The 60292-nt window shown below is 43.9% G+C and overlaps 2 protein-coding genes and 1 long non-coding RNA gene across 7 annotated transcripts in view; 2 read left to right on the top strand and 1 right to left on the bottom strand.

The window, feature by feature from the left end:
- Positions 1–1691: 1691 nt before the first annotated feature.
- On the bottom strand, positions 1692–22965 carry LOC121586947 (synaptonemal complex protein 1-like). 4 transcript variants are annotated; one of them, XM_041904027.1, is made up of 36 exons: positions 22926–22965; positions 22520–22645; positions 22023–22165; positions 21847–21931; positions 21585–21631; positions 13164–13328; positions 12974–13041; positions 12812–12885; positions 12641–12699; positions 12432–12498; positions 12234–12307; positions 11971–12079; positions 8992–9086; positions 8610–8794; positions 8456–8523; positions 8239–8300; positions 8003–8119; positions 7779–7883; positions 7553–7656; positions 7336–7453; positions 7152–7222; positions 6967–7048; positions 6339–6401; positions 6197–6259; positions 6035–6097; positions 5830–5946; positions 4030–4140; positions 3820–3912; positions 3637–3711; positions 3461–3547; positions 3186–3365; positions 2986–3060; positions 2777–2845; positions 2524–2631; positions 2216–2305; positions 1692–2013 (listed from the first exon to the last, which is right to left on the bottom strand). In XM_041904027.1, the coding sequence occupies exons 3-36, from the start codon at positions 22155–22157 to the stop codon at positions 1873–1875; spliced, it is 3225 nt and encodes a 1074-aa protein (XP_041759961.1). In that variant the 5' UTR covers positions 22158–22165; positions 22520–22645; positions 22926–22965; the 3' UTR covers positions 1692–1872. The 4 variants fall into 4 exon arrangements, with proteins under 4 accessions (XP_041759961.1, XP_041759964.1, XP_041759962.1 ...); XM_041904030.2 differs by lacking the exon at positions 22926–22965 and having other exon boundaries at positions 21585–21628; positions 22520–22739; XM_041904028.2 differs by lacking the exon at positions 22926–22965 and having other exon boundaries at positions 22023–22158; positions 22520–22739.
- A 276-nt stretch (positions 22966–23241) lies between these two features.
- Positions 23242–24880, top strand: LOC123484765. Its single transcript, XR_006658686.1, has 3 exons — positions 23242–23333; positions 23542–23599; positions 24836–24880. It is a non-coding gene; the product is annotated as an uncharacterized LOC123484765 (long non-coding RNA).
- An 18050-nt stretch (positions 24881–42930) lies between these two features.
- Positions 42931–60292, top strand: part of LOC121585851 (cyclic AMP-responsive element-binding protein 5) — a 79395-nt gene continuing 62033 nt past the window's right edge. Inside the window, exons 1-5 of one of the 2 annotated variants that reach the window (XM_045215475.1) lie at positions 42931–42987; positions 43620–43726; positions 49927–50004; positions 50804–50897; positions 54593–54714. In XM_045215475.1, coding sequence (XP_045071410.1) covers positions 43658–43726; positions 49927–50004; positions 50804–50897; positions 54593–54714 — 363 coding nt within the window. In that variant the 5' untranslated portion in view covers positions 42931–42987; positions 43620–43657. The remainder of the gene's footprint in view (positions 42988–43619; positions 43727–49926; positions 50005–50803; positions 50898–54592; positions 54715–60292) is intronic. The other variant, XM_045215476.1, reaches the window with a different exon arrangement.

The raw sequence follows: 60292 nt of genomic DNA, 5'->3' as shown, positions 1-60292 counted from the left end.
TAACTCACTTTTATTATCAACGTCAAGAATATAATTTACGTATCTGTGTTGCGTTGCAATATTGTGAATTGTAGGTCAGAACAGTAGGCAACACATTTAAAAAACACCATACCTATGTTTGATTTATGTGATACGATAGTAGGAAAACTAGTTTTGGTCAGTGTTTTCACTAGGACCCTAATTAGGGAGGGTCACATTAAAAGGTATAAAACAGGGATGTATTAGTCGGATCCCTTTTCCGTTGCAAAAGGGAGAATATGACAATCTGAGTAAATACAAATAAATGACTATGACAAATTGAAGCATCATTTTATTTGGTAGTAATATAAATAGTAATAAATAACAATTCATCACACAATGTTGCCAAACATCTCATTACAAAATAATGGGCATTAATATGGAGTTGTTCCCCCCCTTTGCTGCTATACCAGCCTCCACTCTTCTGGGAAGTCTTTCCACTAGATGTTGGAACATTGCTGCAGGGACTTGCATCCATTCAGCCACAAGAGCATTAGTGAGGTCGGACACTGATGTTGGGCAATTAGGCCTGGCTCGCAGTCGGCGTTCCAATTCATCCCAAAGGTGTTCGATGGGGTTAAGATTTCCCTTCACTGGAACTAACGGCCCTAGCCCAAACCATGAAAAACAGCCCCAGACCATTATTCCTCCTCCACCAAACTTTACAGTTGGCACTATGCATTGGGGCAGGTAGCGTTCTCCTGGAATCCGCCAAACCCAGATTTGTCTGTCGGACTGCCAGATGGTGAAGCGCGATTCATCACTCCAGAGAACACGTTTCCACTGCTCCAGAGTCCAATGGCGGCAAGCTTTACACCACTCCAGCCGACACTTGGCATTGCGCATGGATCTTAGGCTTGTGTGCGGCTGCTCAGCCATGGAAACATTTAAATTTTTAAAATTTTAGTCATTTAGCAGACGCTCTTATCCAGAGCGACTTACAGTTAGTGCATACATTTTCCATACTGGCCCCACGTGGGAATCGAACCCACAACCCTGGCGTTGCAAGCGCCATGCTCTACCAACTGAGCTACAGGAAACCCATTCCATGAAGCTCCCGATGAACAGTTATTGTGCTGACGTTGCTTCCAGAGGCAGTTTGGAACTCGGTAGTGAGTGTTGCAACCGAGGACAGACGATTTTTACGTGCTACGCGCTTCAGCACTCGGCAGTCCCGTTCTGTGAACTTGTGTGGCCTACCACTTCACAATAACAGCACTTACAGCAGCTCTAGCAGGGCAGAAATTTGACGAACTGACTTGTTGGAAAGGTGGCATTCTATTACGGTGCCCCGTTGAAAGTCACTGAGCTCTTCAGTACGGGCCATTCTACTGCCAATGTTTGTCTATGGAGATTGCATGGCGGTGTGCTCGATTTTATACACCTGTCAGCAACGGGTGTGGCTGAAATAACCGAATCCACTCATTTTGAAGGGGTGTCCACATTATTTTGTATATAAGCTTTTGTATATATAGTGTATAGGTTCATAAAAACCACACAAACAAAAACAATGTTACGAACAAATACATTCAATTTCATGAAAACATGAACTTATTCATGTTGAATGGACTCAAAAGTGGCAAGTTTGGTCAAAACAACAAGCATTTGACATATTTTCCCATGAATAATATGAGTAAAGTTGCTAAACAGTAAAAACAAAACAAGATAACATACTTGGTTCATTTGAAATTTGTTTGACTTGCATTTGAAATCAACAGCTTTCCCAGCATCAGACAACTATAGACATGAATGAACTTGAGTGCAGTGGTGTAATGAAAAGAGCATAGACCGTTTTCTGTGTTTTTTTCCCAGACACAGAAAACGGTCTATCTTGAAAAGCACAGCATTTGCTTCTTATGCAAATATCTTTTCAACTGATTTTTTCTTCTTCTTTTCAGCACCAGTGACAGATGTCCAACCAGCATCCCGCATCCTTTTCATTGCAGAGAGCTTTAAAGCACTCCCAGGTGATTTCTGAATGGCAGGGCTCTGGATCTGAAACATTACAGACTAATACTGACCTGGACATCACAGCATTAACTACTTTTACAAGTTACAGACTATATTTTAGAAGTTGCAGAGTATAGACTATACCATAAAATGCAATATGGTATTCCACAACTTATTTCATAATGCAGAGGGAGTACTGCCAAGTAAGTCAAGTATTTGGTGTTAATGTAAGGCTGGCTCATTCTACCTTCCTGAATATATCCACTTTTTGATGCTGTGCTGCTGGGACACTTGGCTGCAGGCTGCTCTCGAATGGATCAGTTGCAACTGCAATGCTCTGCCATTATAAGAACCAGAAAGACCCAAGTTAGAAGATGTGATATGTAAAGCAAAAATGATTTCCACAATTAAATGTGCATGTACATTCCATCCAGCATGCATATAAAGTTATGAGTTTAACTTATTTGTGGTCATTGGGAGTTTTAAGCCAATCCAATGTTTTAAGCAAATCTAAGTTAAAGCAGTGTGTTCATTAGATCTTGAAGCATTATTTACCAATAAATCATTATGTTCAGAGCTGTCAGACTTGGGGTCAAGCTCCAGGGTGCTCTTCCCCCAGGGCACAGACTTCCCAGTGGACGGAGGAGTTCTGATTCTGTAAGACTGTGGAGAAAATCACTCAATCACTCACAGAGAAATAGGATGGAGAGAATCCTCTGGGGGAATGGTTCACATATCATGGGTCAACAAATGAAAATACAGTTAATGAATACTACACATAAAGAAATCTAGCAACATATTCCAATACCTTAATCCGTGGTGTTGCGCCAACTATATTGGTGGAGCTCCAAGATGGAGTTCTGAGAGCTTCGGTTTCCTTTGACACATCAAACATACGACATCAGTTAATCTAATAAATTCTACAGTGATCATACAACATACAGGTCATTTATTATTGAATAGCCTAGCTTATGCATTATGAATACAACACACAAAATAATCAACCAATTCCAATACCTTCATTCGTGGTGTTGCTGCAACTCTAGTCATGGAGCTCCAAGATGGAGTTTTTGGGGCTTCGTTTTCCATTTCCTTTGACATGTCAAAAATATCAGTTCATCTAATACAGTGATCATGCACATGGATGTAGTGGAGAAACCTTTCAGAAAACGTTTGACCTGAACACAATCATTTTTAAGAAGTTCATGATCACTTACATTAATGTTTGGAGTTAAAGCAACTTTTTTGTCTGAGCTTTGGGATGGGGTTACAGAGGCTTTCTGAGTTTTTGGCTTTCTCTGACTGTCCTTTGCCAAACGGAACACAGGCATCTTGGCGGAGGAGGATACTTTGGGGGTTTCAGAACACCTCACTTCTTTGGACTTTGGCTCAGGCAGCTAATTTGTAAATATAACAAATTAAAAACAATTTTGTCAGACACTTTTAAACAACACAAACTGTTGTTGTAATGCTCTGAAATCTGAATATATACCTGTTTATCCTGTGTCTCCAGTTGCCTGCTCTTTTTCTGAGATGTCATCTCTTTTTTCAGGTCTGTAATCTCTTGTAGTAAGCTTTCCTACAACCCAACATGACATCATGACTGAGTAAATAGACAACATTTGTCACTTGACACAGCTTTGTCAGCATGGGACATGACACACTTACCCTCTCATTCATTTCTTTCATTAGTTGTTCCTTCAAACGGTCATTCTCAATGTTCTGCTGTGACAGCTCCAATTCCTGAGGAAAAATCAGAAAAATATCCAAGAAGCAGAGCTATGACACTCTACTGAAATACTCCCAGTTAATCCAATCTCATGTGTATTTCTCTACTATAATGTATCATACCAGTGATGTTCTATTAGCAGTAGCCTCCATGTCTTTCCTCTTCTTCTCATCAAGCTCTGCATCTTTCTCCTCAACCATTTTGTCATACTGGTTCTGATACCAACAGAGAATTAAATGTTAACAAACACACATGGAGAACATTTTATACAACATGCAAGATGGCAGCGGTGTTGGTGTAATCTGTGGATATTGACCAAAAGATAACTTTACCTTATGCTTTTCCATCAAGGCAACCATGTCTGCTATCTTGTTCTGACATTTGATTTCAACATCTTCCTTACTCTTGACTGCATCTGTAGCTGTAAGCTGTAGCTTTTGCACCTGCAGGGATCAAGATGTGCAGTAAGTACAGTGGGGAAAAAAAGTATTTAGTCAGCCACCAATTGTGCAAGTTCTCCCACTTAAAAAGATGAGAGAGGCCTGTCATTTTCGTCATAGGTACACGTCAACTATGACAGACAAAATGAGGAAAAAAAATCCAGAAAATCACATTGTAGGATTTTTTATGAATTTATTAGCAAATTATGGTGGAAAATAAGTATTTGGTCAATAACAAAAGTTTCTCAATACTTTGTTATATACCCTTTGTTGGCAATGACACAGGTCAAACGTTTTCTGTAAGTCTTCACAAGGTTTTCACACACTGTTGCTGGTATTTTGGCCCATTCCTCCATGCAGATCTCCTCTAGAGCAGTGATGTTTTGGGGCTGTCGCTGGGCAACACGGACTTTCAACTCCCCTCCAAAGATTTTCTGTGGGGTTGAGATCTGGAGACTGGCTAGGCCACTCCAGGACCTTGAAATGCTTCTTACGAAGCCACTCCTTCGTTGCCCGGGCGGTGTGTTTGGGATCATTGTCATGCTGAAAGACCCAGCCACGTTTCATCTTCAATGCCCTTGCTGATGGAATGAGGTTTTCACTCAAATTCTCACGATACATGGCCCCATTCATTCTTTCCTTTACACGGATCAGTCGTCCTGGTCCCTTTGCAGAAAAACAGCCCCAAAGCATGATGTTTCCACCCCCATGCTTCACAGTAGGTATGGTGTTCTTTGGATGCAACTCAGCATTCTTTGTCCTCCAAACACGACGAGTTGAGTTTTTACCAAAAAAGTTCTATTTTGGTTTCATCTGACTATATGACATTCTCCCAATCCTCTTCTGGATCATCCAAATGCACTCTAGCAAACTTCAGACGGGCCTGGACATGTACTGGCTTAAGCAGGGGGACACGTCTCGCACTGCAGGATTTGAGTCCCTGGCGGCGTAGTGTGTTACTGATGGTAGGCTTTGTTACTTTGGTCCCAGCTCTCTGCAGGTCATTCACTAGGTCCCCCCGTGTGGTTCTGGGATTTTTGCTCACCGTTCTTGTGATCATTTTGACCCCCACGGGGTGAGATCTTGCGTGGAGCCCCAGATCGAGGGAAATTATCAGTGGTCTTGTATGTCTTCCATTTCCTAATAATTGCTCCCACAGTTGATTTCTTCAAACCAAGCTGCTTACCTATTGCAGATTCAGACTTCCCAGCCTGGTGCAGGTCTACAATTTTGTTTCTGGTGTCCTTTGACAGCTCTTTGGTCTTGGCCATAGTGGAGTTTGGAGTGTGACTGTTTAAGGTTGTGGACAGGTGTCTTTTATACTGATAACAAGTTCAAACAGGTGCCATTAATACAGGTAACGAGTGGAGGACAGAGGAGCCTCTTAAAGAAGAGGTTACAGGTCTGTGAGAGCCAGAAATCTTGCTTGTTTGTAGGTGACCAAATACTTATTTTCCACCATAATTTGCAAATAAATTCATTAAAAATCCTACAATGTGATTTTCTGGATTTTTTTTCCTCAATTTGTCTGTCATAGTTGACGTGTACCTATGGTGAAAATTACAGGCCTCTCTCATCTTTTTAAGTGGGAGAACTTGCACAATTGGTGGCTGACTAAATACTTTTTTCCCCCACTGTATATTGCCACATCTACCAGAATGTACCTTACAGAATGTAACTTCCAACAAGCACCTTTTTCTGAAGCTCTGCCTCAGATGTTGATTTGGTTCCAAGGTCATCAAGCAATATTTTACATTCCTCTTCATTTGATCGTTGAACATTTTCTGACTCCTCTTTCAATTTGTTTATCTGTAATGGATGACAAACCAAGTTGCATCACAACTGCATTACAATGTTGCACTTGTCTTGTAAGTGATCATTTAAAGCCACACGGTACCTCATTTTCAAGTTCACTGGATTTTGCTGTCTCAATTGCAATTTGTTTCTTCAACGTTTTGTTCTGAGAACAAACAAGTAAATGAAAAACAGGTTATAGAAAGCTGAGTGTTTTATATTACTGTATAATTAATTTGTCCAAAGACAATTTGTCAATACAAACCTCTTTTTGGTATTCGTCCTGGACTTTAGTTTTACTCTCTAATTTTATCTTCAGGTTGGACAGCTATAGAGAAAAAGCAAAGTGTTTGATAAGATAATGAAAGACAAAATAATCCAGGTGTAGACATGACTTTGATAATGACCTTTGACTCCACTGCTTTCATTTGTTTCTCTTTCTTTGAGAGCTCAGCCTGCAGATCTCCACACTATAGAAATAAAGTCAAACAGAAAATAGATTTACTATCACTCATTTGTGTGAATATAGAATAAAACTGACGTGCATTTACATTTGGACATTTATAGTACATGGCCATATTATTTTTTTGAAAAACAGTGTTAAACAGACATCATGTTGAAAGTTCCAATACAGACGTTTTTATTTCAATATCAAATCATTTCTGGGTAACAATTAAGTACCTTACTGTGACTGTTTTCAAATAAAATTGTAAAAAATAAACAAAAATAGCTTCTTAGCAAAGAGCAATTTCTCAAGCAAGAATTTTGCTAGGACTGTCTGGGAGTTGTCTGAGTGGGGAGGGGGAAACTGAAAACTAGCTGTTATTGGCAGAGGTTTGGAACTCTCTTTCTAATTGGTCTATTAACTAATTTACCACATGGTGATGACACCAGGCAGGCCAAAACTCCATTCCACCAAAACAGGCAAACATTTCAGGCGGTCTTTTCAAACTGCTCTTACACTAAAAGAGAATTATCATAATTTTCACAATTTCACAGTATTATTCCAACCTCATAGACAGTTGATTTGCTTACACTTTCTTCAAGTTTATTCTGCAGATTCTCAGTGTCTTGGCCTTGCTCTTCAACTTTGGCATTTAAGGATTTCAATTCCTCTCTACAGGAAAGAAAAGGTGAATGATTTGGAAAAAAAAGAATGTTGCTGCATTGTATAATTACTATAATTACTAAAGATTTATAAACAATTAACTCTAACTGACCGTAATTGTTGGTTTTCTTCTTGGAGTCTTTCAATTTCCTTCTTCCTCTTCATCTCTTTTGCCTCACTCTCCTGAATGAGAAAAATATTCCCATTACAACACAATACCATGAATTATCAACAAACTGCTAAATTATTCTGTATTATACTATACAGACAGCAACACATGTTCAATTCATACAGACCTTAAGTTGTGCTATCAGAATGGTTGCCTCTGAAGATTCATTCTGAATCTTCTCCAGAATAGTATTTTTCTCAAGTTGCAGCTGATTGAAACTTGCTGATAGCTCCTCATACTTCACCCTGGGGAAGAATTCACATTCAGCATTATTTAAAGAGACATGGAGGAAAAATATCCCTCAGGTTATTGAATAATTGATATTTGAACATCAAAGGACTCACTCATGCTGTAAAATGTCTGTCTTTAGATTCTCTTTCTCCTTGATGGATTTTTCATCCCTTCTCATTGCAGCAGATAACTGGCCCTCAATCTCTTTTATTTTCCTCTGTGGGATACAACATATGAAAAATCTATTTCCTGGACTCATGCAGGTGTCAAACAAAAAATGTAAACACAAATATGCATTGCCAATATTGTGCAAGGAAAATACAATTAATAGAATCAAACCTCAGTCATATTGGATTTTTCTTTCAAGTCGTTTTGCATCGTTTCAGCCTTTTCAAGAGCCCTTTCCAGTAAAAATTTTTCAACAGACATGGTTTCCACTTTATTCTAGAAGGGTACAACATATTCCAATATTAAAAGATAATAAGACTTATGCAAACAATATCCTTCTGAATAAGTAGCGCTACAAATGTATCTACACAACAATCATCTGAACATCATCTCACCTTGACTTGGTGAATTTCAGCATGTTTCCCCTCAAGCTCTGTGGTGAGTTCTGATGTTCTGGTCTCCACAATTTTAATTGTTTCCTCTAGTGACTGTATGGATTTAGTTTTGAAATCCTAAAGGCAAGAGTTAAATAATTGATCTTTCATTAACCTCACTACATGGACTAGGCATGACATTTATGAGGGAAGTGCCAATTTTAGTTCACAAAACATAGGGGACATATAATCTTTACCAATTCATTTTCAAGGATTTGTAGCTGACTGTCTTTGTTTTCTTTCTGTTCTTTGATCTCTCCTAGAAAACAAAACATATATTTAATCTCTGGTTGCATACAAGCTAAAAACAAATGTCAATGTTTGGAAAATAAAGCAATTATAACACGAGAGGGTGTGTGATACACCTTTTTTAGCACGGTGGTAGGTACGAGGCGAAGCCGAACAATACTTCACCTAATTCAATGTTTTTCCAGTCAAGTTCCTCTGTGACTGCAGTAAGCTTCAGTTCAAGTTCTTTTGCCCTGGGAAACAAGTTAACATTCAAAGTAATATAAGAATCTTGATTACCATTCTGACTATTTGGGTTCACCAAACATGAATTTCCCACCTCTGTATCTCAACTGTTAATGATGTCTGAAATTCCTGGGCTGTGGCCTGAATCTCTACAAGCTTGTCTGCTTGTTGATCTTTTATTTTGTTGAGCTCTTCCAAGCTTGAGTCTTTCTTGGCAATGACCTTTGCATTCTCCTCTTTGTTGCGCTCTAATGCTGTCGCAATAGCTTTTCTATTTCCCTAAAGAGATTCAAAGTAACAATGCATGTTTTCCATTGTCTCATTATGTACTGTCCACAGCTGCATAAAGATAAATAACACTTTAGAATGTAAAATGACAAACATATGCCCCCTTGGAATATGCATGATGAATTGCATAACTTGTGTTTTAAATATTATTTTAATCTGCATATTGGAGTACAAGACAACATACTAACCTCACATTTTTCATTGAGTTGTTCTGCACTTTGCAGACTTTCTAACAGGGATTCTTGTTCTTGTTTGCAACATTGTAGGGCTTCCTGATGTTGCTCTGTCATGATATTATACAGGAGTAAAGCAGTTAGGATGCAGCTACCATGCTTTAAGTTTCACTTCCAGTAAAATGCATGAAATGGAGGTAAAGTTTCACCAAGACCTATTCGGACGGAATTAGTTTTACTGGGGGTAATGTAATTATGTGCACGAGAACAAAACAGCACATCTGTAATTTTTGCTCAGTTGTGCACCGGGACCTCCCACTCCTCTTCAATTCTGGTCAGAGCCAGTTTGCGCTGTTCTGTGAAGGGAGTAGTATACAGCGTTGTAGATCTTCAGTTTCTTGGCAATTTCTCACATGGAATAGCCTTCATTTCTCAGAACAAGAATAGACTGATGAGTTTCAGAAGAAAGTTATTTGTTTCTGGCCATTTTGAGCCTGTAATCGAACCCACAATTGCTGATGCTCCAGATACTCAACTAGTCTCAAGAAGGCCAAAAGGGTTTTCTAATGATCAATTAGCCTTTTAAAATGATAAACTTGGATTAGCAAACACAACGTGCCATTGGAACACAGGACTGATGGTTCCTGATAATGGGCCTCTGTACGCCTATGTAGATATTCCATTAAAAATCAGCCGTTTCCAGCTACAATAGCCATTTACAACATTAAGAATGTCTACACTGTATTTCTGATCAATTTGATGTTATTTTAATGGACAAAAAAATTGCTTTTCTTTCGAAAACAAGGACATTTCTAAGTGACCCCAAACTTTTGAACGGTAGTGTATGTGGACACCTGCTCGTCAAACATCTCATTCCAAAATCATGGGCATTAATATGGAGTTGGTCCCCCCTTTGCTGCTATAAAAGCCTCCACTCTTCTGGGAAGGCTTTTCACAAGTTGTTGGAACATTGCTGCGGGAACTTGCTTCCATTTAGCTACAAGAGTATTAGTGAGGTCGGGCACTGATGTTGCACGAATCTGCCTGGCACGCAGTCAGCGTTCCAATTCATCCCAAAGGTGTTCGATGGGGTTGAGGTCAGGGCTCTGTGCAGGCCAGTCAAGTTCTTCCACACCGATCTCGATAAACCATTTCTGTATGGACCTCGCTTTGTGCACAGGTTTTCCCTTCACTGGAATTAAGGGGCCTAGCCCGAACCATGAAAAACAGCCCCAGACTATTATTCCTCCACCAAACTTTACAGTTGGCACTATGCATTGGGGCAGGTAGCGTTCTCCTGGCATCCGCCAAACCTAGATTTATCCGTCGGACTACCAGATGCAGATGGTGAAGCGTGATTCATCACTCCAGAGAACACGTTTCCACTGCTCCAGAGTCCAATGGAGGCGAGCTTTACACCATGCTGATGCTTGGCATTGCGCATGGTGATCTTAGGCTTTTGTGCGGCTGCTCGGCCATGGAAACCCATTTCATGATGCTCCCGACGAACAGTTATTGTGCTGAAGTTGCTTCCAGAGGCAGTTTAGAACTCAGTAGTGAGTATTGCAACCGAGGACAGGCGATTTTTACACGCTACGCGCTTCAGCACTCGGCGGTCCGGTTCTGTGAGCTTGTGTGGCCTACCACTTCGCGGCTGAGCCGTTGTTGCTCCTAGACGTTTCCACTTCACAATAACAGCACTTACAGTTGCCCGGGGCAGCTCTAGCAGGGCAGAAATTTGACAAACTGACTTGTTGGAAAGGTAGCATCCTATGACAGTGCCACGTTGAAAGTCACTGAGCTCTTCAGTAAGGCCATTCTACTGCCAATGTTTGTCTATGGAGATTGCATGGCTGTGTGCTCTATTGTATACACCTGTCAGCAACAGGTGTGGCTGAAATAGCCGAATGCACTAATTTGAAGGGGTGGGCACATACTTTTGTATATATAGTGTATATTTCATTTGACTGGCCTGCCTTTATCAACTTTCATACTGAATACTTTTCTTTATATGTTTTGTGCCAGTGAATTGAAGTTGAACATCGCCAAATGTGTCAGCTTAATTAGGCCTAAATGCGCAATTATAAAGTATTGCGGTTATAGGCTTATTTAAAGGGGCAATCTGCTGTTGCTACATCCATTTTGGGATTTGTGAATTATTGATATGTACTTATTGATTCTTGAAGAATATAACTTATAAATGCCTCTAGAGCTTAGTTCAGTTGTCGTACCCCATCAGAACCTAAAATGTAAGCTTGTTTTACTCCAATGTTTGTAAACAATGTAAATGTAAACAAACACTTTATAGCCTAAAACTATAATTTTGATATCATGGATGCCCAGACTTTGCATCCATAGCTATGTCTATGAATTTGAGAGTGGTTACATTTCTTCAGCCCCATCCCTCAGCTTTTTACCAAAACAGAGGCGGGAGTCGGCATTGTTATTGTTTCAACTGCTGATTGCCGCTTTAATGAAACCCTGGCTGTTGATGTAGTAGGCTGTAGATTAATAGATCACAAAGCATCCCAATCCACTGAGCTCAACGTTTTTGGAAATGGCAAGTTCACTTTCTCATCCATAAATGTATCTCAAGTGCAAATAGGCCTACTGTTCAGCAGCTCATATCAGCAGGATTGGGGGCATTTTTATTCGGAGGGACTTCTACCGTGGATCGCTAAAATAATGATTTTGATCACACTTCCTCAATTTAAATATTATGGGGACACCTATAAATTTGGCAGCCAAGCACGAGTTATCAGTGTAGCCTACTGTCTAGACATGACGTTGAAATATCTTCACACCTAGAATAAAAACCTCCAGGCTTCCGTCATAATGGTCAATTGAATGAAGGAAAAAATATGAATTATGGGAGGCAGTTTGGAAAAACATCCTGTGCAAATCGTCCTATGGAATAACTCACATGCTGGGGAAATAATTACATAACCAACGTCACTAGTAATACTAGTCTCGTCCAAATAGTGACCATCTTACTTGCTGCCTGTTGTAACCGTTTGCAACTCTCTTGGGTTTCATGGAGGTTGAGCAGGATTGCCTGAAGTTCTTTTTCTTTGTCCTTCATTTTCATCTGAAGTATCACAACCTGTAAGAGATACTTTCAGTTTGCATAGTCTACATACACAATGTCAAATACTGTTCATATTGTTTGTGACAACAAGGTTTACAAAAATGTGTGTTTTGGGAACCACTCAGAGAGAGGGTGTCCATTACTCATGTTGAGTCAGTTATAGACCAACCTCTTCTTCTTTCATGCTGAATTCTTTCTCAAATGTCTCCTTTAGAATGGCACATTCTTGCAAATCCTCTTTGACTGTCAAATGTTCACATCATTAGAGTTATTGTTCTCTTTTTATATACTGTGTAAGTGCCTAGTGTTATGTTCACAACAACACAATACAAATGCATTGATGATGATATATTTCAAGTATACATACCTTTCAGCATTTCATGGCGGTCAGTTTCTGCTTGAATACGTAGGCTCTCAAAGGCAGCACTCATCCTCTATAACAATTAATTAAATACACTTTTTTTTTTATTGTTCTTCACTAGCATCATGTAACTGACGCCATACATGCTTTATTAATGAAGATAACAAATACATTATATCATTTTAATCAAAAGAACAGGAAATTATCATATTCACCTGAATACTTTCACTGTTGTCCATGAACAAGTGATGGGTTTCCTCTCTTTCAGATTCAACTAAGAGAACATAGGTTGGTTTGAGGACAACGTAGACTACGAAATGTCATCATTTTGCATTCAGGCAACTAGCATGTACATTTAGGCTGAGTAGACGGCATGTTTTACTCACATAGATGGATTTTCTCCGCTGATCTTTCAAACGTATCCTTCAGTATATTACATAGGTTCCGTGTTGCATTGTTTCTGTTGAAGAAATAAACATTACAGATAAAAGCAGAATGATGATGATACAATCTATAGTGACAGTATCATGTTATAATCAAATACATACTTGTTCTGCAGATCATCATTCTCACTGATCTGATCTTCTAGTTTTATGCTGAGGCTTTCATTTCCGAACTGAACATAAAGGAAAGGAAACATAGGATAACAATAATAATAATATTTTTTTTAAAGGACTATAGCATTTTTACTCTGTCATTTCAATATAGGCCTATACCTGTACATTTACTGGTACAAACCTGCAATTCTTGAATGGCTTTGCGTTGGGTTTCAATTGTTATTTTGTTTTCCTGCAGCTTCCTGTCTTTTTGCACAGCCTCTGAGTCCACTTTGACTTTCCAATATTTTACTTTCTGAACTTCTTCAAAAAGTTTTGAATACAGCTGACTGGGTTTGAAATTGGTCTAGGAAGATTTAGAAAACACATATCAGAACTTTACAGCATAATCTATGCATAATCACATCAGCGGAGGCTGGTGGGAGGAGCTATAGGAGGACAGGCTCATTGTAATGGCTGGAATGGAATCAATGGAACGGAGTCAAACGTGGTTTCCATATGTTTGATACTTTTCCATTCCAGTCTTTACAATGAGCCCGTCCTCCTATAGCTCTTCCCAGCAGTCTCCTCTGAATCACATAGCCTATTATTTAAAACTAATGCTCCTGAGAAGTTAGATAAATTGAGATAAAGGCTAATTTGCTCACATAAGACTAATCTCGGTTAATCTTGCGTAATGTCAAGAGTTGCTGTAGGTAGGTGTGGTGTGGAATCAGGCGCAGGACGCAGAAGTAAAGTCCAACAAAATACTTTAGTAGATCACACAAAAATAATCCAAAACCAGCCCGGAGGCGAGAAAAGCGCGCACAGGCGTACACAAACGGGCGCACTAAACAAGTGCGTAATCTTCTCCTAAAATACAAACAAGGAGGTAAGCTACAAAATAGCGCACCAAAATACAGGTAGCGCAGCAACACGACAAGGAACAATTACACACAACACCTAACTAACAACAAGGAACTAAATAGGGTGCTTAATGAGACATAACACAAAACAGGTGTGACAAACAGACAAAACCAATCAAACAAGAAACATAGAACGGTGGCAGCTAGTACTCCGGAGACGACGACCGCCGAAACCTGCCCGAACAAGGAGGAGGGGCCGCCTCGGCCGAAACCGTGACAGTACCCCCCCCTTGACGCGCGGCTCCAGCCGTGCGCCGCCCCCGGCCTCGGGGACGACCAGGAGGACGCGGAGCAGGGCGCGTAGGATGACCACGATGGAATTCGGTCAGCAGGGACGGATCCAGAATGTCCCTCCTCGGCACCCAGCACCGCTCCGCCGGACCGTACCCCTCCCACTCCACGAGATATTGGAGACCCCCCATCCGGCGTCTCGAATCAGGGATGGTCCGAACAGTGTACGCCGGAGCCCCCTCGATGTCCAAAGGGGGCGGAGGAGTCTCCTCAATCTCAAAGTCCTGGAGTGGACCAGCTACCACCGGCCTGAGGAGAAACACATGGAACGAGGGGTTAATATATATTCTTGTAATCAATGGGCAGTTGTAACCTGTAACACACCTCGTTCAATCTCCTCAGGACTTTAAAAGGCCCCACAAACCGCCGACCCAGCTTCCGGCAGGGCAGGCGGCGGGGCAGGTTTCTGGTTGAGAGCCAGACTCGATCTCCAGGTGCGTACACTGGCCCCTCACTGCGGTGTAGGTCGGCACTCGTCTTCTGTCGACGGATGGCTCGCTGCAGATGGACGTGTGCAGCGTTCCACGTCTCCTCCGAGCGCCGCACCCACTCATCCACAGCAGGGGCCTCGATCTGGCTCTCATGCCAAGGTGCCAGAACCGGCTGGTACCCTAACACACACTGGAAAGGGGTTAGTCTAGTGGAGGAGTGGCGGAGAGAGTTCTGTGCCATCTCGGCCCAGGGCACATATCTCGCCCACTCCTCCGGCCGGCCCTGACAATATGACCTCAGAAACCTACCCACATCCTGGTTGACTCGTTCGACCTGCCCATTACTCTCCGGGTGGTAACCCGAGGTAAGGCTCACCGAGACCCCCAACCGTTCCATAAAGGCTCTCCAGACTCTGGAGGTAAACTGGGGGCCTCGATCGGACACTATATCCTCGGGTACCCCGTAATGCCGGAAGACGTGAGTAAATAGAGCCTCAGCGGTCTGTAGGGCAGTAGGAAGACCCGGCATGGGAAGGAGACGACAGGCCTTCGAGAACCGATCCACAACGACCAGGATGGTGGTATTCCCTTGTGAGGAGGGAAGGTCGGTAACAAAATCCACCGAGAGGTGAGACCAGGGTCGTTGTGGAACGGGCAGGGGTTGTAATTTACCCCTGGGCAAGTGTCTGGGCGCCTTACACTGGGCACACACTGAGCAGGAGGAGACATAAACCCTCACATCCCTGGCTAACGTTGGCCACCAGTACTTCGTACTAAGGCAGTGCACTGTCCGGCCAATACCTGGATGTCCAGAGGAGGGTGACGTGTGAGCCCAATAAATCAGCCGATCCCGGACCTCGAGCGGGACGTACGTCCGACCCACTGGACACTGTGGAGGGCTAGGGTCGGTGCGTAATGCCCGCTCGATCTCCGCATCGACCTCCCACACCACCGGTGCCACCAGACAAGACTCCGGTAGTATGGGAATGGGCTCCACGCACCTCTCCTCCGTGTCATACCGCCGGGACAGGGCATCTGCCTTCCCGTTCTGGGACCCAGGGATGTAAGTGATCTTGAACACAAACCGGGCGAGAAACATAGTCCATCGAGCCTGGCGAGGATTCAGTCTCCTAGCTGCCCGAATGTATTCCAGGTTACGGTGGTCGGTCAGAATGAGGAAAGGGTGTTGAGCCCCCTCAAGCCAATGCCTCCACACCTTTAGGGCCTGTACTACGGCTAACAGCTCCCTGTCCCCTACGTCATAATTCCGTTCCGCCGGACTGAGCTTCTTAGAATAAAAAGCACAGGGGCGGAGCTTAGGTGGTGTGCCGGACCGTTGTGAAAGAACTGCCCCGATACCGGCCTCAGATGCGTCCACCTCTACTTGGAAGGGTAAAGCGGGATCCGGGTGCGCCAGCACTGGAGCCGAGGTAAACAGGTCCTTCAGTCTCCCAAAGGCCCTGTCCGCCTCAGCCGACCACTGCAAGCGCACCGGACCCCCTTCAGGAGAGACGTTATGGGAGCTGCCACCTGTCCAAAACCCCCGGATAAACCTCCGGTAGTAATTCGCAAAACCCAAGAACCGCTACACCTCTTTAACCGTAGTTGGGGTTTGCCAATTACGCACGGCAGACACTCGGTCCACCTCCATTCTCACCCCTGACGCAGACAACTGGTAACCCAAGAAGGAGACTGACTCCTGAAAGAACAGACATTTCTCGGCTTTGACATACAGGTCATGCTCCAACAGTCTCCTCAATACCCTGCGCACCAGGGCTACATGCTCGGCCCGAGTAGAACTGTACACAAGAATATCATCTATGTACACCACTACTCCCTGCGCCTGCATGTCCCGGAAAATCTCATCTACAAACGATTGGAAGACTGATGGAGCATTCATTAACCCATATGGCATGACGAGATACTCGTAATGGCCGGAGGTAGTACTAAATGCTGTCTTCCACTCATCGCCCTCCCTAATGCGCACCAAGTTATATGCGCTACTGAGGTCCAATTTTGTGAAGAACCGTGCCCCGTGTAATGACTCCGTCATGGTCGCAATCAGCGGGAGTGGATAACTATATTTCACAGTCACCTGATTGAGACCGCGGTAATCAATACACGGACGCAAACCTCCATCCTTTTTCTTCACAAAAAGAAGCTCGAGGACGCGGGAGAAGTGGAGGGCCGTATGTATCCCTGTCTCAGAGACTCGGCAATGTAAGTCTCCATTGCCCTTTTTCTCCTGTGACAAAGGATACACATGGCTCCGCGGGAGCGCAGCTCCTGTCTGGAGGTCTATCGCACAATCCCCCTGTCTATGAGGCGGCAACCGTGCCGCTCTGGTCTTACTAAACACGAGTGCCAAATCCTCATACTCAGGCGGAATGTGCAGTGCTGGCATCTGGTTCGGGCTCTCCACCGAGGTCGCCCCTACGGAAACACCCAGACATAGCCCCTCACACTGAGCAGACCACCCTTTAAGAGCCTTCTCTCGCCACGAAATCGTAGGATCATGGGTAATCAACCAGGGAAGCCCCAGTACCACCGGATACGCAGGAGAGTCGATCAGATAGAGTTGAATCGTCTCCTCATGACCCCCCTGCGTCATCATCCTAAGTGGCGCCGTGACCTCCCTAATCAACCCAGATCCTAACGGACGACTATCTAAGGCATGTACAGGGAAGGGCTTATCGACTGGAAGGAGGGGAATCCCTAACTCAACACAGAATTTACGATCTACAAAATTCCCAGCTGCGCCTGAATCGACTAGCGCCTTATGCTGGGAACGAGGTGCAACCTGTGGGAAACAAACAGGTAATGTAATGTGTACGACAGAAAGCTCTGGGTAAGTAGGGCGCCTACTCACCTGGGAGGACTCCCCAATGTGTGACCTGCCATCTCCCTCACCAGGAGACCCTCCCCAGCACCTAGCCGCGGTGTGCCCTCCGCGGCCACAGTTGGTGCAGGAGACTGCTCCCTCGGGCTCCTACCTCTCCTCCCTCTAGCGCCAGCACCTCCAAGCTCCATCGGGCTCGGCTCGGAGGCGCTGGAGGGTGGAATGGGAGGCCCCCACCTGGGACGTCCGCGGGTCGCGAGCAGGGTGTCCAGCCGAATGGCCATGTCCACCAACTGGTCAAATGTTAGTGTAGTATCCCTGCACGCTAACTCTCTGCGGACGTCCTCCCGAAGGCTACATCTAAAGTGGTCTATGAGGGCCCTCTCATTCCACCCTGCATCTGCCGCTAGAGTCCGGAACTCCAGCGCAAACTCTTGAGCGCTCCTCATCCCCTGTCGGAGGTAGAATAGACGCTCCCCCGCCGCCTTCCCTTCTGGTGGATGGTCGAAGACAGCACGGAAGCGGCGGGAGAACTCCGCATAGGTGACTGTGGCGGCGTCTATTCCCCTCCATTCGGCGTTGGCCCACTCCAACGCCTTGCCGGTGAGACAGGAGATGAGGGCGGAAACGCTCTCGTATCCCGAGGGCGCCGGGTGTATAGTGGCAAGGTAGCGCTCCACTTGTAATAGGAACCCCTGACACCCGGCAGCGGTGCCGTCGTACGCCCTCGGGAGCGAGAGCCGAATCCCACTGGGTTCCGGTAGTTGGACGGGCGGGCTGTCCGATGGTGATGGTGCGATAGGTGGGGGTGTGGGGGTGTGGGTACCCCGCTGGTCTCCCATCGATGGAGGGTGTTCATGACGCGGTCCAAGGCGTGCCCGATTTGGTTGATTCGATCCTCTTGACCACGAAGACGCTCCTCCATGCCATCGGTGGGTGCTCCTGCTGATTCCATATGTGGTGTGTAATTCTGTCAAGAGTTGCTGTAGGTAGGTGTGGTGTGGAATCAGGCGCAGGACGCAGAAGTAAAGTCCAACAAAATACTTTAGTAGATCACACAAAAATAATCCAAAACCAGCCCGGAGGCGAGAAAAGCGCGCACAGGCGTACACAAACGGGCGCACTAAACAAGTGCGTAATCTTCTCCTAAAATACAAACAAGGAGGTAAGCTACAAAATAGCGCACCAAAATACAGGTAGCGCAGCAACACGACAAGGAACAATTACACACAACACCTAACTAACAACAAGGAACTAAATAGGGTGCTTAATGAGACATAACACAAAACAGGTGTGACAAACAGACAAAACCAATCAAACAAGAAACATAGAACGGTGGCAGCTAGTACTCCGGAGACGACGACCGCCGAAACCTGCCCGAACAAGGAGGAGGGGCCGCCTCGGCCGAAACCGTGACACGTAATTGGTCAGATGCTCGATTAAGTTCTGGGTCCATACATGTTAAGAGAAGAGATAGAATGAGGAGCTCCACCCTCTCTTTGCAAGTTACGGGTAAGTCTATGGGCCAAATGTCCCCTCCCCTTCCGAAATTCGACACACCATACCAAATCTAGATTTTTTCCAAATAACCGGTGAGGTAAAACCCAAGGACCGGAACTAATGCTGCTCGCTATCTCCCGTATCCCGTTGTATCATGACAGACCTACGGTACCATTTATGTTTACGTAGTCTGTCCACCAGAGACTAACACTCAACTAATATTGGCTTGCTGGTGAGTTGTAGAATGTGTTATCTATCTAGGCCAGTGGTTTTCAAACTTTTTCAGCAGGGACCCCATTTCTTTAGCCAGAATTTCTGGTGACCCCACCCCTCCCCAAATCTGATGACACAACCTTAAAATCAGTCCATTTCTTTCTTATCAATGTATCTTTCCCAAAAACTTTTGTATATTGTCCCATACAATAATCTGTCCTCTTAATTTTTTGTTCCACCCAAAAGTATTATTATTATCAAAAAAGTGCATTCGGAAAGTATTCAGACCCCTTGGCTTTTTCGAACTTTTGTTGAGTTACAGCCTTATTCTAAAATGGATTAAATTATTTTTTCCCCCTCATCAATCTACACACAATAACCCATAATGACAAAGCAAAAATAGGTTGTTAGAAATTTTTGCAAATGTATTCAAAATAAAAAACTGAAACATTAAATTTACATAAGTATTTAGAACCTTTACTTTGTTGAAGTACCTTTGGCAGCAATTTCAGCCTTGAGTCTTCTTGGGTATGACGCTACAAGCTTGGCACACCTGTATTTGGGGAGTTTCTCCCATTCTCTCTGCAGAGTCTCTCAAGCTCTGTCAGGTTGGATGGGGAGTGTCGCTGCACAGCTATTTTCAGGTCTCTCCAGAGAAGTTTGAACGGGTTCAAGTCCGGGCTCTGGCTGGGCCACTCAAGGACATTCAGAGACTTGTCCCTAAGCCACTCCTGCATTGTCTTGGCTGTGTGTTTAGGGTCGTTGTCCTGTTGAAAGGTGAACCTTCGCCCCAGGTTGTCATCAAGGATCTCTCTGTACATTGCTCCTTTCATCTTACCCTCGATCCTGACTAGTCTCCCACTACCTGCCTCTGAAAAACATCCCCACAGCATGATGCTGCCACCACCATGCTTCACCGTAGGGATGGTGCCAGGTTTCGTGACGCTTGGCATTCAGGCCAAACAGTTAATCTTGGTTCTCATGGTCTGAGAGTCCTTTAAGTGCCTTTTGGCAAACTCAATGCGGGCTGTCATGTGCCTTTTACTGAGGAGTGGCTTCCGTCTGGCCACTCTACTATAAATGACTGATTGGTGGAGTGCTGCAGAGATGGTTGTCCTTCTGGAAGGTTCTCCTATCTCCACAGAGGAACTCTGGAGCTCTGTCAAGGTGACCAAAGGGTTCTTGGTCACCTCCCTGACCAAGGCCCTTCTCCCCCGATTGCTCAGTTTGGCCAGGCGGCCAGCTCTAGGAAGAGTCTTGGTGGTTCCAAACTTCTTTCATTTAAAAATGATGGAGGCCACTGTGTTCTTGGTGACCTTCAATGCAGCAGACATGTTTTGGTACTCTTCCCCAGATCTGTGCTTCAACACAATCCTGTCTCAGAGCTCTACGGACAATTCCTTCAACCTCATGGCTTGGTTTTTTCTCTGACATGCACTGTCAACTGTGGTACCTTATATAGACAGGTGTGTGCCTTTCCAAATCATGTCCAATCAATTGAATTTACCACAGGTGGAGTCCAATCAAGTTGTAGAAACATCGCAAGGATGATCAATGGAAACAGGATGCACCTGAGCTCAATTTCGAGTCTCATAGCAAAGGGTCTGAATACTTATGTAAATAAGGTATTTCCGTTTTTTATTCTTAATACATTTACAAAAAAATCTAAAAACCTGTTTTCGCTTTGTCATTATGGGGTATTGTGTGTAGATTGATGACGGAAACAATTAATTGAATCAATTTTAGAATAAGGCTGGAACGTAACAAAATGTGGATAAAGGGAAGGGGTCTGAATACTTTCCGAATGCACTTTATATTGTGGCGTGCTAAAGTTGACGTGACCATTGCGGTTTTTCAGAAGCAAATGTTTAGAACATGCCAAGTGGTTTTCTAAAGACCCATTGGAAAGCACACCCCACTTTTGATTGCTACTCATTGGTGTAATATAAACAGGTGAACATATAGGACAAGAATGTTCCATACGTACAAAAAGCTTATTTCTCTCAAATGATGTGCACAAATTTGTTTACGTCCCTGTTAGTGAGCATTTCTCATTTGCCAAGGTAATCCATCCACCTGACAGGTGTGGCATATCAAGGAGATGATTAAACAGCATGACCATTAAACAGGTGCACCTTGTGCTGGGGGCAATAAAGTGCCACTTTAAAATGTGCAGTTTTGTCACACAACACAATGCCACAGATGTCTCAAGATTTGAGGGAGCGTGCAATTGGCATGCTGACTGCAGGAATGTCCACCAGAGCTGTTGTCAGAGAATTGAATGTTAGGCAAAGCAAACATCCCCCTCTGCTCTCTATAGCAGGTTTATTCCCCCACATCCCACCCCACGTCCCACCAGCTCCAAGACACATCACATACTATTATGTTTTAATCTGTGTTCACACCAAACTAAGTTTACTTACGTCTTCATTTTCCATTGGTGGAACAACTTTCATCTTGAATACATCTTCTGAGGGGAGAGAAAATATATGAGGAAATAATTAAACCTCGAGATACATGTGCAAGATGCAGGTTTAGCTGATCGCTATTTCCTTGACTAAAAAGCACCTTCAATGGAGTATCTGGGTCTGACAACCAGGCCAAAATATTTTTTTTAGTGTGAGCTTTCTGAAATTAAAGTTCCATATTAATTTTAAAAGTATAATGCATATGATAATAAAATACCTGATCTGGTGGATTTTGTTTGGACAACCGTATTCATAGAGGGAAAAGGCTTGTTTGACTCTTTGTCCAAACATTTATTATAACCCTAAGACATGAAGTAGCACATCAATGTAAGGTCATTCATATTGACAATATACCAAAATTTTTATTTCAAACAAAACATATAGCTGAGATACCTGCTGCAAAGTTTGCATGAAACATCCCCTATCCTCGACTATTTCCTGTGGTTTGACGGTAGAAACCTGTCCTGGGAGTGGGTTGACTCTAGGAGGCACCAACAGCTTGAAGTTGAATCCTCTCTCTCTCTCCATCCTGAAAACTAAATGGTAACGTTAATGTTAGCTAGTTAGCTAGCTAATTGACAACAACACCCTATTGACAGTTGGTAAACTAGCAAGCAAGGGCCTTTGGTAATTATTTTCTTCAGAAAACGTTAGTGAGAAAACTGAAATGTTGGTACAACAGCAAACAGCTAGCTAATTTTAGCTAGCTACTGTAGCTAATGTCAGCTAGGCTGGCTGACATTAGCTAACTAGCTACTAGAAAAATAAATGTTGCGGTCAGAGACTGGCAACATTTACAGGAAAACGCAATATTTTGCAATAACATATTTAACTAATTAATATCTAGCTAATTGTGAATTATTTGCTAACGTTAGCTAGTAGCACTGTACCTGGAGGTGAAGAAGACAGCCAACGGTTTTTGAGTTCAAATTCAACGGCTGAGCTCAACTGCAGGCACGGGCAGATCTTTTTTTAAATGAGCGCGTGGAAGGCGATGATTTCTTCACTTTCCAAACCTAAACCACAGACGACTTCTACACTTTATTCGATCATAAACGACATTTTAAAATATCTAAAATATCGATATTTGTGTGTGCGTGTGCGCAGAGGTGGGTAGTAACGAGTTACATTTACTCCGTTACATTTACTTGAGTATGTTTTTGAAAAAATTATACTTCTAGGAGTAGTTTTAAATCACTATACTTTTTACTTTTACTTGAGTAGATTTGTGAAGAAGAAACTGTACTCTTACTCCGCTACATTAGGCTACAATGAGGTCGTTACTTTTCTTTTTACCTCTTTGGTATTCTACGCGTCATTGTCTTTATCCCCCCCGCATATGCCTTATTTTAATGTTTTATTTTGACAGAGAGAGAGAGACTTCCGCTAAGGCTCTACCACGTGACTGTGTTTCACCAATCAAACGTAGTTGTGCAGTCTCGTCACTTTACCATACTCAATCTCAGTGGCGGGACGGGTTGGCTTTACAGTCATAGCAACACAAAAATGTCAGAATTAGCCGTCGGCAATGCAGACACAGACGAGGAGGAACACCCGCACCCCTGGCCTCATATTGAAAGCATGTTTACCTTAGTAAAAGTGCGAAAGAACAGCTACATTATGCGGTGTCTTCTGTGTCTACCAAAACAAACGGACATTTCAGCATTCAAGAACTCAACATCTAACTTGAGGAAACATGTAGCGGTAAGTTTCCTAAATTCGTTTTTTTTTTGCTGTGGATAGGCGAATGTTTGTCTTTTAGGTTACATATGTTTTAAACATTTTCATATATATATATATATATATATATATATATATATATATATATATATATCCACATTTGATGTGATAATAAGTCTCTTTTAATGTCTTGATCTCCCTGTAGCCTCACAGATTTTTTTTCTGTCCACAGAGGATTCACCCCAACAAACTGGCAAAGTACACAGACTTACTAGAGAACCACAGAAAGCGTAAGTCCTCCTCTTCCAGTGATACTCTTGTGAAAAAGGCAAAAATCACAGCCTTTGCTGCCCCAGGGCGGGTAACACAAGCAACGCTTGACAAGCTGATGCTAAATTTTGTATGTGAGGCCAACCAACCATTTTCTGTGGTTGAGACGCCATGCTTCAATACTTTGATAGAAACCTTGCAACCTCATACAGTAATGACAAGGAAAACGTTATGCACAAGAATACAAGAAGCTGCAAAACACAAGAAGAGCATAATCATCAAAAAGCTGAGTGCTGTGAACTATGTTGCTAACGTAGCTACTTAGGTGTCACCTGTCACTGGATAGACAACACCTCACTGGAGAGGCACTCCACATTGGCTTGTAGACCTGTCAAAGGCTCGCACACGTTTGATGTCCTTGCTGCTGCATTAGAGGAAATACATTCTGAGTACCACATCAGGGAAAAAGTGACCAGGACGACAACAGACAGTGGCTCAAACTTCCTTTCGATCATATGGTGAGGAGAAAGAGGAGGAAGCCATCAATGTACAAGAGGAGAGTGACTCCACCCTTGATGATGCAACAGAAGATCAGAGTGAGTCAGAGGTGGAGTATCAAGATGTCTGCAATTCTGGATGACAACACAGGCCTTGAGTACCAACTTCCAAGGCACCAAAAGTGTGCATGCCATCTCCTCAATCTTATATCCACAGTTGATGCCACTGCTGCAGGAGGAGCTGCAAACGAAACCTACAAGAGGCTGTCTCGGTCTGCTTTTGCAAAATGTCATGCTCTTTGGAATAAAACCAGCAGGTCAACCATGGCTCATGAAACAGTGGAACGTGAATGCAAGCTGCAGTTTCTCCGACCCAATCAGACATGCTGGAGCTCCCTGTTCCTCGCTGTAGAAAGGATTGTGCGCATTCACCGAGAGCAAGGAGAACAAGCAATTCGCAATGTCTGCACAGCATTAAAGATAAAGATGTAAGTTGACAAAATGTATATTTTGTTTTTAAAGAATAATAAAAGTAAATAAGCCTTGCTGATTAATGGGTGAATCCACTTGTCTCAAGTAACTAAGTTTTCTTTGCATGGTGGTGTGACAATTGTGGATGACTTGAATTAAATATATATATATATATATATATATATATATATATATATTTTTTTTTGTATTTAACATGTACAATGCATAATAAAGACACTGTACCAGAAATAGCTATAAGTAATTGTTTTATCGTTACATCTTTTATAGGTTCAATCCAGCTGAAAATGGGTTTTTGGTCGAGTATGCTGCTGTGATGAAGCCTGTTGCCATGGCCCTTAATATCCTCCAAGGGGAATCATCTGTGCATATGGGCCTCCTGCTGCCAACACTTTACCAGTTGCGGGACAAGCTGAAGAAGTTGGAGTCAACTTGCAAAATGTGTACACCTCTTGTTCACGCCCTGCAGCAAGGGATCCAGAAACGTTTTGGAGACGTCATGAAAGAGCCTGAGCTGATTGCAGCAGCAATACTCCTACCAAGATTCAGAACATCCTGGACCACAGAGGAGAACATCTTAAATGCTGGTAAATATACTTGTTTATCAATTCAAATGTGAACCAGTAGACATTGACCTATATAACTCTGTATAATGTTACTGTCATTTAGGATTATAGTGTGTCAGTGACAAACCACAGGGTGGCAATATAGTTAGTGTGACTTTTTTTTTGCTGACTTTTCTTGTTAGATATTGGAACTGGAAGTAAACATAATGCCCGATCTACAACTACATCACTCTCCTCTAATGCCTTTTAGAGAACATGCATTCAGCTTAATTTGTGTTCTGGGATACTAGGCCTGCAATATTGTTTTATTTGGCCATCTATCATGGACTGGTGCTTTTTCAGTTGATGTGTACTGCTGCTCTTTTCCTCTGCTCAGTGAGATGTGCAGTGTGGCCTAATCACAGATCAGAGTATTCATTTCTAGGCACACAGAAAAAGGGCTGTTGCTTGCCATGCAATACAAAGGTACTGAGTAGGCCTAATCAACACCTATTGATTATTTTACGTTGACCGCTTCCTTCTGGTGTGCAGTTTTCTGTTCAGCATGCCTGGTATGAAATGTTTGTGTGTTTCCTTCTGTTGTTCTGTCACTGTGGAGACACACACACAGTTTATGAGAGTTTATGGGCTGCCTCGTTCTAGTTCTGCCTGGTAAAAAAAAGTATAAAGGTTTGGAAATTTGTGTTACTTGTGCTTATTTATTTTTTATTTTTTATTATTAAATTTTTTAATACTTGAATTTACCTGAATTATTTTAATTTAAGCTATTTTGTAATTCATTAAAGATGATTATTTTGTATTTTTGTCTGTCTGATTGTTGTCTTGTGTTAAAAAATAAATCAGACGTTACTCAACAGTTACTCAGTACTTGAGTAGTTTTTTCACCAAGTACTTTTTTACTCTTACTCAAGTAATTATTTGGATGACTACTTTTTACTTTTACTTGAGTCATATTATTCTGAAGTAACAGTACTTTTACTTGAGTACAATTTTTGGCTACTCTACCCACCTCTGCGTGTGCGGAATGTAGCTATCAAACGGATACATTTGAAGAAATAGAAAGTTACATTATACCAGTAATTTATATGTATTTTATGGAAACATTGTAGACAGTTATTTTATACTTTGTCCACAGTAAATAACTACAGACCTGATCCAAAATAAATGACAGCATGTTCATTTGTTTTGTTTGTTTGTCATTGCATTTTATTCCTCTTGAATATACAAAACATTAAGAACACCTGCTCTTTCCATGACAGACTGACCAGGTGAATCCAGGTGAAAACTATGATCCCATATTGATGTTATTTGTTAAATCCACTTCAATCAGTGTAGATGAAGGGGAGGAGACAGGTTAAAGAAGGAGTTGTATGCCTTGAGACAATTCAGAGGGTGAATGGGCAAGACAAAAAAAATGTAAGTGCCTTTGAACGGGGTATGGTAGTAGGTGTCAGGCGCACCCGTTTGTGTCAAGAACTGTAACGCTGCTGGGTTTTTCACGCTCAACGGTTTACTGTGTGTATCAAGAATGGTCCACCACCCAAAGGACTTCCAGCCAATTTGACACAACTGTTTCAAGCATTGGAGTCAACATGGGCCAGCATCCCTGTGGAACGCTTTCGACACCTTGACAAGTCTATGCCCCGACGAATTAAGGCTGTTCTGAGGGCAAAATGATTAAGAAGGTGTTCCAAATGTTTGGTATACTTAGTGTATGTCTTAAATTCCATCATAATATCTCTCCTTGCTATATGAACACAATATCCCATATCTGTTTAGTTTTTTTGTGTAAAGACCACATTATTGTCATCATCAAATGTATGAAACACATTATTAAAAGTTTCTTTATGTGCTTATTTGCTGACGTCAAAGTGCCTCCCGCCAAGTCCCTTGAGCATATGAAAATGATGATGACGACCAAAGATTGTCTGTTCCATAGAATTTGGAATTAGAACAATTTAATAGGATCACTACGTAAAACTGCCCCTTAGACAAATGTGTAGTGGCTGTGTGTGATCGTTGCTATGCTGTGTCTGGTTGAGAGTACCAATGCTGTTTTGGTATCTATTTGCTTTGATTATCAGTGTTTGTTTATTGAAACAAAAATACTATTTATTGCGTAGAAAGTTATGCCACTGCAGTAATGTGTTTTTGTTTGCAGTTTGTGTTTGGAGAAATGTTGATGGGGGTCCAAGCAGTATTGAACCTGTCCTCTACTGAGGTTAGTCTTTTAGTTATGTATTCATATTTATAAAATATTCACTGTTTATGTTTACATGTAGTGGCTAACTTTCTCTTTCTTTCATGCTATAGTTTAGTTTTTCACTGTGTGGACACGTGTGTGTGTATATCTGTGTGCGTGTGTGTTTGACAGACAGACATCTAAGAGAGATGTTGAAATGCACCAATTTGTAAGTCGCTCTGGATAAGAGCGTCTGCTAAATGACTTAAATGTTAAATGTAAATGTAGATGAAAATATGTTTCACTTCTTTCTTGTACAGTTCTTGGTACTGACCACAGGGTGGGAGTGTGTGACAGAAAACTGAAAAAATAAATAATTATACATTGGGCCCCTACCTACAGAAAGCTTCCTACAGGACTGACTAAATACAAGCAGGATTATTATGAAATGGGCATCCTCTACATAAGGCGTGATCAGCATTTATTGTTTTCATATTTATTGTTTTCAGAAATGAAAGACATTGCTGTCAACAAACAAAGTCATACAGACACAGTGCAGAAGGTTGACCATGAGTGCACACAGCAATCCACAGGGAAAAAGTGACATCTGTAGTCTACCTCATATTGCAGGTCTGAGGCCCTGTCACAACTGATTAACTCTCTCTCACTTCAGTTCAAACATGAAAAATAAACCAACCATGTTGTACCTTCCCCTCCTCCACTCTTCCACCCAGAACCGGACGTAGAAGGCAGGGAAGGACTGTGGTCTGTCATGGAACACCAAAAAGGCAGGAGATTGGCAACAGTAGCGCTCTCTCATGGAAGCCTTATGTTCCACATAGGAAAGAAGAGGGTTAATTAAGTAAGTAAAACTCTTCCATCCATTCCTACCAAAGCTACAGTAACTCTCATTCTCTCCTTACTTTTCCTTTCACGTTCTTTGGCACATGGCTCAGCCCTGGTTGTGTGCCCGGTGGTGGTGTAATGGACTGGGTCCTCCTCACCGGCCCAGTTCAGGCAGCATCAGAACTGGCAGCATCATGCTTGCTACTGGTAAACCTGTTTTTTCCAGGGCTGCGTCCCAAATGACACCCTATTCCCTATGTGGGGCTCTGGTCAAAAGTAGTGCACTATATAGGGAATAGGGTGTAATTTGGGACACAACCCAGGGCTGCTGGGCTGATTAGTGTGGGATCTTTACAGTGAAAGCGTCATGGCATAATGACATCACAGTCATCTCCCTGTACTGTTTGAGAGAGAGAGAGAGTCATTTCATGAAATGCTGCCACTGCTGCCTCTTCAGTCTCCACGGCTATTTGTCCATGGTCGTTCTTGATGAGTAAAGCTGCTACTAATCAGACATCATTCACTACTGTGCAATTCATTACAGCTCATAAAAGCGGATGAGGTCATAGCTGTTATGTGTGATTTTCTGCATCAGAGATTTAGTGAAGACGATGAACCTCTGTGGCAAACCAACCCACACACTAGTTCTATACTATGTGGTATTGAGGGGAAGACAAACTACTGTAAGTATTTGATTGGGAATTATAACTTCCACAGATATCCTTATGGATATACTTCCACAGATATCCATATCCTTATGGATTTATCTACTGAATCCCACTACCACTACCACGGTTCTGGTACATAACTGCTCTATGACCGTTGAAATCATGTTCATTTTATTTTCTATTTTATCTTTATTTATTCAGGAAGTCCCATTGAGGTGAGAAGACTTATTTTACAAGGCTGGCCTGGCCTGTTCATGCAAAGCCATATATCTTGGCTAGACAGAGAAGCTTCTGATCCCAAAGAAAATGTCACAAAGCCCCCAAAATAAGCACTAGGAGGAGAGTATCAGACCCACAGATTTAGCAGAGCAGAAGACCTCCTGGGAACCCAGTATTTGTTTAAATTCCAAATCCACACCTTGTGTTTATTTATCAAGTGTAATCTGGCATAGTTATCAGTGCTGGAAGGGCAGCTTAGAGTTTACACACCAAGTTCAAATATTGCATTTTCAACGCAGCGAGGAATTGCAATATGTCCTCACATGAAATTGGATCTCTTGAAAGAGCAAGCGAAAACAAACCATCGGATACTTGCTAATGACATCATTATGTGCATACCTGGATATCATTACTCTATACATTAAGGTACTACGGTTCTGTACAAGGCTCAACTTTTCACCAACAAACAAAACATTGCTGTTATATCCTAAATCTTCAATGTATTCCTAATACTGCATATAATAAACATGACATTCTCATATCATAACCTTCTATTGTCTGGACATAAAAACTCATGAGTTGCCTCCCTTTGTACCTTTGCAGCGCACCAAGACATTAGTCAACATCAATGTAGCTACAGATGATACATTAAAAAGAAGACAAAGGCCTATGTATTACAGTAACAGGTAAATGTCTGGCTCTGCCTTAGGTACGCATTGTCTCCGTCCCAAATGGCCCCCTCTCCCTATGTAGTGTACTACATTTGACCTGGGCACTGGTCAAAAGTAGTGCACTTTAAAGGGAATAGGGTGCCATTGGGACATAACCATTGCCATATTGAGGGACTGTACAGAGGAAAGGCTATGTACGTTACAGTATTACATAAAGCCTAACGCCTCAACGTTTCCAGCCCTGCAGGCACAAACCAGCCATCATTTCCCAAGGTATGGAAAGAGGAAAGAGGTAAACACCCTGACACTGTAACATTCCATCAACAAGATCAAACAGAGAAGCCATCCACAGCCCTGCCCAGGTATTAAACAGTACAGTACACCACTGTCTTCATAGGGGCGTGCTTTAAGAAACCTTTCCAATGTGATCCCATTCAAAAAGCACTGTGGAAAGCAAAGCACACATTCAGGAGGAGGAGGAGGTAGGCTAAAACGACGTCCCGTACAATATTGATCAAATCTCCTTTAGTGGAGGTCAACGACCCCTCACTGTATGCCTCTTTTACCGTTAATAGTCCCATTCTCCAGGGATATGATGTTTGGATTGTTCTGGAAATATATAGGCAATAAAGGACAAAAGGGTGTCATAAACGTTGATTAAAGCTCTTCTTAAAAGAGCCAGGCGGGAGAGGCTCCTGAGTTATGGAGGCGTTTCAGTCGGCGTTATTGTTTCTGTGACAGAGACCTCTTAGTGCTGCTGCCTGCGCCGTCCTGGACGACACGGTGCAGCGGTAAACATCTCTCTCTCTTTGAGGAGAGGAGACAGTCATTAATCCCCAGGCTGGGACCAAGGAGAGGAGGAGAGGGGAAGACGAGAGGAGAGGGAGAGTAGGGCTACACGCTGGTGCCTGGATGGTCTCGGTCTCAGTCAGACATCACAGCAACCCAGCCCAGCCTCCCAGCCCCCCAGCCCAGCCTCCCAGCTCCCCAGCCCCCCAGCCCAGCCTCCTAGCCCCCCAGCCCCCCAGCCCAGCCTCCCAGCCCCCCAGCCTCCCAGCCCAGCCTCCTAGCCCCCCAGCCCCCAGCCTCCCAGCCCCCCAGCCCAGCCTCCCAGCCCCCCAGCCCAGCCTCCCAGCCCCCCAGCCTCCCAGCCCCCCAGCCTCCCAGCTCCCCAGCCTCCCAGCCTTCCAGCCCCCCAGTCCCCCAGCCCAGCCTCCCAACCCCCCAGCCCAGCCCCCCAGCCAAGCCTACAAGCCGCCACCAGCAGGTCACACTCAGCTCCAATCTGCATGATTTTTCAGCACCCAGATGTCTGGGGCTTTTTTATTGTACATTTTAACCGAGGCTTCAATTTCAATGATCCTGGTGGTGGTGGTAGTGGTGGTGACATTGTTTACATGGCCTTTCTATTAAATTACATTATAGTGATAATACCTCTTGATACACTGTCCATATTAGAGAGTCTATTTTTAAAGACAATGTCATCCAGCATGTCATCACATTTCATGTCTCTTTAGGCCTGTGTCACATTTATAAAGAAAAATGCTAAGTGGAATTCAGAGGATGAAGTGATGATATGTAGGATAGCTGCAAACAGTTGCATGAATAAGACTCAAGATCATTAAGTGATTTACCTATCCTCCTGGCTCCTGCATTAACAGATTAAATAAATAATGGCAGAGTAGAGGAAACATAATATTGCTCTGTCTGGAAACATGAGCGTATCTTAGAGAGTGACAGAATTAGGGGGCAGTGAGGGAGAAGGGATGATCATTGTACAAGTGACAGGCAACTCAATTGTCCATATCATCACTAAGCATCTCTCTTGTGTGTCATCCATTTAATGTGCGCATAAACCACCCCCCTGACATAAACATGGAGAAGTGCCATAGATAGAAAGGGTATGTACGAGTTCTACAGACAGATGGTTGTTTAGTTTGATGGTAGAACCAGGATGATGTTCTACAGACAGATGGTTGTTTAGTTTGATGGTAGAACCAGGATGATGTTCTACAGACAGATGGTTGTTTAGTTTGATGGTAGAACCAGGGTGATGTTCTACAGACAGATGGTTGTTTAGTTTGATGGTAGAACCAGGATGATGTTCTACAGACAGATGGTTGTTTAGTTTGATGGTAGAACCAGGATGATGTTCTACAGAGAGATGGTTGTTTAGTTTGATGGTAGAACCAGGATGATGTTCTACAGACAGTTGGTTGTTTAGTTTGATGGTAGAACCAGGATGATGTTCTACAGACAGATGGTTGTTAAGTTTGATGGTAGAACCAGGATGATGTTCTACAGACAGATGGTTGTTTAGTTTGATGGTAGAACCAGGATGATGTTCTACAGACAGTTGGTTGTTTAGTTTGATGGTAGAACCAGGATGATGTTCTACAGACAGATGGTTGTTTAGTTTGATGGTAGAACCAGGATGATGTTCTACAGACAGATGGTTGTTTAGTTTGATGGTAGAACCAGGATGATGTTCTACAGACAGATGGTTGTTTAGTTTGATGGTAGAACCAGGATGATGTTCTACAGACAGAAGGCTGTTTAGTTTGATGGTAGAACCAGGATGATGTTCTGTCTGTCCTTAATTTCCCCTGCATCACATTACCTCTAGCCTACCTAGCATAATGCCAGGACAAATATCTTACTTGTTCTTTGTCTGTGTAACACCATCTCTTAAATCCAACACTTAGAGGTAGATATAATGTCTCCAATTATTTATTTACTCAAGGCAGCTGCATGATTATTCATTATTAAGAGGTAGAAGATGGAGAGAGGAAAACATTCTCTCTCTCTCTCTCTCTCTCTCTCTCTCTCTCTCTCTCTCTCTCTCTCTCTCTCTCTCTCTCTCTCTCTCTCTCTCTCTCTCTCTCTCTCTCTCTCTCTCTCTCTCTCTCTCTCTCTCAATTCAATTCAATTCAATTTAAGGGCTTTATTGGCATGGGAAACATGTGTTAACATTGCCAAAGCAAGTGAAGTAGATAGTAAACAAAAGTGAAATAAACAATAAATATTAACAGTAAACATTACACTCAGAAGTTTCAAAAGAATAAAGACATTTCAAATGTCATATTATGTATATATACAGTGTTGTAACAATGTGCAAATAGTTAAAGTACAAATGGGAAAATAAATAAACATAAATATGGGTTGTATTTACAATGGTGTTTGTTCTTCACTGGTTGCCCTTTTCTTGTGGCAACAGGTCACAAATCTTGCAGCTGTGATGGCACACTGTGGTTTTTCACCCAGTAGATAAGGGAGTTTATCAAAATTGGGATTGTTTTCGAATTCTTTGTGGATCGCTGTAATCTGAGGGAAATATGTGTCTCTAATATGGTCATACATTTGGCAGGAGGTTAGGAAGTGCAGCTCAGTTTCCACCTCATTTTGTGGGCAGTGTGCACATAGCCTGTCTTCTCTTGAGAGCCAGGTCTGCCTACGGCGGCCTTTCTCAATAGCAAGGCTATGCTCACTGAGTCTGTACATAGTCAAAGCTTTCCTTAAGTTTGGGTCAGTCACAGTGGTCAGGTATTCTGCCACTGTGTACTCTCTGTTTAGGGCCAAATAGCATTCTAGTTTGCTCTGTTTTTTTGTTTGTTCTTTCCAATGTGTCAAGTAATTCTCTTTTTGTTTTCTCATGATTTGGTTGGGTCTAATTGTGTTGTTGTTGTTGTTGTTGTTGTCCTGGGGCTGTGTGGGGTCTGTTTGTGTTTGTGAACAGAGCCCCAGGACAAGCTTACTTAGGGGACTCTTCTCCAAGTTCATCTCTCTGTAGGTGATGGCTTTGTTATGGAAGGTTTGGGAATCGCTTCCTTTTAAGTGGTTATAGAATTTAACGGCTCTTTTCTGCATTATTTGGTGTTTTACGTTGTACACAGAGGATGTTTTTGCAGAATTCTGCATGCAGAGTCTCAATTTGGTGTTTGTCCCATTTTGTGAATTCTTGGTTGGTGAGCGGACCCCAGACCTCAGAACCATAAAGGGCAATGGGTTCTATAACTGATTCAAGTATTTTTAGCCAGATCCTAATTGGTATGTCAAATTTTATGTTCCTTTTGATGGCATAGAAGGCCCTTCTTGCCTTGTCTCTCAGATCGTTCACAGCTTTGTGGAAGTTACCTGTGGCGCTGATGTTTAGGCCGAGGTATGTATAGTTTTTTGTGTGCTCTAGGGCAACGGTGTCTAGATGGAATGTGTATTTGTGGTCCTGGCAACTGGACCTTTTTTGGAACACCATTATTTTTGTCTTACTGAGATTTACTGTCAGGGCCCAGGTCTGACAGAATCTGTGCAGAAGATCTAGGTGCTGCTGTAGGCCCTCCTTGGTTGGTGACAGAAGCACCAGATCATCAGCAAACAGAAGACATTTGACTTCAGATTCTAGTAGGGTGAGGCCGGGTGCTGCAGACTGTTCTAGTGCCCTCGCCAATTCGTTGATATATATGTTGAAAAGGGTGGGGCTTAAACTGCATCCCTGTCTCACCCCACGGCCCTGTGGAAAGAAATGTGTGTGTTTTTTGCCAATTTTAACCGCACACTTGTTGCTTGTGTACATGGATTTTATAATGTTGTATGTTTTTCCCCCAACCCCACTTTCCATCAATTTGTATAGCAGACCCTCATGCCAAATTGAGTCAAAAGCTTTTTTGAAATCAACAAAGCATGAGAAGACTTTGCCTTTGTTTTGGTTTGTTTGTTTGTCAATTAGGGTGTGCAGGGGTGAATACGTGGGTCTGTCGTACGGTAATTTGGTAAAAAGCCAATTTGACATTTGCTCAGTACATTGTTTTCACTGAGGAAATTAACTAGTCTGCTGTTAATGATAATGCAGAGGATTTTCCCAAGGTTGCTGTTGACGCATATCCCACGGTAGTTATTGGGGTCAAATTTGTCTCCACTTTTGTGGATTGGGGTGATCAGTCCTTGGTTCCAAATATTGGGGAAGATGCCAGAGCTAAGGATGATGTTAAAGAGTTTAAGTATAGCTAATTGAAATTTGTGGTCTGTATATTTGATCATTTCATTGAGGATACCATCAACACCACAGGACTTTTTGGGTTGGAGGGTTTGTATTTTTGTAGTAGTTGAGGATACCATCAACACCACAGGACTTTTTGGGTTGGAGGGTTTGTATTTTCTGTAGTTCATTCAATGTAATTGGAGAATCCAGTGGGTTCTGGTAGTCTTTAATAGTTGATTCTAAGATTTGCATTTGATCATGTTAGGCCTACTGCTGCTAGGTAGCTCTCTCTCTGCTCTCTCCCTCCCCTCTGTCTGTCCTTGATTGCAGGAGTGAAGTCTGGTGTGCGGGAGTCAGGGTTCCAGCTGCAGCCCATTCACCATAATCACCTCAGCCTTTAAGACCCGGTCAAACTTACCACTCATCGTCAGATCATAGTCAAGACGACCATGTTAGTCTCGCTGCCGACTCAACCTGTTGGTTTTTGCTCTTTGTGTTTTTGGCCTGTTCTATTTACTTTTCTCCTGTGCCACAGATTATTGGAACCTGACTCCTGCCTCCGCTTCACTCCTGCCACCACCATCCTGCTCTCCACTACCGGACCTCCCTTTTGGACTCACCACGGACACTAGGACATTACGGTACCACACCTGCCCTGACCTGGATCTGTTATCCTCCCTGTAACCTGGACTTGCTCTTCCCCTATTATTGGAAACCTGGACTATTGAACATTGTAAATAAACCTGTTAAACCTTCTCTGGCTTGGTGTACTTGTCTGCATTTGGGTTCTAATCCAGTTAAATCATGACAGTATGATCTGACCAACATGAACCCAGCAGACAGTAGCTCGGATACCACCCCAGAGTGCACTCAAATTTGGACTGCCATAGCCAATCAGGGCATTTTACTTGGCCAACATGATACCCTGTTTAAGACTATTGCTGAGAACAGTCAGGTGCTGCTTAATCAGGTTCAATTACTCACCAATCAAGTGTCTGCCCTTACTGCCCAAGTTAATAATGCACCCCTCGGGCATGGCATACAAACTGCTCCTTTTCCTGCTCCACCTGTTTTTCCTACCCCTTCAGCCCAGATCAGAGAGCCTTTTGTTCCTGCTCCAGAGCGCTATGACGGGAACATGGGAACCTGTGGCGATTTTTTGACTCAATGCTCGTTAGTGTTTGAACAACAGCCCCTCACCTACGCCTCAGAAAGAGCCCGTATTGCCTACCTTATCAACTCTACTAGCGGTTCCGCTCGTGCCTGGGGATCCGCGGTCTGGGAGAGTCAGTCGGACATTTGCAACGCTTACGTTGCCTTCACCACTGAGATGAGGAAGGTTTTTGACCACCCCGTACGGGGCAAGGAGGCTGCGAAACGGTTGTTTTCTCTTCGGCAGGGGGCTCGCAGTGTGGCGGAGATGGCAGTGGAGTTTCGGACTTTAGCGGCAGTGAGTGGTTGGAATGACGAGGCATTACAAGGAGTGTTCATCAATGCTTTGTCTGAGACTTTAAAAGATGAATTGGTGTCATATGATGAATCGCCTACGCTGGATAATCTTATTTCACTCACCATCAGGTTGGATAATCGGATTCGGGAGCGCCGCCGGGAGAGGAGTGTTAGTTCCAAGCAACCTGTCTGTCGTCAACAAACTCCTCCCCGCATCTTCCCTACGGAGAAAGCCGTGTCTTCCCGAGTTGATACGAGGAGCACTGAACCCGAAGCCATGGAGGTGGGTCGTGCACGGTTGTCCTCAGAGGAGCGTGCACGTCGTATTCAGGCTCGGGTCTGCCTGTATTGTGGAGAAGCTGGTCATTTCGTTCCTTCCTGCCCAGTTCGTCCGGGAAAAGGGCCGGCTCATCATTATTGGGAGAAGTTTTGGTGAGCCGAGCAGCGGATTCTTCCTCTTCTCCCCGCATTCTGCTCCAGGCATCCCTCCAGTGGCAGTCCCAGAATTTCTCTGTTAGTGCGCTGGTTGACTCTGGTGCCGACGAAAGCTTTTTGGATAGAGAGTGGGCTCAACAAATGGATTTGGAGACTGTTCCTATGGACTGTCCGCTGCAGGCTAAGGGTCTAAATGGACAATTGTTGACCCGTATTACCCATCAGACTGTTCCTGTTTGTCTCAGAGTGTCGGGAAATCATCAGGAGAACATTCAATTCCATATAATCGACTGCCCACAGACCCCCCTGGTCCTTGGTATCCCCTGGCTCATAAGACACAATCCACACATTGATTGGGTGACAGGTAGAATTGTTTCATGGAGCACATTTTGTCATGTGAATTGTTTGTGTTCTGCTCAGACCCCTGCCAGCACTGTGCCTCAACCTCCACTGGAGTCCATGGATCTTTCTGCTGTCCCTGACGTGTATCATGACCTGGCATCCGTTTTCTGCAAACACAGAGCTACTTCTCTTCCTCCTCACCGGCCTTACGACTGCGCCATTGACCTCCAGCCAGGAGCCCCGCTCCCCAGCAGTCGCCTGTACAATCTCTCCCGCCCGGAGACGGAGGCTATGGAGAACTACATTCGGGACTCCTTGGCGGCAGGTATTATTCGTCCTTCCTCGTCACCTGTTGTCACGATCGTCTAAGGAAGCGGACCAAGGCGCAGCGTGTTGAGCGAACATGTTGACTTTATTATATTAAAGCAACCACGAAACAACAAAACAAAATGACGATAGTGAAGTCCAACAGTGACAATGACTGAACATGGAACAAAAACCCACAAACACAAGGTGAAAACACACAGTTTAAATATGGCTCCCAATCAGAGATAACGAGCCGACAGCTGACACTCGTTACCTCCGATTGGGAGTCATATGACTAACAAGAACAACCAAAACCAAGCACACCCAAATACCCAACATAACCAAACCAAACCCAACAAAACGAATACACCCTGGCTCAAATACAAAGTCCCGGAGCCAGAGTGTGACATAACCCCCCCCTAAAGGCGCGGACTGCGACCGCGCCTCAATAAGGCTAAACAAGGGAGGGCTGGGTGGGCATACCTCTTCGGCGGTGGTTCTGGCTCTGGCCGTGGTCCCCACCCCACCAAAGTCACTACCCGCTTACGTAGCCTCCTCCACATGACCACCCCCCAACTAAACCCCACTGGATTAAGGGGCGGCACCGGACTAAAGGGCAGCACCGGACTAAGGGGCAGCACCGGACTAAGGGGCAGCACCGGACTAAGGGGCAGTACCGGACTAAGGGGCAGCACCAGGCTCAATGGCGGATCCTGGCTGGCTGGCTCTGGCGGATCCTGGCTGGACGGCTCATGGCTGGCTGAGGGATCTGGCTGCTCATGGCTGGCTGACGGATCTGGCTGCTCATGGCTGGCTGACGGATCTGGCTGCTCATGGCTGGCCGACGGATCTGGCTGCTCATGGCTGGCCGACGGATCTGGCTGCTCATGGCTGGCTGACGGATCTGGCTGCTCATGGCCGGCTGACGGATCTGGCTGCTCATGGCTGGCGGAAGGCTCTGGCTGATCCTGTCTGGCGGAAGGCTCTGGCTGATCCTGTCTGGCGGAAGGCTCTGGCTGATCCTGTCTGGCGGAAGGCTCTAGCGGCTCCGGTCTGGCGGACGGCTCTGAAGGCTCATGGCAGACGGGCGGCTTTGCAGGCTCCGTACAGACGGGCAGTTCATGCAGCGCTTGGCAGACGGACAGTTCAGACGGCGTTGGGCAGACAGGCAGTTCAGGCGCCGTTGGGCAGACGGGCAGTTCAAGCGCCGTTGGGCAGACGGGCAGTTCAGGCGCCGTTGGGCAGACGGCAGACTCTGGCCGTCTGAGGCACACCGTAGGCCTGGTGCGTGGTGCCGGAACAGGCCGGGCTGGGCTGGCGACGCACACCGTAGGTTCTGTGCGTGGAGCAGGAACAGGCCGGGCTGGGCTGGCGACGCACACCGTAGGTTCTGTGCGTGGAGCAGGAACAGGCCGGGCTGGACTGGCGACGCACACCGTGGGCTTGATGCGTGGAGTAGGAACAGGCCGGTCCGTACTGGGAACACACACCACTGGCTTTAACTGGGGATCAGGAACGGGCCGGACCGGACTGGTAACACACATCAGTCTCTCACGCCGTGCCGCAACAACTTCCCTTCCTCTACTCGCCAATGGCTCCCGTAATCCGATAGCCTTCTCTCCACGTCTCCCTGTGGCAGCCTCCTGCTGCCCAGCCGCCCAAGCCATGTGCCCCCCCCAAAAAACTTTTTGGGGTTGCCTCTCGTCCCTCCAACGATGACCCTGCTGACGCCGTTGCTCCTCTCTCGCCAAGGCCTTGATCTTCCCCCAAGGTCCCTTGCCCCCGAGCATGTCCTCCCAGGACCACGATTTGCCCACCTGGACCATCGCCAGCCTCTCGATCTCCTTACCAGGCGCCTCCTCCCATGTCCAGTCTCTTTGCTCCTGGACACGCTGCTTGGTCCTTTTATGGTGGGTTTTTCTGTCACGATCGTCTAAGGAAGCGGACCAAGGCGCAGCGTGTTGAGCGAACATGTTGACTTTATTATATTAAAGCAACCACGAAACAACAAAACAAAATGACGATAGTGAAGTCCAACAGTGACAATGACTGAACATGGAACAAAAACCCACAAACACAAGGTGAAAACACACAGTTTAAATATGAGATAACGAGCCGACAGCTGACACTCGTTACCTCCGATTGGGAGTCATATGACTAACAAGAACAACCAAAACCAAGCACACCCAAATACCCAACATAACCAAACCAAACCCAACAAAACGAATACACCCTGGCTCAAATACAAAGTCCCGGAGCCAGAGTGTGACACCTGTAGGAGCGGGATTCTTTTTTGTTGCTAAGAAGGATAAGACCCTCAGACCCTGTATTGATTTCCGTGGACTTAACAACATCACCATTAAGAACAAATATTCTCTGCCATTAATTAATTCTGCTTTTCCCCTCCTTCATGGTGCAACTATCTTTACCAAACTGGATCTACGTAATGCGTATCACCTGGTGCGCATTCGTAAAGGTGATGAATGGAAGACTGCCTTCAACACACCCTTGGGACATTTTGAGTATCTAGTTATGCCTTTTGGGTTGTCCAATGCCCCTGCTGTTTTTCAGGCACTAGTCAATGATGTCCTTCGGGACATGTTGAATCGGTTTGTTTTTGTCTATCTGGATGATATCTTGATTTTCTCAGAGTCCTCCCAGGAACATGAACTGCATGTGCGCCAGGTGTTGCAAAGGTTGTTGGAGAACAAACTGTTTGTGAAGATGGAGAAATGTGAATTTCATGTGTCTGAGACCTCTTTTTTGGGGTTACATCATAGCTCAGGGGGAGTTGCGGATGGACCCAGCTAAGATCTCTGCTGTCACGGACTGGCCAGCCCCCTCCACCCGCAAACAACTTCAACGATTCCTGGGGTTTGCGAACTTCTATAGGAGGTTCATCAAGGACTACAGCCGCATTGCGGCGCCACTCACCGCTCTCACCTCCATCTCACGACCGTTCGCTTGGAATGAAGGGGCCGAATCAGCGTTCGAAGAACTGAAACATCGCTTCGCCTCGGCTCCCATTCTGATGCAGCCGGACCCCGACCGCCAGTTTGTCGTGGAGGTGGATGCATCCGACACTGGGGTAGGTGCGGTGTTGTCACAACGTTCTCCTGAAGATAACAAACTGCATCCCTGTGCTTTTCTCTCAAGGAAACTTTCTCAGGCAGAGAGGAATTATGATGTTGGCAATCGTGAACTGCTCGCCGTTAAGCTGGCTCTCGAGGAGTGGCGACATTGGTTGGAGGGGGCGGAACAACCCTTCATCGTTTGGACGGATCATAAGAATCTGGCTTACCTCCAGTCAGCGAAGCAGCTCAACCCCCGTCAAGCCAGGTGGGCACTATTTTTTGGGAGATTCAATTTTTCTCTGTCTTACCGTCCTGGGTCACGCAACGTCAAGCCTGACGCCCTGTCTCGTGTTCATTCGGCTGTTGATACTGGTAGTAACCCTGAACCCATCTTGCCTCCTACCTGCAGTATTGCGGCCATCACATGTGACATCGAAGGGATTGTTAGACAGGCTCAACATCATCAAGCTGACCCTGGGAGGGGTCCTTCTAACCGGATGTTTGTCCCTGAGTCTGCTCGCTCCCAGGTACTTCAGTGGGCTCACTCGTCTCCCCTTACCTGTCACCCTGGAGTTTCGCGGACCCTTGACTTTGGGCGACGGAAGTTCTGGTGGCCCACGATGGAGGCGGACACTCGAGCCTTCATTGCTGCTTGTACGGTATGTGCCGCAGTAAGAACTCCACCCAGGCCAGCGCTGGTCATCTACGACCTCTACCTATACCCAGCCGGCCCTGGTCGCACATTGCTATGGATTTTGTCACTGGACTTCCCCCCTCGTCTGGAAAGACTGTCATTCTTACTGTGATTGATCGTTTTTCTAAGTTCGCTCATTTTTTTGGCCCTACCTAAACTGCCCACTGCCAGAGAGACGGCTGATATTTTGGTTGAACATGTGTTCCGCTCTCATGGTCTACCCACGGATATTGTCTCTGACAGGGGTCCCCAGTTTGTCTCCCAGGTGTGGAAAGCTTTCTGTAAAGCTTTGGGCATCACATCCAGCCTGTCCTCTGGATATCACCCCCAGACCAACGGGCAAGCCGAGAGAGCGAACCAGGAGATGGAGACCGCTCTCCGCTGTGTCACAGGGTCTAACCCTGGGTCATGGAGCTCCATGCTCCCCTGGGTGGAATATGCTCATAACACCTTGACTAACGCTTCCTCTGGTTTGTCTCCCTTTCTGTGTGCTCTGGGTTATCAACCTCCCCTGTTCCCTTCTCAAGAGAGGGAACTGGCGGTACCCTCGGTGCAGTCCCACATGCGCCGCTGCTTCAAGGTCTGGAGGAAGGCCAGGGTAGCTCTGTCCCGAGCTTCGGCGTACATGCAGAGGCAAGCCAACCGTCACCGGTCCCAGGCTCCCGGTTACTCTCCTGGTCAAGAGGTATGGCTTAAATCACGTGACCTTCCATTGAAAGTGGAGTCTAAGAAGATGGCGCCTCGTTTTATAGGACCGTTCAAGATACTGTCTATTGTTAACCCCTGCGCGGTTAAGCTACAGCTTCCTGCCTCCCTACGGGTTCATTCCACCTTTCATGTTTCCCAGATTAAGCCTGTGTCGGTTAGCCCTCTGTGCCCGCCCTCTCGTCCCCCTCCTCCGCCCAGGATCGTGGGTGGGGGTCCGGTCTACACTGTCCGCCGACTTCTGGATGTTCGCCGCCGGGGTCGTGGTTTCCAGTACCTGGTGGATTGGGAGGGTTATGGTCCTGAGGAACGTTCCTGGGTGCCCAGGAGCTTCATTGTGGATCCTGCTCTGGTCCGAGAGTTTCATAGGTTACATCCCGATAAACCCTGTCGGCCGCCAGGTGGCGTCCGTAGAGGGGGGGGTACTGTTAGGCCTACTGCTGCTAGGTAGCTCTCTCTCTGCTCTCTCCCTCCCCTCTGTCTGTCCTTGATTGCAGGAGTGAAGTCTGGTGTGCGGGAGTCAGGGTTCCAGCTGCAGCCCATTCACCATAATCACCTCAGCCTTATACAGATCATGTATATTTTTTTGCTGTTTGTTCTCTGTTATAGGGTCAAAAAGGTTGGAGAAGTGGTTTACCCATACATCTCTGTTTTGGATAGATAGCTCTTCGTGTTGTTGTTTGTTTAGTGTTTTCCAATTTTCCCAGAAGTGGTTAGAGTCTATGGATTCTTCAATTACATCTCTCTCTCTCTCTCTCTGCTCTCTCTCTAAGACAAGGTCCAAGTCTGCTATTCAAGGGTAACTTTCTTGTATTTGTGAACTTGGGTAATTGGAAATGAATTGAATTGCTATCGGTCTTCTATACTACTGTATATTAAAACATGAAATATCAATTTCAATGTAAACTTTATTTACCATCTTAAAAGCAGCCACTATTCTGGCTGATCCGTTTTTTTTGTAAACAAGAAGTGAATACCCTATGATAAAACATGTTTTTGTATAGGGTAGCCTTTAAATAAGTATTGGGGCAAGTTGATAGTGGGGTACCCTCTCAGTTGTGTGCCCTACCTTACGTCCTGCAGTGTCCCGTATGTGCATTTGCAAACTCTGCCTTGCTCGCCCCAACAGCCCGCCTCCAAGCGGACCACAATGATTTAGAAGTTCAGGAATCCCACATGACGTCACCGAGGGGTGACGTAATGCTTCTCTAAATAGAACGTATTGTAATCTTTTCTCAGTCCAACGTGGTTCCTTCTGAGAGACTGCTGCATATTTTCTACACTTGTTTGGTAAGTTAAAATAATTGCATTCCACTACAGTAAATTATAAACTTGCAATTATAGATTGTTAATTTCGTTTCGTACAGTTGCGTTGTTATTTATTTTCACTTCGGTTGATGTGACAAGTTGCTCAGAGAATCGCATCGACTGAATGCTGCGGCGTTCTGTAGATTTGTTTGATTTAATATTATTGTCTGTTGTCTCGTGCATATTGTATTATGAGCAGAATTGTGTTTATGTCCGTTATTTCTTCGTATAGTAGCAGGATTGCCATCTCAGTGCAATACTTAGAAGTCTCAGGACGCGCGTGGACTGACTGTTGAATGTTGTTGAAGTTTAGCACGGAAATGTCAAGTGATGCTCGCTGCTCGCGAGCTGTCAGTGCCGTACGGTAGCTACTAGCTACCATAGTAATTTACCCGACAAACTGTATGTGTGAGTAGGTTACCTATGAGTAGTATCGAGCGATGTGTCAGTGCAGGGTAGCCTATGGTGCGCAATTACTAAAGACAATATTTGGAGGAATTAGTTCGCAATGGTTATCAACTGCAAATACTGACACAGCGTGGACTAACCTATAGGAGTCGACTTAGCCATTTTTTGTAGAGCTTTACAAAGTAATCTTTTTAATGATTCTCAAGTTTGCAGAATTTTGCATCATTGTTCCCCTGTCCCATCCATGGATGGATGCAGCCCACGTCTAGATGTTGTCCTGTGCAGTTTACGAACGGTCACGTCTTCGACAACGGTAAAAGTAGCTAAAGAGGAGCTGTCATTCCATCCATAATACCAATACATGTTTATGATACTGTGGTAGCCTATAATACTGTTCACATTACATTTTGAAGAGGAATCTAACCGAAACATTACGTCATTCTGCAAGCCAGCAGTCGCTATTTGATTAACCGGCGCCGAGCTATTGAAGGTTTCAGAGGGGTTCTGCTGACGGGGCACACTTGACTTTAAGTGCCTGCGGCTGAAAAATATGTTTTAATCTTATGATTAGATTGTCATTGAGTTTAAATGATGGCGAACCAATCTCCATTTATCAGTTTCCAGTTTTATTTTTAATTGTAGCCTATATCTATCAAACAATCTCTCTCTGTAAGTTTACTGTGGTGCCTCCCTTCTGCAATTACTATTCACTAATGATGAAGATGATGATGATGATGATAATGTTAATGTTAATAACTAAAATTATTGTGTTAGTGGTTTAACTAAATATGATTCATGTGCAACATTATAATATCTGATGATGAATCCATCTTCATAAATAAAATAGAAACTCACATTAAATAGCCTAAATTAAATAGAACATTACCAAAATTATTTGAGGCATATAACTTTAAAAAAAAAAAAAATCGTTATAAGACTACTAGAAGTTAGGGAAAGAGAGTGTACTGGAATTAAGGCCTACTGAAAATAACTGGTCTGACTGATGGAGGTACGACTGAAAAAAGTTCATTGTTATTGACAGAATAATAATAATTATAGTGGGTAAAATAAAAATACATCTAACACAAGACAGAGGTAGACTGAAGTATACTTCTTAAAAATGTGTTTATTTCTAATTTAATTATTATATATGAAGATATTAATCAAATATGTCACTATAGATAAGCTACCATGATCATACACATTGGTATAAAATAATTAGCACAGTAACACAGAATAAAGAATTTACTTAATCAACTAACTAAGTTAACTTCATCAATTAAGTTAAGTGAATACAACAGGTATACATCACTGTTTGTGTGCATTTGACCAGCTGTAAATTTGAGCACTTTCCAGGTTATGATTTTGAGTCTATTCGACCAGGTATAGATTAGGATGTGATGTTATAATAATCCTCATGGTTTTACATATTATACTTTGGGTTTGTTAGGGTCCCGTGTGGCTCAGTTGGTAGAGCATGGCGCTTGCAACGCCAGGGTTGTGGGTTCGATTCACACCGGGGACCAATATAGGGAAAAAGTACAAAAATGTATCCACTTACTGTACGGTAAGTCACTCTGGATAAGAGCGTCTGCTAAATGACAAAAGGTTTGAACTGTTAGCAACATGTTTGCATTTTTATGAGAAAAAAACAATTTTAATTGCCTACTTTTACAAAAACAAACTCTAATAACATAATTATAAAGAAGATGATTCATACAATTTGCCATGAGCGATACCGTCCACACAATCACAGTCCCTTCTATAAATAAAGGCAGATCTGACTTCAGGTATTGTGGTAGTGTAAAAAGGCCCTATGCTGAGTGTGTATATGCTGGGCCCCTCCGCAGCTCAGTGTTAGTTAACTCCTTGTTATCCTCTATGTGGATGTGAGTGTGTTGACTGGTGGAGCCCTGGGGTGGAGGCGTCTCTATGCTTGTTGGAAGTTCACACACACACACACACACACACACACACACACACACACACACACACACACAGTTTACACACCGTGCGGGGACAGAGAGGTGGTGATTGACAGTGATTGAGGGTTGCCTCTCAGGGGCCCCTCTGTCCTGTGTGTTTACAGTGTACTATAAGGCCTACATGAGGAGTTCACAGCACACACAGCATTGTCTGAGCGAGCCGTGTTCCTCGCCTCAGGGCTCGCTGTGATCCCACCATGAACCTGCGCTGTTGAAGGCCCACCCCCTTCACACACGCTGAACACACACACACATGCCGAACACACACACGCCAAACACACACCGAACACACACACATGCCGAACACACACACGCCACACACACACCGATCACACACACGCCAAACACACACCGAACACACACACATGCCGAACACACACACGCCGAACACACTCACACGCACACACCATACTGTTTGAATTGTAATATGTGCCCTACCTGGAGAGTTCGTTCCCTGGTCCCTGTTGAAATCGTACTCCGCTCACTAATCCTTCCCCTCTCTCACATCGGGACCCAGTTAATGTAAAGTGTAACCAAATTTCCTCTGCTAAACTAAAACATCTATATCAAGTGAAAGCCAAGTGCCCCATTGAAGGGAAAAGGCGTTGTGCTCTGGCGATTTAGAGGCGAGAGCAGCAATTGGGACAACTCACTGGGGCTTACATGGAGCCCTTGTTTCAGTGTTTTATGCGTATGATGGTTTGAATTTCCTTTTCAACATGTTGAGTTGAGGTATTTATGAAAGAAAAGCCTCACATCAATAATTTTCCCTATTCTGGTAATGACTCGTGAATAAAGTTTAGGCCTAACGTGTGGAAATGGAATAGAAAATGTTTCTCTTTGGATGTTAGTCTCGTGGTTTTCTGATTGACATTTAGAGAGAAGCTTTTGGAACATAAGCCGAATCAGATTGTCAAAACACTTGATGGACTAGTTTAAGTTGTTGATAATACCGTGAGAAGAATTCTACTTAGTGAACAAAGCTTGATGAACTGAATGTATCCAGGTTAGAGAATGGATCCTGCTGTTCAGACCAATCTTTTTTATATTATATTTGGGCTACCAGTATTGGACCTACAGTATGTGGAGAGTCTACTACCAGTATTGGACCTACAGTATGTGGAGAGTCTACTACCAGTATTGGACCTACAGTATGTGGAGAGTCTACTACCAGTATTGGACCTACAGTATGTGGAGAGTCTACTACCAGTATTAGACCTACAGTATGTGGAGAGTCTACTACCAGTATTAGACCTAAATGACGTAAATGTAAATGTAAATGTGGAGAGTCTACTTCTTTGTCTTGGAGTGGCCAAGGCTCACTAAGTGTACAATTAGATAATAGTCGATCGATAAGGTTGTTGTTGTTGCTCTGGAAAGTGTTGTTTTAGGTAGTAAAGTGATAGAAGGAAAAAAAGGTGAGGGAGGGAGAAAGAGAGAGAGGGACAGGAGACAGAGAGAGAAGGACGAGAAGAGAGAGAGAGAAGGAGAGAGAAGGATAGAAAGAGAGAAGGGGGATAGATAGAGACGCAGACCGCCTTGCCCTCTGACTGAGGGACCCTGTCCAGACCTTTCCTAACAGAGGGACCCTGTCCAGACCTTTCCTAACAGAGGGACCCTGTCCAGACCTTTCCTAACAGAGGGACCCTGTCCAGACCTTTCCTAACAGAGGGACCCTGTCCAGACCTTTCCTAACAGAGGGACCCTGTCCAGACCTTTCCTAACAGAGGGACCCTATCCAGACCTTTCCTAGCAGAGGGACCCTGTCCAGACCTTTCCTAACAGAGGGACCCTGTCCAGACCTTTCCTAACAGAGGGACCCTGTCCAGACCTTTCCTAACAGAGGGACCCTGTCCAGACCTTTCCTAACAGAGGGACCCTGTCCAGACCTTTCCTAACAGAGGGACCCTGTCCAGACCTTTCCTAACAGAGGGACCCTGTCCAGACCTTTCCTAACAGAGGGACCCTATCCAGACCTTTCCTAGCAGAGGGACCCTGTCCAGACCTTTCCTAACAGAGGGACCCTGTCCAGACCTTTCCTAGCAGAGGGACCCTGTCCAGACCTTTCCTAACAGAGGGACCCTGTCCAGACCTTTCCTAACAGAGGGAGCCTGTCCAGACCTTTCCTAACAGAGGGACCCTGTCCAGACCTTTCCTAACAGAGGGACCCTGTCCAGACCTTTCCTAGCAGAGGGACCCTGTCCAGACCTTTCCTAACAGAGGGACCCTGTCCAGACCTTTCCTAACAGAGGGACCCTGTCCAGACCTTTCCTAGCAGGCTTTGCCACAGAAGTAGCCTGTAAGGAAAAAGGCTCTGGTTAACTTTACACGCCATTTGAATGTTTTGACTTTGTTAGAGGAAATAGTCTGTACAGTTCAAAAAAAATCACACATGTTAATCATGTATGAAGGTATTCATGCTGAACACGTCATGTGTGGCCTTGACTCAAATGTTTAGTTTATTCAAATAGAGAGACAAAAAAATTGTCACTTTTGTGGGATTCAATCAGATCACACATGGTGGGAAATGCGGCTTTTAAACACCATTTCCAATTGAGCCGATATATGCAGCATTTACCGTTGTCGAGAATGAGCAATCGGATTGAATCCCGGCCTAATACGGTTGTCTGTGTGTACATTTGAAGAGTAATTTGTGTTAGGCTTTATCGTATGAGTGCTTCTCAGTGGATTCATTTGGTTCCAACATGTCCCACCCATTTTCATCCAAAGAACAAGGGCGCCTGCTCCCTAATCAATGACAAAACAGGATTTCAAAAAGAGTCTTTAACATTTTTATCCCCCTCTCAGGCTACAAACTAGGCAACTAAGCAGTTAGGCCCTAGTCTCCCAGAGGGCTGAATGGTCTGGCAGTGTGCTGAGGGTGGAGGGGCTGGTTATAAGACAGTAGAGGTTAGACTGCAATAAGACTTAGTGAGACGTAGAACCTCTAGTCTGAATGAAACATGAAGTCCCTGTGGTCACGTCATTCCTGGAAATAGTCATTCCAGGAAATAGCAGTTAAATGCGTGCTGATGTTTTGTAAACTCTAGTCTAATCTGCTCCTACTATTATATGTGTTGTAAACTCTAGTCTAATCTGCTCCTACTATTATATGTGTTGTAAACTCTAGTATAATCTGCTCCTACTATTATATGTGTTGTAAACTCTAGTATAATCTGCTCCTACTATTATATGTGTTGTAAACTCTAGTCTAATCTGCTCCTACTATTATATGTGTTGTAAACTCTAGTATAATCTGCTCCTACTATTATATGTGTTGTAAACTCTAGTCTAATCTGCTCCTACTATTTATTATATGTGTTGTAAACTCTAGTCTAATCCGCTCCTACTATTATATGTGTTGTAAACTCTAGTATAATCTGCTCCTACTATTATATGTGTTGTAAACTCTAGTCTAATCTGCTCCTACTATTATATGTGTTGTAAACTCTAGTATAATCTGCTCCTACTATTATATGTGTTGTAAACTCTAGTCTAATCTGCTCCTACTATTATATGTGTTGTAAACTCTAGTATAATCTGCTCCTACTATTATATGTGTTGTAAACTCTAGTATAATCTGCTCCTACTAGTATATGTGTTGTAAACTCTAGTCTAATCTGCTCCTACTATTATATGTGTTGTAAACTCTAGTCTAATCCGCTCCTACTATTATATGTGTTGTAAACTCTAGTATAATCTGCTCCTACTATTATATGTGTTGTAAACTCTAGTCTAATCTGCTCCTACTATTATATGTGTTGTAAACTCTAGTATAATCTGCTCCTACTATTATATGTGTTGTAAACTCTAGTCTAATCTGCTCCTACTATTATATGTGTTGTAAACTCTAGTATAATCTGCTCCTACTATTATATGTAAATGTAAATATGTGTTGTAAACTCTAGTATAATCTGCTCCTACTATACTACCACACGTAATCAACCCCCCCCCGTTCCCCCCACCCAGGCTGCATCCCAAATGGCACCCTATTCTCTATATAGTACACTACTTTTGACTAGAGCCCAGGGCCCTATAGGGAATAGGGTGCCATTTGAGACGCAACCCCGGTTATAGAGAACAGGCCGGGCCCTGCCTTTAAGCTGTAACAGCTTTTTTCTTGATGTCATGTCCTGTCACTCTCTGTGTGAACTAATGAACACCTGTCTGTAGGCTACTGCCAGGAGGGAATGGAATACTATATTTTGTATGTTTACGACTGAAAATAACTTTAATAACTTTAATAAGTTTGCTATTTTCAGGCACAACATCAATAGAGTAATCTAGAATGACACAATGAAAGAAAGGGATGTCTACGTCTTCATGTGTGCTGAGAGCTAAACTCTCCTCTTTCCTCTCTCTCTCTCTCTCTCTCTCTCTCTCTCTCTCTCTCTCTCTCTCTCTCTCTCTCTCTCTCTCTCTCTCTCTCTCTCTCTCTCTCTCTCTCTCTCTCTCTCTCTCTCTCTCTCTCTCTCTCTCTCTCTCTCTCTCTCTCTCTCTCTCTCTCTCTCTCTCTCTCTGTTTGTAGTCTTATGAGGAGTTGGTGAGAGTGATGAACTCTGAGCAGGAAAGGCCGTTTGTGTGCAGTGCCCCTGGCTGTTCTCAGGTGAGTGTCGACACACGTCTGTGTGTGTTTTTTGTGTGTGCTCGTGCATGTTTGTGTGTGAGCGCCTGTAACATGAAGAAGAGGATGGAGAGGGGGCCTGAAGAGTAGGTTGCTGCCTCGCACATCAGGAGAAACAGAATAGCACCCACTTCCAGTGAAACCCCAGCTGTAAATAAAGGGGCTTTTTGCTGCAGATGTGAAAAACACCACAGAATAATGGTTAAGAAGTCAATGCCACGTCTGTCACGCTTTTGTTAGGATGCACAGTAGAGGTGAAATATGAAGTTAAAATATGTATTGTCCTGTTTTATATTGATGTAAGGCTTTAAGGTATAGATTATAGAGGAGTCATTATAGACTTAATAAATGTATTTTCATACTGTATGTTCAGTGTTAAACTCCCAGGTATTTTGTCCACATGCTGGAGACATTAAGAAGATAGATTACCGCAAAACAACACATTTTTACTTACTCAATGATCATAGACAACCACAAAATTCACAGGAATTTGTTTCTGGAGTGCAGTATTCCTTTAACTGTCTCTGTGCATGCTTTTTTAACCTGGAATTCACACTAGTGAATATCATACAAAATATCACTGAATATCACTGGATTCCAGGCTTGAGACTCTGTGCGTAGAGAACTGAGTGGTTGTGTTCTTTATCGAGGAGGACCACATTGGAAAATAACTATATTTATTTTAAAATAACTATATTTATTGTTTCCTGTGTTATCCTCTTTTTTTTAACAGTACAATTGTCTTTACCCCAAAATGAATCTAATAATTCTGTCCCAACAGCGATTCCCCACAGAGGACCACCTGATGATTCACCGGCACAAGCATGAGATGACCCTGAAGTTTCCCTCCATAAAGATCGACAACATGTTATCAGGTGACAAACGGCTTCAGACATCCCATGCTGTATCACTCTCTAGTGTGCATCCCAACTGGCACCCTATTCCCTATGTAGTGCACTACATTTGACCAGGGCCCATAATAGGATTTCATTTGGGACATAGCCTCTAGTCTAATAGTCTAGTCCCATCGTGGTGTTCTGGAATAGATGAATGTTGTATTTCTCTCTCAGGAAGTAGCAACTGTCCCCGCCAGGCATATAGTAAGTCAGGCTATAAACAGAACTGTGTAGCCTACACCAGGGTTGGGGTTGATTCCGTTTTTGATTCAGTCAATTCAATGAAATTCACTTAATTAATGACTGAATTCAGGCCAACTGTGCTGTGCGTTGTGTTCAGGAGAGTTTGTGGTTGACTGCTATACTGTACCTCGACTCTGTTGTGGCTCTCCTCATTTCCCAACGGTGAAAGCCTCGTTGTGTATTGAGTCTAATCTGTAACCCATACCTTGTCGTTCTGCAGTGCTCAGCAGGACAATGAGACACTGATGAAATTCATGTTTTTCCTTTTTCCAAGTTAAGATACATGTTTTGTCATAGACAACATTTCTCTTTCTTGCTAAGTTGTGCTGCTGGCTTCCTGTCATCATCACATATCTCATTAGTCTTGCTGTGACAGTGGGGAGGGGATGAATGGGTGGAGGGGTGGTGGAGGGGGGTTCCCCTGCCCTGCCCCACCATACAGAGGGGAGGAGAAGGGGTGTGGTTGGGGGTGACATATTGACCCACAGTTCAAAGGAAGACCTGATTTATACTGTCTGTCAATCCCAAGGCAAAGTCATACTTCCAGATCTTTAGTGCCTAGACAGAGCCCTGCTGAAGCAACAGAAGACTGGTGTGTGTGTGTATGTGTGTATATACAGATGTAGGACATGTAAAACTTGTATTTGAGGTTTAAAAAGTCTGAAGTTTGTACTATATCAACCCCTACAAAAATGTCCACTAATTATAATCCACATAATAATTGTGTACTTTCCTGTTGCTGCAGGATTCTTTTCCTGCTGTACACTCTTAGAAAAAATGGGTCCAAAAGGGTTCTTCGGCTGTCCCCATAGGAGAACCCTTTTTGGTTCCAGGGAGAACCCTTTTTGGGGCCACGTAGAACCCTTTTGGGTTCCATGTAGAACTGTCTGTGGAAAGGGTCCTACATGGAACCCAAAAGGGTTCTACCTGGAACCCAAAATAGTTATTCTTCAAAGAGTGTAGCAAATTGGCTCAAATTAGGATACTACATGTATGTATGTACAATGCCTTCAGAAAGTATACATACCCCTTCACTTATTCCACATTTTGTTGTGCTACAGCCTGAATTCAAAATTGATTACATAATTGTTTTTCTCTTACCCATCTACACACAATACCCTATAATGACAAAGTGAAAACATGTTTTTAGGAATTTTTGCAAATGTATTGAAAATTAAATACAGAAATATCACATTTACATAAGTATTCACAGCCCTGAGTCAATACATGTTAGAATCACCTTTGGCAGCGATTACAGCTGTGAGTCTTTCTGGGTAAGTCACTAAGAGCTTTGCACACCTGGATTGTACAATATTTGCCCATTATTCTTTTCAAAATTATTCAAGCTCTGTCAAATTGGTTGTTGATCATTGCTAGACAACCCCTTTCAAGTCTTGCCAAGGATTCTCAAGCAGATTTAAGTCAAAACTGTAACTTGGCCACTCAGGAGCATTCACTGTCTTCTTGCTAAGCAATTCCAGTGTAGATTTGGCCTTGTGTTTTAGGTTATTGTCCTGCTGAAAGGTGAATTCATCTCCCATTGTCTGGTTGAAAGCAGACTGAACCAGGTTTTCCTCTAGGATGTTGCCTGTGCTTAGCTCCATTCCGTTTATTTTTTATCCTGAAAAACTCCCCAGTCCTTAACGATTACAAGCATACCCATAACATTATGCAGCCACCACTATGCTTGAAAATATTGTATTAGATATGTTGTATTGGATTTGCCCCAAACATAATGCTTTGTATTCAGGACAAAAAGTTATTTGCTTTGCCACATTTTTTGCAGTATTACTTTAGTGCCTTGTTGCAAACAAATTAATAACTTACATCATGCTGAAAGGGATGTTCAATGTCTGCTCTTTTTTTTACCCATCTACCAATAGGTGCTGTTCTTTGCGAGTTATTGGAAAACCTCCCTGGTCTTTGTGGTTGAATCTGTGTTTGAAATGCACTGCTCAACTGAGAGACATTATAGATAATTGTATGTGTGGAGTATAGAGATTAGGTAGTCATTAAAAATCATGTTAAACACTATTATTGCACACAGAGTGAGTCCAGAGTGAGTCCATTTACTCCTGAACTTATTTAAGCTTGCCATATCAAAGGGGGTGAATACTTATTGACTCAAGACATTTCAGCTTTTCATTTTTAATTAATTTGTAAACATTTTGAAAAACATGATTCCACTTTGTGTAGGCCAGTGACAAAAAAAACTAATTTTAATCCATTTTAAATTCAGGCTGTAACACAACAAAATGTGGAAAAAGTCAAGGGGTGTGAATACTTTCTGAAGGCACTGTGTGTATGTGTGTGTGTGTGTGTGTGTTAGGCTGATGCTGACTGAGATTGTCTTCTTTATTATTTACACTGAGCGACCAGGAGAATCAGGTTTCTGTCCCGGCTGAGTCAGTGTCCTCATTCCCCACTCTCTCTCTTACTGCTCTGTCCATTTCTCTTACTGAAAGAGGGTCGACGATCATAAGTCACCTGTCTGTCTGACTCTCCTGTTTAGGGTTAACACAACTTCAACATGTCACCCAGAGAGATTTAAACTGCCCCAGACCCTTTCCTCTTTTTGATATGTAACACCAAAGCTTACCTCATTTTACCAAGGTTTGGCCTGTTTCTCCTAACATCCGCGGTGAGTTGTCACGTCATCATACTTCTCTGGAAATGGACACCGCTGGCGCTCCAGTTTTTAAAAACGTTTTAATGGTTAAGCTGTCATCCTCCCTATTGGGAAAGCCAGACTGTTTTGGTCAAACTGTATTTTGGTCGTCAATCCCCAGTCTAGCCAGAATGGATAAACAGCCCGTGGTGGAGTATGCTTTTAGCCTTTGAAAAGGACTTGATCCTAAAATCACCTTGGACTGTCTGAAACATGATCCAGTCTCTCTGCCCCCTGATGCTGAGTGGAGTAACACTGCCTGACTGAAGGGAACAAATGGGCCCCCCCTCTCTGTAGGTGAGGTCTGGACATTGTTAACTGAAATGTTGCTATTGAGAGTGGTATCTGTGTCTAATGTAAAAGGAGAGTGGCTTTGCTAACCATTTGGAATGATCATTAGCTTGGTGCAATGTATTCTCTGCCTCTGTCCACTTCATATTCATCAGCTGTTCTTCTTTATCAATAAACTATCACAACTTAACAGTTCAGGCAACGGACAAAAAAAAGTAATTTTTAGCTAACATTATTAGAGTTGAAAATGTTGTGTGTGTCCCTCTCACGGCTAGTTAACAAACATACAGTGCAGATATATATACAAATGTATTGTTTTATACACTATTATTTTAACTTTTTTTCTGTTTCTAGAATGAATGCTTTCCTGACCAAGATAGACGATTTTTTTGTCAATTTGCTACCTGCTAGGATGCTAATACCCATTCTAGTGAGTTGTATATGTAATTCTATGGTGTCTCCTGTGTTCCAGATCAGACGCCAACCCCAACGCGCTTCCTGAAGAACTGTGAGGAGGTGGGTCTGTTCAGCGAGCTGGACTGTTCTATAGAACAGGAGTTCAGGAAGGCCCAGGAGGAAGAGGACAACAAACAGGTAGACAAGATGACAATAAGACAACTAACCTGATTATCAGGTAGACACGATGACAGTAAGACAACTAACCTGATTATCTTTTTGGACTAACTCCAAAAAGTTTTGGGACACTGTAAAGTCCATAGCCTCCAACTGCTCTTAAACGCTAGTAAAACTAAATGCATGCTCTTCAATCGAACGCTGCTTGCACCCGCCCGCCCGACTAGAATCACTACTCTCGGCGGGTTTGACTTAGAATATGTGGACAACTACAAATACCTAGGTGTCTGGTTAGACTGTAAACTCTCCTTCCAGACTCACATTAAGCATCTCCAATCCAAAGTTAGATCTAGAATCGGCTTCCTATTTTGCAACAAAGCCTCCTTTACTCATGCTGCCAAACATGCCCTCGTAAAACTGACTATCCTACCGATCCTTGACTTTGGCGATGTCATTTACAAAATAGCCTCCAACACTCTACTCAGCAAATTGGATGTAGTCTATCACAGTGCCATCCGTTTTGTCACCAAAGCCCCATATACTACCCACCATTGTGACCTGTACGCTCTCGTTGGCTGGACCTCACTACATATTCGTCGCCAAACCCACTGGCTCCTCGTCATCTATAAATCACTGCTAGGCAAATCCCCGCCTTATCTTAGCTCATTGGTCACCATAGCAACACCCACCCGTAGTATGCGTTCCAGCAGGTATATCTCACTGGTCATTCCCAAAGCCAACACCTCCTTTGGCTGCCATTCCTTCCAGTTCTCTGCTGCCAATGACTGGAACGAACTGCAAAAATCTCTGAAGCTGGAGACTCTTATCTCCCTCACTAACTTTAAGCATCAGTTGTCAGAGCAGCTTACCGATCACTGCACCTGTACATAGCCCATCTGTAATTAGCCCACTCAACTACCTCATCCATATATTATTATTTATTTTGCTCATTTGCACCCCAGTATCTCTATTTGCACATCATCTTCTGCACATCTATCTCCAGTGTTAATACTAAATTGTAATTATTTTGCACTATGGCCTATTTATTGCCTTACCTCCATAACTTACTACATTTGCACACACTGTATATAGATTTTCTATTGTGTTATTGACTGTATGTTTTGTTTACCCCATATGTAACTCTGTGTTGTTGTTTTTACCGCACTGCTTTGCTTTATCTTGGCCAGGTCGCAGTTGTAAATGAGAACTTGTTCTCAACTGGCTTACCTGGTTAAATAGAGGTGAAATTAAATAAAAATCAGGTAGACACGATGACAGTAAGACAACTAACCTGATTATCAGGTAGACAATATAACAGTAAGACAACTAACCTGATTATCAGGTAGACAAGATGACAATGAGACAACTAACCTGATTATCAGGTAGACAAGATGACAGTAAGACTAACCTGATGAAGCCCACCTTCCATTTCTATACACTATTCTGCACAATGACAATTATTTAAATGAAGGTTGGCCATTGTCTTTCCAAGTGTGAGGGTTTTTCTCTTCAGGAAGAGAAGATGAGAGTAAGAAATACAAACCTGCTTGTCGAATGCCTCGTTGGTTCACTTTTTATACAGTATTCTGCACAATTATTGAATCAAGGTCGGTCGTTGTTTTACGTTGTTTTAGGTGTGAGGTATTTACAGTGCCTTCGGAAAGTATTCAGACTCCTTGACTTTTTTCACATTTTGTTAAGTAACAGTTATATTCTAAAATTGATTACATCTTATTTTTTTCTCAGCAATCTACACACAATACCCCATAATGACAAAGCGAAAACAAGTTTTTAGACATTTTTGCAAATGTATTAAAAACAGAAAACAGAAATACCTTATTTACATAAGTATTCAGACCCTTTGCTATGAGACTCAAAATTGAGCTCAGGTGCATCCTGTTTCCGTTGATCATCCTTGAGATGTTTCTACAACTTGATTGGAGTCCACCTGTGGTAAATTCAATTGATTAGACATGATTTGGAAAGGCACACACCTGTCTATCAAAGTTGATGGTGCATGTCAGAGCAAAAACCAAGCCATGAGGTCGAAGGAAGTTGTGATGCGTGTGATAGAAGGAGTCAGGCGCAGGAGAGTAATACGCTACCAAAGAGTTTATTCCGTCGATAAACAGTTGCGCAAGCATGCGACAACAAAACTCAGGCACAGGGGAAATATCTACCCTGGCAACAACAAGGTAAGGGTAGCTCAACCGAGCTACAAACAGCTCACTACAAACAATCACCCACACAGACAAGGAAGCAGAGGGAACACTTATACAATGACTAATTGGGGATAAGGACCAGGTGTGTGTGATTAATTAGACAAGATAAGTGGAGTGATGATAAATGGATCGGCAGCAGCTAGTAAGCCGGTGACGACAAACGCCAAAACCTGCCCGAACAAGGAGGAGAGGCAGCCTCGGCGGAAGCCGTGACAGAATTGTCCGTAGTGCTCCGAGACAGGATTGTGTCGAGGCACAGATCTGAGGAAGGTCCCCAAGAACACAGTGGTCTCCATCATTCTTAAATGGAAGAAGTTTGGAACCACCAAGACTCTTCCTAGAGCTGGCCGCCCGGCCAAACTGAGCAATCGGGGGAGAAGGGCCTTGGTCAGGGAGGTGACCAAGAACCTAATGGGTTCCTCTGTGGAGATGTGAGAACCTTCCAGAAGGACAACCATCTCTGCAGCACTCCACCAATCAGGCCTTTATGGAAGACTGGCCAGACGGAAGCCACTCCTCAGTAAAAAGCACATGACAGCCCGCTTGGAGTTTGGCAAAAGGCACCTAAAGACTCTCAGACCATGAGAAACAAGATTCTCTGGTCTGATGAAACCAAGATTGAACTCTTTGGCCTGAATGCCAAGCGTCACATCTGGAGTAAACCTGGAACCATCCCTACAGTGAAGCATGGTGATGGCAGCATCATGCTGTGAGGATGTTTTTCAGCGGCAGGGACTGGGAGACTAGTCACGATCGAGGCAAAGATGAACGGAGCAAAGTACAGAGAGACCCTTGATGAAAACCTGCTCCAGAGCGCTCAGGACCTCAGACTGGGGCGAAGGTTCACCTTCCAACAGGACAACGACCCTAAGCACACAGCCAAGACAATGCAGGAGTGGCTTCGGGACAAGTCTCTGAATGTCCTTGAGTGGCCCAGCCAGAGCTCGGACTTGAACCCGATCAAACATCTCTGGAGAGCCCTGAAAATAGCTGTACAGCAACGCTCCCCATCCAACCTGACAGAGCTTGAGAGGATCTGCAGAGAAGAATGGGAGAAACTCCCCAAATACAGGTGTGCCAAGCTTGTAGCGTCATACCCAAGAAGACTCAATGCTGTATTCGCTGTCAAAGGTGCTTCAACAAAGTACTTAGTAAAGGGTTCTGAATACTTATGTAAATGTGATATTTTTCATTTATTTTTATTTTGATAAATGTGCAAAAATGTCTAAAAAACTGGTTTTGCTTTGTCATTGTGGGGTATTGTGTGTAGATTGATGAGGAAAAAAATTATTTAATCAATTTTAGAATAAGGCTATAACGTAACAAAATGTGGAAAAAGTTAAGGGGTCTGTATACTTTCCGAAGACACTGTATATGTGTTTTGGATGCTCAGTTTTCCTGCCAGAACCATCAGCTGAATTAGACACACTGCTGTGCACAGGGCCTTCACCTGTGTTTATCTCTGGAGTACAGTAAGATAAGGCCAGGGGAACCCTGGGTCAACCCACAGCTGCAGGCAGACAGGTGTGTTATGGGTAGTCCCCCTTTATCTTGCACTGTCATCATTCTTCAATCCCCCAGCCTCCACACACACACTCCAGGCAGGTAACTACTTCCTGAAACACTCATAGCAGGCACAAGCATGCACACGCACATTCACGCAATTCAACTCCTAACCAATTGTAACAAACTCCCATCAGGGATACACTGTGCTTGCTAGCTCACACAATCACAACAGGTAGACTCTACCCACCCCTATTCCCACTCACATGTCGGGATTCAACCACTGTGTTGCAGCAAGAGCCCCGACAGGCAGACAGACAGACAGACAGACAGGCAGGCAGGCAGACAGACAGACAGGTGAAGGGCTGTGACTGCTACAGGTGAGGTGAGGAGGGAGCAGGAGATCAGATTCCCCCAGGCAGCTGCTGTACTGTAAACAGCTCACTTCATCTCTCAGAAACACAGATAGAGGGATTCACGTTTCCTCCTGGTCCAGACTCAGACAGACAGACGCAGACAGACAGCAGCTTGAGACAGCGAGACCAGGCTGTACGCCAGACAGACAGACAGCCAGACCTGCACACTCGTCATGTGTCTGCGACATGTGTGGCTCACCAGCAGTCACCACTCACCACAGTCTCAGAACAGTGAGGTCTGATTGGACTCCAAGGTAGTTGTTAATGTATTATGGGTCAATGTTAAGAACTCTTTACCTGTGACACTATGTCACAACACAGCTACACTGTATCTCTCTGTCTCAGACTGCTGATCCGGTGTCTGGTCTGGGGGAGATGGGGATACATGCTGTAGGCTGTAGCTCTGCTGACGTCTGGGTCTGGGTTTGGCTCTGGAGACTTTCTGTGTCAGTCAGGGCACCCAGGCCACGTCTAGCCTCCCCAGTCCCCCAAGTCTGGCGGTGTGGCGTTTATGGTTGAGGAGCTGTGCTCAGTCAGCACGACTGGGAGGCGAGTCTCGGCAGGACTGTGGAGTACACAGCATAGCAGCATATCAGGGGAGAGAGAGGAGAAAGGTTGGTTTAAGTTCAAGAGAGCATAGCTCACAACAGTACACTCTTAGGTTATTAGGCTGTCCCCATAGGAGAACCCTTTGAAGAACCCCTTTTGGTTCCAGGTAGAACACTTTCCACAGAGGGTTCTACGTGGAACCCAAAAGAGTTCTACCTGGAACCATAAAGGGTTCTACCTGGAACCAAAAAGGGTTCTCCTATGGGGACAGCCGCAGAACCCTTTTGGAACCCTTTTTTCTAAGAGTGTAGAAGTTGGTACATCAGCAGTCTGAAAACCAGACCTTAATAACCCCCCCACACACACACACACACATTCACACACACCTCCCCAACAGTCATGAGTCCATAGTTTGCAAAAATGTAGTCCTTCAAATAAGGGGCAATCAGCAGTTGCTACATACATTTTTGGATTTATAAATTATTGATATGTACCCATTGATTCTTGAAGAATATAACTTATAAATGCCTCAGGAGCTTAGTTCAACTGTCATACCCCATCAGAACCCAAAATATTAACTTGTTTTACTCCAATGTTTGTAAACAATATAAATGTAAACAGTGTAAAGCCTCAAAACATGGTTACAACTATAATGTTGATATCATGGATGGTCAGTCCTTGCATCCATAGCTCTGTCTATGCATTTGAGAGTGGTTACATTTCTCCAGTCCCATCCACCCTCAGCTTTTTACCAAAACAGAGATAGGGAGAACACTTTGATATTGTTTCAACTGCTGATTGCTGCATTCAGGATCTTCTTGAGGAAAGTGACTGAGCAGTACAGGGGTTACAGTGAAGCTGTGTAACTTTGACATTTAAACTAAATGAACTTAAAGACAAGTTATTGCA

This window comes from Coregonus clupeaformis, unplaced genomic scaffold (assembly GCF_020615455.1).
Source record: "Coregonus clupeaformis isolate EN_2021a unplaced genomic scaffold, ASM2061545v1 scaf0452, whole genome shotgun sequence".
Classification (NCBI taxonomy): domain Eukaryota; kingdom Metazoa; phylum Chordata; class Actinopteri; order Salmoniformes; family Salmonidae; genus Coregonus; species Coregonus clupeaformis.
The sequence above is the reverse complement of the archived record's forward strand: the minus strand, read 5'-3'. Positions and strand labels throughout refer to the sequence as shown.

Excerpts from the sequence above, each read along its gene's own strand:
- LOC121586947 (XM_041904027.1), bottom strand. The coding sequence starts at position 22,157 with ATGGAGAGAGAGAGAGGATTCAACTTCAAGCTGTTGGTGCCTCCTAGA. Across the intron at positions 12,700-12,811 it reads AGCGGAGAAAATCCATCTAT|TTGAATCTGAAAGAGAGGAA; the intron begins GTGAGTAAAACA and ends ATGTTCTCTTAG. Across the intron at positions 4,141-5,829 it reads AGGCAGAGCTTCAGAAAAAG|GTGCAAAAGCTACAGCTTAC; the intron begins GTGCTTGTTGGA and ends TGATCCCTGCAG.